Source organism: Ostrea edulis, chromosome 9, assembly GCF_947568905.1.
Source record: "Ostrea edulis chromosome 9, xbOstEdul1.1, whole genome shotgun sequence".
NCBI classification, from domain to species: Eukaryota; Metazoa; Mollusca; class Bivalvia; order Ostreida; family Ostreidae; genus Ostrea; species Ostrea edulis.
In genome coordinates, this window is record NC_079172.1 from 63987655 (window position 1) to 64059743 (window position 72089).

Here is a 72089-nt window from a genome sequence, read left to right on the forward strand (position 1 = left end):
AATAGCATAACCCATAGTATCAAATCCACAGGGGCATAACCCGGGGTATTGTTTTAAACGTTTTATTTGAAATAAGCTAAACGAGTTGACATCTTCATTAAAACTTTTAAAGTGATTTTTATAGAGAAACTATTTTTTTATCATCACGTCACGTGGGGATCCGGGTTAGAATAGGTCCTCATTACCCCTTGCTTGTCGTAAGAGGCGACTAAATGGGGCGATCCTTCAGATGAGACCGCAAAAACCGAGGTCCCGTGTCACAGCAGGCCCCAAGACCCTAAACCCAGAATAGACTTTAAAAGTCAAATGTTTGACTACTTCAAGTTTATCTTCATATTTATGTAGCAAAACTGTCAAAAAAAAAAAAAAAAAAAAAATTAAAAAAAAAATTAATGCAAACATTTACTGAAAATTTTATTTGTTAATGAAAATTATTTTAAAAGTTAGCTGGATTTGAAATTTAGACTTAAGGTTGATCGATCCTCATGTGATGTCATAAGTTTTTGCAAAAATGTTAATATTTTAAACTTTGCACATGATAGATATTATATCTTTCTGAGGAATTTTATTCACTGGATATAATAAAAAATCTGGTAAACTATTAATACTGAAAAAGTTTATATTTTTCATAGATAATCAATTATTTATGATTTTTAAAAATGTTGTCAAGGGCAATAACTCCTATGCTGGAATTCCCTCTACTGGATGTCTATTATACATTGGTTTCCCTAATATCCACAATTAATCTATGCATATTTATGAATTAGCAGTTTTTTAAACTGTTCATATTTAAATTTTTCTGATGATGATGTATATTTCTGTATGTCTGACATCTTTAAAAAGGTGGCAACATATACAATTTCTTTGGTTATTAATTAAATTAAACTATATTGAGTAGAAATTAATAAAAAAAATTCCACTTTAACCATTAATATTGATAAGTCACATGAGGATGGAGCTACCTTAAGTCTATCTGGAGGACAGGTGTACCTATATAGCACGATAAAGATCCCTCCCTGCTCAAAGGCCGTAAGCGCCGAGCAAAGGCTAAAATTTTACAGCCATTCACCAGTCCTGAGTGAAATATTCTCGAGAGGGACGTAAAACAATATTCAATCAATCAATCCCCCCCCCCCCCCATCCGTGTAGTTTGTCAGAATATAACATCTAGATCATGACCTTCACCTTCCTCTTCGCCATGTGTTAAGTCGGCACGTGTTTGACATTCATTAGCATCAGTCAATTGTTTAACGTTTTTGTGGCAATAAAAAGGTTACAAAATAAACTGAAAATTATGTATCAGTGGATTTTAAAACCTGTCAATGATTGAAGAATCTTGAAATTGTGCATAGTTAAAGCAAAACGTGAGTGCTCAGCTCGTGTTTACATCTGCTAACCACACGGAAAGGTCGTGTACAGTATTGACACGTGACTTAAGCTGGCAGTAACGTGAAAGAAGTCTGCATGTCAAAAACAAACCTCAATTCAGTGTTCAAGAGGTTGGATAATATCTAGGATTCACCAGTTTTATCGGTAAGATTTCTACTGAATTTGTACTTAATGTGTGCTTGTTTGAAGGCTTATACAATTTGTATTTGGGAGAACGTTTTTCACTGTCATGTGTTGTGCAACAACTCCTTATAACTAGGCCTATAAGTATAAGGTGATTATTTTGCATTATGTAAATGTGAATGGAAATTAGTTGTATTAGCGGAAAAATCTAGTGTATATTAATAACCGGAATGAGGGAAATTTAATTTCAAGACATCAGATCATGAGAATTCAGTTACGAATATGTTAGGCCTAATCTGCTAATATAGACCAGGTTTCAAGACCGTCATTGGTGTCAAAGCTCGAAAAATCAGTTCAATTTAGATTCATGACAATTTTTTTTCTTGTTAGGGAAAGGAATCTTTTTACTTAAATGTAATACAAAATTTAGACCATTTGTAGTGTGGTGGTATTTTTTTTCCAAATAAAAATCATCATGATTTGATGAAAAAACACAGCAGTCTCATCGAAGTAAATGATTAAATGGAGTTGATCTCTATAGAGAAGTGGACAGTAGTGAAGGGGACAGGGCTAGCCACCTACCCACCATGCAGTGGATGTTACATTATATAAATATATTACATCACTTCAAGTGCATCATGTCAGAATATTTGCCGGTGGTGACTGGAAATCCCTGGGGTGTTATATTGCCCAATGCCCTAGGCAGAGGGCGACATAACACCCCAGGGCTTTCCTGTCACAGGGGGGGGGGGGGGGGGGGGGTGTTAATATTTTGGTTTAGTCGCCCGATAAGTAATGTTATATTGCATAATATTTTTAAAGAAAACAACCAAAGAGACATTTATTATGTTAACCATTATTTGACTGAATGAAATTTAAAGGGGCAATTATTGTCATTTTATCACCAAAAATTTAATTCAATGAAAATTGCTTTATATTATATATTTCAGTAATAACATTATTTAATATTTTAAAAATTATTTCAAATGCCTTTAAATCTTAAAGCAGGCACATGAATGTGTAATTTTGGTAATTAAATAATTATTGTTTTGCAAGACAGTCTTTCTCAATATATTTTATTTACACTAAAAGTGGTTATATACTATATGCACAGGAGAAGGTGTATGCCATAAAAACATGTGAGTGGTTACAATGCCATGAATAGTCACATGTATATTAAATATTTTCAGGAAACTTGTGTAGATTCAATTTTGTTCAAATTGTGACCATCAGGGGAAGGGTAGGTTTATGATAGGGGAACAAAGTATTAATGGGAATATACAGGGAATATAAAAAAAATGTTTTCTCAAGAGAAACAGCTAGGGCTATTAGGCCCTTTGTTGTATCTAAGTGGAAGAACTCAACATATTGAAATATGTGTCAGTGATTTTTTTCCAAATCAATAGGCTTTTGGATTGCTTTTAAATTTGGTGTGAAAAGCAACAATGTCAGGTGATATGTATTTAATCATGTTCTTGTTTTTTTTGTTTTTTTTTGTTTTTTTTTAATTTTTTATTTTTGTGCACATACCGGTATATCAGATATACAATATTATTATATCCAGAGAAGAATGAAAAAAAACAACAAAAAAAACAAAAAAAACCCCAACAAAACAAAAAACAAAGCATATGAGCTGAAGGTATGTGGGATTTGAGAGAGAAAGAAGAAGAGGAAGAGAGAGAAGTTAAGAAAACAGAAGGTTCCATCATTCCATTGGGCATCAAACTTTTCCTTTTTACCATTTTTATACGAAATAAATTTTTGAGTTTCATAAAAAAAATTCATTTGTGAAATTGCAGCACGCACACTCAAGGACTTCTCAGTGCATCTTGCTGTGTACACATACATGTAGTATTTAAGCCATAAGACAATAGTGTTTTGTATCAGACTATTATTTTCAATAAAACCAAGAATAAAAGATTTTTTTGTAATAGCTATCTGTAAATCAGTCTTATCTTCTAAAAAATGCTCAAATTCTGCTAGGAATAATTGTAAAAAATCACATTCCCACAGAATATGTTCTATTGTTTCCTCTTCAGAATGACAATGATTGCAGTACTTTGAGTACTTTTTACCATTTTTACTATTTTTTTTTAATTATATATAAAAAGAATCATGCAGTTTAAAACTGAATTTGTTGTAAACACTGGTTTTGAGCAGCATTCATGTATATAATCATCATTTTTAATTATAACTAGTACCAATAAATGGTACCATTCCAAATGCTAAAATATAATTAATTTCTCCCAATTTTAAGGCTAAAAATATGTCCTGTCCTCCCCCCCCCCCCCCAAAAAAAAAGAAAGAAAACTACTATAACATTGTAATTCAAAGCTCGTAATTCATTTGTATGAGACCATCATACGAGTTGCTGATGTCGATCTTCACTTTCTCTTAAAAACTAGAACTAGAATTAAAGTAGCTTAGCCAATAATTAAATGGTGCATGATTTCAGGCTGTGATCTTTGTTTTATATTATTCTTGTTAAATATATGGCTTCGTGAGTGTTCATTAGAAAATGAATTTATGCCATTGAATTGTTATTCCTAATTTGTTCTATTTTTTTATGTATACACTTTATCGTCTTCCTCACTGACTGTATAGGTCCACTCTGTCCCACTTAGATATTTTCAAAGTTATACTAAATGCACCCCCAACACAGAAGAGTTCTTAACTCGAAACTGGCATATTGAATGCATGGGTATGGGTACCATTCCCACTATATTGTCATGTTCGTAGAAAAAGAAAAGCTGCCCATGGCCAGATTTGGATAAAATGGTCAGTTTACGATGTTTGTGTAGCAAATCATGCAGCCAGTCATTAAGGATGGCCTACTGCTTTAAAGGGACTGATTCATGATTTTCCCCAAAATTTTGTTTTTCACTTTTAATAATCAAAATCTATTGTCTAATGTGTTTAAAAGATTTCACATAAAAATTAAGGTTATATACATTATCACAGAAAGCCATTTTAGAGAGTTTATTATTTGTTTTGTAAACAAAGATTGCGGTATGTTATTCTTTACGAAATTTCAAAAGAAATGGATATCGATCTAAGTTTATTATATCTTTCACATTTCAAGCATTCTTTGGGTAAAATGTATCATCTAAAAGTTAAAACTTGTGCATTTGCAAAATTAATATGCTTTATATTACAAAATTAACATTTCACTGGTTCATGAAAAGACTCGAGTCTTTGTCTACATAACACAGATCTTGGGCTAAAATATTGCTTTTATTCTTGCGTTCAGAAGGTCAAAATTTTGGCTGTCATTATTAAATCAGTTATATTTTTAATGTTTAACATAAAAAATGAAAAATATTTTCTTTCAAAAATCGTGAATCAGTCCCTTCAATTGACATATTTGAGTTGTTTATTAAAATTCATGCACCCAGTTTTTTGTGTTGCGTGGTAACGCAGGTCTCTGCGTGGAGTCTTATTTTAAGCTGTGTAAAACACACTGTGACAGTCGTACATTTTGTAACGAAACGTGACTTTGCTATAACAGTTATAAAATCCTGCAGCCTGGTTATTTCATAAACTGATTTGTTTGGAGGCTGAGCCAGACACGAGATTCTTTACAGAATTCTATGCTTTCTTTGTGAAGCTTGACATTTGTCGCTGGTGCTAACTCATACATCCATGGCAACTCGAAAAACATTTTATTTTCGTTTATTACAAAACAAAAATTAAAAAGAAAACCTTGCAGCTGGTATTCCGTAATATTGATCTAAACCTAATTCTCTAGTTTGACTGTTGTGTAAGAGCTTCGCGCATGTCTGACATTACAAAACTGCCATGGACGACCTTGGATTTGTAGACACTCGATCAACTTGCGGATGTGAAATGACGTGTAGGTGATGTATAATCATTAGGTTTCTGTTCTTTTTCTCTCTACTTTTTCAGTATTTCATTTCACCAGTAATTTTTCAGTGATTTTCTCGCATGCATGTGGAGAAAGCAGAATAAATCAGATTATTGATGATCTCTTTTAAAAAAAAAACCCATTATGCAACTTATTCTTAGAGAAAAACCCATTTATTACACAACAGTAACCACACCTGTGTACAAGGTGAGATGTCACACAACAGTTAAATTATTACTGTAACCACTGCAACATGTCAGTACCTACCCCCAAAATTAGAGAAAGATGATTCTTAACAAAACTACAGCTAGTAGAAGAAATCATCCTGTGTTTATATGATTTAAGCATTAATTGACAAAGTTGTTTCAACTCCTAAGTTACATGTACCAGTTATTGTCTTACATTATTACATTTAATTACACATGTAGTATTTATTCAAGTTACATACACATGTACCAGTTATTGTATTACATATGATTACACATGTAGTATTTATTCAAGTTACATACACATGTACCAGTTATTGTATTACATATAATTACACATGTGGTGTTTATTCTAGTTTTAAGTGGTCAGTAAATTTCTGCTGTGGCAGCTACTGAAATAAAAAAAAAAATCAATAAAAACCTTTTGTGACAATAAGTGACATCATAGGATCATGCAGAAAGAGATAATACAAGCTGGTCAGCAAAACAGATTGACAGTCAAAAATATATACAAATAAAATTTTTAAGTTGTATATTAGTCATGGTAATAATGGTCATTATTATCATGACTAATATACAATTTAAAATGCATGCACTCTTTACTCTTATTGTTGATCTTGATAAAAAAGAAGGCATTATGTGATGTTTTAAGTAAATAATGTGATATTACTGGGTAGTAATTAAATTTCATTTTTGATGTCTGCTAGTACTTTTACCCTTGGAAACTTTCATTAGAACTCTGTATTTTAGAAACCTGGGATTGAAATTGCTCTATTTTTTACTTCTATAACACCAATACAAGGATCAATGATCTGGTTTTGAGACAGTGTACTTAGGCCAAAAAAAATATATGTTGGTTTCCACTTTCACCTAAAAAAAAATTTAAGGGTTGGTACATGTGGTAAGTAGGTAGTGTTTTTTGTTGTTGATTTTATAGGTTGAATTATTTTTTAATGATTTAGTATTCTACTATCATGCATAAAACATAGTGATTGTTTAGTAATGAAATAAAAGTTATATGATAAATCAAAACATTTCTTCCACTGTACTGTAAACAAAAACTGTTTCTGTGTTTTAAATTTGGAATCTGTTAGTGCATAATAAATAACTTAATACATATATATGTAAGTCAATAAATATACTCTTGTTGGAGTGATGACATTCGCAGAATCTGTGAGAATGAAAAGAGATGTGTTAGGGTATGCAGAAATTTTAGGGTCGGTCGGGAAAGTGGAAACCAACATGTATTTTTTTTTTGCCTTAATTTATTATCCCTTCGCAATTTAGTAAATGTGAAAGGGGAGGTTATGAGACTGTTTGTGTGCGAGTATGTGTATGTCTAACACTGATCAGAGCTTGTAGACACTCAACAGGCCACATTTTTTGCTTGATTGATGTCATACTTCACATGCAGTTTTGTTATCAAATGAGGAAGAGCCCTATAAATAATTGTTTTTGGGATGAAAAGGTCCAAGTTCAAGGCCACTACATGACTTAATAAAAAATGTATGCAGACACTCTTAACAGGCCATATCAATTGATGCTTCACCTACAGCCCTCTAATGGAGAGAGATTTCACCTACAGCTCTCTAATGTAGAGAGACCTCACCTACAGCTCTCTAATGGAGAGAGACTACACATACAGTTCTCTAATGGAGAGAGACTTCACCTACAGCTCTCTAATGGAGAGAGACTACACATACAGTTCTCTAATGGAGAGAGACTTCACCTACAGCTCTCTAATGGAGAGAGATTCTAATGGAGAGAGACTTCACCTACAGCTCTCTAATGGAGAGAGACCTCACCTACAGCTCTCTTATGGAGAGAGACTTCACCTACAGTTCTCTAATGGAGAGAGACTTCACCTACAGTTCTCTAATGGAGAGAGACCTCACCTACAGTTCTCTAATGGAGAGAGACTTCACCTACAGTTCTCTAATGGAGAGAGATTTCACCTACAGCCCTCTAATGGAGAGAGACTTCACCTACAGCTCTCTAATGGAGAGATACTTCACCTACAGCTCTCTAATGGAGAGATACTTCACCTACAGTTCTCTAATGGAGAGATACTTCACCTACAGCTCTCTAATGGAGAAAGACTTCACATACAGTTCTCTAATGGAGAGAGACTTCACCTATAGCCCTCTAATGGAGAAAGACTTCACATACAGCTCTCTAATGGAGAGAGACTTCACCTACAACTCTCTAATGGAGAGAGGATGAACCTAATTGAGTTTTGGATCCAAAGGTCAAAGTTACGAGGGACTGTATCTACTATGTCATGACCCCCACCCCACCCCCTTACACACACAGGATTAGAACATCCACCTCCCCCCCCCCCCCCCCCCACACACACACACACACACACATACACAGACAGATCTCACCTTTACACTCGGTCAGTTCTTCTCAAGAACCACTGGGCCAGAAAAGCTGAAATTTACACGAAGGCTTCTAGACATAGTGGAGATTCATTCCAGTTTGTCAAAATCATGACCCCCGAGGATAGGATGGGGCCACATTAGGGGATCAAAGTTTTACATACAAATCTATAGGGGAAATCTTTAAAAATCTTCTCAAGAACCATTGGGCCAGGAAAGTTTATATAAAATTTACATAAAAGCTTCCAGACAGTACAAACTCAAGTCTGTAAAAATCGTGGCCCCCCAGGGGTAGGTTGGGGCTACAATAAAGATCAAAGTTTTGCATGCAAAAATATGGGGAAAATCTTTGAATATGGGCCAAGGTGACTCTGGTAAACGATATGGCCCATGGGCCTCTTGTTAATATCTTCTGAAGAACAGCAGGACCCTGGTGACTCAAGTGAACTTTGTGATTCCTGGGCCTCTTGTTGAACAGTGAACAACGTTTTATCATTGATTTCAGAGCTTTAATCAACCAACAGAAGCGTCACCATGGAGTGGCATATAATGAATGCTGGCGGAGTCTCCAGCCTGGGAAGTAACCTAGGTAGTGTGGAGGAGTCCCAGTACGTGCCATCTGATGATTGTAAAGGTGAGTTCTGTCTCTGTATTTTTGTGTGTGTGTGTGGGAGGGTGTCCCAGTACGTGCCATTTGACGAGTGTAAAGGTGAGTTCTGTCTGTGTGTGTGTGTTTGAATGGGGGATGGGGAGGGGGGTGGAGGAAGGGGTACCTACAATCTATAGGTTCTATCTCTGTCATTGTGTGTGAGGGGGGGGGGGGGGGGTCATGCAATACAATCTGAGGTTCTATCTGTGTGTGTGGGAGAAGGAGGTAGATACAATCTAATAAGTGCTTAGATGGGCTCTGTGAGTGGTGAGGGGAGGGGGGGGGGTTAAATACTGTCTGATGAATGTAAAGAAGAGTTCTGGGTGGAGTGGGAGGGTCGATATATGAATTGTTCATTTGAAGGGGATGTGTCATGTGCTTTATTAGTATGTGATGTTGACCTAGTTTGGACTATAACTTTGTGATTAGTATGTGATGTTGACCTAGTTTGAACAATAACTTTGTGATTAGTATGTGATGTTGACCTGCGTTACGCAGTGGCGACATATAGGGATCACTATCCGTCGTCTTGCGTCGTCATCTGGCGTCGTCACAAAAAATTTCTGTCACAGTTTTCTCAAGAACCACATGGGGCAACTCCCTGATATTTGGCACAGAGCATCACTGTGGCCAACTGTATTGTGTAAGACATTTTCGAATCTGTCGCTTATCAACTTCCTGTTTAGTGACAAAAACCATTTCAATAATTTACTTTTTCAACATTATACATGATATATTACATATAGAATGAACTAGCAGGCGACACATGTCTTCCGGGGAAGACTTAATACTGCGTTTGGAACTATACCTTTGTAAACCAATATGGTTTTGTATAGGATTTAGGGCAGATCATCATGTTTTAAGTAGATTAGGAGTTCAACAGCATGGAATTATCTTACAGTGACTGTACTCTCTCTTTTTAAACTTTGTCAGACACTGCAATGTATGAAATAGCAAAGACAAAAGTGATAGAAGCTATAAGATTTTAAAATGAACTAATTTAAAGCCAGCACAATGTAGTTGACAATGCATGTATCAAAAGACGAGAGATTAAGCTCTGCTGCTTGTCTTTGGGGAATATAATTATCTAACCTGCAGCAGCACTTTATTTTGTCGAACTCTTTAAAATGTGATCAGTGAAATGAAAGATCAATGAAACAGAAACTTCAGTATAGCTATCCGGTTCACATAGGCGGTGGTTTGTAGTTGTTTACGCACAGACATGTCAACATTTTAAGAAGGAATAACACACCAGAGAAATCTGATACGGATGAGAAGTGGAGGATATATAGAATGATATTTTAAGATTGAAAACTATCAATTTCACCTTATTTTATTAAAAAGATAATAATCCAGTTCTAATAGAAAGTTATGTAAAAAAAACTTGAAACTTGGAACTTGACTCGAACCTACGATCTGTAGACATGCTCTAAAGATCAACAATTACGTTGACACGATAACCTAATGAGGTACTCAACTAGGCAATTGCATGGATTTAAAAGGAATGATAAATATTAGTGATATTTATATTTTAATGCATGTTTGAAAAGAAAGTCAGCTATTGATATGACATTGTGGTATTCTAGCTTCCTTAACATAGTTAATACAATATTTGATGGAATAAACTGGGCCAGCCAGAGTAGGTCCAAGAAAGGTCTCATTGTAAAGGGGGGGGGGGATAAGTGAGGCAACAAGTACTGAAAAGGGCCAGGATGTTCCACAATAGAAAGTGAAATGATGGTGCCAAAGACGGGTTATTGTGGACAATGTAGTTTATCTGTATCATAAGAATATCAGAAGAATGAATTAAGAAAGCTATGATGAGAATGGGTTTTATTATGTCTCCCCTTCCTAAACAGTGTGTCACGTGGCATTTTTGATGATCTTTGACCTTATCATTGGTATTTGAGATATCGATGTTCAAGATACCAAAGTTGAACTGTATTTCAGTCAGTGAAGTATGTTTGACAGTTTGACAGTTATACCCCACGTAATCAAGTTGTGGAGGATATATTGTTTTTGACCCGTCCATCAGTCCTTTCCTTGTCAGTGCAACTACTTCGATCAAGACCACTCTACAGAATTTAGTGAAACTTTGTAGTTAATAAGGACACACTGTAGATGTGCTTATTCCTAGAAAATTCAGATTTGGTAATTTTTCCGGGAGTTATGCCCCTTCTGAACATAAAATTTCGAGCCTGTCTGTCCCTTTTTTGTCAGCGCAACTCCTCTGAGACCACTCAACAGAATTTCGTGAAACTATGTAGTTAATAAGGACACACTGTGTAGATGTGCACATTCCCAGGAAATTCTGATTCATTATTTTTGCCGAGAGTTATGCTTCTTTTGAACTTGAAATTTTGAGCCTGTCTGTCCTGTTCTTGCAGAATTGCATAGCATTAACATTCATTATGTGAGGCATTGTCAAGCAATGTTGGAGCATGAAGTATGTGAGCTTGCTCACTTTTTCTTTTCATTTTATTAGAATTTGAGTAGATTTTAGTCTGAAAAGTATATTTAACATTTTTTTTTTTTAATTATTTGTTATGCACAAATGCAAGTGTTGTATGTGTTTTGTAGATGTTTAATATTATTGGTTTTCAGTACTCTCAGTTCTTTGATTTCATTATCTGTTATGGACTAATGCTAGTGTTAACATGTGTTTTGTAGATGTTTTGTTGGAAATCTTGGCTCAGCTTAAAGATGAGGATCCTCAACACAGAACCACACGCCGTCAGCTCCACTACAGCCATCTAGTGGAGAAAGTAAGTGTCCAATTCAAAGGGCATTAACTCATGACTATTTTATGTGGGGCAATTTTAATCGAATATTAATGAATGCATTTTAATTGAATAATAGACGTCTCAGGTTTGATGCTGCACTAGGATTGAGAATCAGACTTGAGACCTTGCTGAGTTGCAAATCAAGCATGCATGACTGGTTGTCAGGCATTCGAGCATGTATGACTGGTCTGTTGGGCATTCGAGCATGCATGACTGATTTGTCAACATTTTGCTGTATCTGAGGTCTGTGTTCTTTTTCAGGATCTCTGTGCGATGATAAAATATCTGAAGGATGAACCAGAAATATTCAGTTTAGTTGTAAGGTAAGGGAGTGAAATATCTTTCAGATTTACCAACAAGAAAGTAATCGTCCTCTGTTTCTAAACATTTACACATGACTAACATTTTAAAGACAGATAAAGCAGTAAATGATACTGTTATTAGTATTTGTATTCAATCTAATGAAAATGGAGCATAAACTGGCACATCCAATTGTCAAAATGTAGTGCTTTGTATTCTGGTATAAACAATCGCGCCCCACCACTGTGTTTTGTATTCTTAGAATTCTGATATAAACAATCGCGCCCCACCACTGCATTCTTAGAATTCTGGTATAAACAATCGCACCCCACTACTGCATTCTTAGAATTCTGATATAAACAATCGCCCCCCACCACTGCATTCTTAGAATTCTGGTATGAACAATCGCGCCCCACCACTGCATTCTTAGAATTCTGGTATAAACAATCGTGCCCCACCACTGCATTCTTAGAATTCTGATATAAATAATCACACCCCACAACTGCATTCTGTATCCTTAGAATTCGAATATAAACAATTGCACATTCTGTATTCTTAGAATTCTGATATATTTGACAATCACAACCCACAACTGCATACTGTATTCTTAGAATCCTGGCCAATTTGACACAGCCTGTAGAAAGTCTTGTACAGTCCTCCGGGTATTCCATGACAGAGGCAACTCAGACTACATTGTCATGGCAAAATGGAGTAGAAAGTTCCTTACATCACTACAGATCACTGCTTGTCGAGAGATGTATACTTTTGAGCATCTTGGAGGAAATTCACACTCTTGTAGAAGAGGTAATGCACAAAGACTTATTTTTCTGTATCAAAGCATGGATTTTATCTCATTATGAAAGGATGAAGTGAAATGGCTATAGATATAAAATGGCCCCCAATATATTTATAAAAAATCACTTTCTTGTTTTGTATCAAAATTTACATGGTTCAACATTTGTACTTTTATAATTTGCTAGTTACACGGAACATACGTTCGCCCCAAAGGTATAAAACTCCCGAGTTTAAGCTTGTCGTTGTGCTTCATTCGGAGTTTTTCAATGTCTTTGTTTTTTGGTTTTGTAGTGCGAGGGTTATCCCCTGTTGGAGGAGAACTGTGAGACAATCAATCAAAGTCTCCTGTTGTTAAGGAATCTCTTACACTTCCCCAGCAGTGACGAGGATAACAGCAGTAAAGAACATGAAAAATTCCTCAGGTAAATCACGCCACACATTTCAATAGGTCTGTCCTTCCAGTGACTTATTGCAATCTTTTCTCGTTTATGTCGAATTTTGATCATTTTCAATTTCTTTGCTGAAAGTGTTTGACCATTTGTTACCAAAACTGGTGCATAGGTAAACAGGATTTAAGAATTCCTATTCACTACCCCCGTGGGCCCTTGAGTTGGGACCAGAACTTAAATATCGATGTGGTACTTAAAAGGAAAATATTCTTTACTTTTTAACAGTATGTAGCTAAAATTAGCATGGAGACCTTTGTTATTACTGAAACTCATAGCCCCAAAGTAGTGTGTGTGTGTGTGTGTGTGTGTGTGTGTTACAGTACAGGGAGGACCAGATTGGATTTTGAATGGATTTACGCTGCATAGGCCCAACAGTGGGATATGTTTTGGTATCGACATTGTGATATCGTTGCTCTAGATTAGAATAGGTCCTTGATACCCCTTGTTTGTCATAAGAGGCGACTAAATGGGGTGGTCCTTTGGATGAGACCACAAAAAACAAGGCCCTGTGTCATAGCAGTACGTGTGACACAAAGATTCCTTCCTGCTCGAAGGCCGTAAGCACCAATCATAGGCTTAAATTTTGCAGCCCTTCACCGGCAATGGTGACATCTTCATTGTTGAGAGGGATGTTAAACAATATTCTATCAATCTGCCTTTGCTATCAACTTTGTGATATCATTGTTATAGACTTATTATATCTTTATTATCGACTGTGTGATATCTTTGTTAATGACTGTGTGATATCTTTGTTATTGGCTGTGTGTTATTGACTGTTTGATATCTTTATTATTGACTGTGTGATATATTTGTTATTGACTGTGTGATATCTTTATTATTGACTGTGTGATATCTTTGTGATATCTTTGTTATTGACTTTGTGATATCCTTGTTATTGACTATGTGATATTTTTGTTATTGACTGTGGATTTTCCTACTGTTTCATGTTGATACTTTTGACTTTGTAGACTCCTGTTTGAATGTGATTTCACAGAGAGATTGATGGAACTTTTACAGCTTCCCCAAACGGTAAGATAAAGAAGGGGTGGACACATTCCAATGTAAACGGAATAAACATTTAGTACTGGGTATAAATCAAATTGTACATGGTTAGATAAAGCAATGAATTCATGCATCAGTGTTGCAGATCAATTGTACTTAGATAAAACAACCTGAGATTGATTCCCCACAAATGTTTGTAGGAGTACTGGACAGTTACAGTGGTGCAGCTGGTCACTCTTCTATTCAAGGGACACGTAAGTGTATAATCCACACAAAACAGTCACCTTAATTCATGTATACATGTGTATACACATAGAACACAACCACCTTAATTCTTGTGTACAAGTGTATACACACAAAACACAGCCACCTTAATTCATGTAAGTGTATACAGACAGAACACAGTCACCTTAATTCATGTAAGTGTATACACACAGAACACAGTCACCTTAATTCTTGTGTACATGTGTATACACACAAAACACATCCACCTTAATTCATGTAAGTGTATACACACAGAACACAACCACCTTAATTCATGTAATTGTATACACGCAGAACACAGTCACCTTAATTCATGTAATTGTATACACACAGAACACAGTCACCTTAATTCATGTAAGTGTATACACACAGAACACAGCCACCTTAATTCATGTAAGTGTGTACACACAGAACACAGCCACCTTAATTCATGTAAGTGTATACACACAGAACATAGTCACCTTAATTCATGTAAGTGTATACACACAGAACACAGTCACCTTAATTCTTGTGTACATGTGTATACACACAGAACACAGTCACCTTAATTCATGTAATTGTATACACACAGAACACAGTCACCTTAATTCATGTAATTGTATACACACAGAACACAGTCACCTTAATTCATGTAATTGTGTACACACAGAACACAGCCACCTTAATTCATGTAAGTGTATACACACAGAACATAGTCACCTTAATTCATGGAAGTGTATACACACAGAACACAGCCACCTTAATTTAGATGGCATGAAGCAACACTAAGGCATATTTGTGACAAACTTTTAAAGATTAGCTTTCATTGTCACGAATGCCACAGAAATATTTTAAATCTCGGACATTGACGGTGTTTCTGTGTACACGTAGATGTATGTGATATTGACAGGTGTTTCTGTGTACACGTAGATGTATGTGATATTGACAGGTGTTTCTGTGTACACGTAAATGTATGTGATATTGACAGGTGTTTCTGTGTACATGTAGATGTATGTGATATTGACAGGTGTTTCTGTGTACACGTAGATGTATGTGATATTGACAGGTGTTTCTGTGTACATGTAAATGTATGTGATATTGACAGGTGTTTCTGTGTACATGTAGATGTATGTGATATTGACAGGTGTTTCTGTGTACACGTAGATGTATGTGATATTGACAGGTGTTTCTGTGTACACGTAGATGTATGTGATATTGACAGGTTGGTGAGATGTTCCTTCACAATGTGACGGACAGCGATTCTGTGTCGTCTGTACCCGAGAAATTGGAGGACTTTCAGGAGTGTCTGATTTGTGGGGACCAGCACAGTGATAAGGAACTGATGTGCATTAATCACCTCGAGGAAGGATTCTCTAAAACTCTGCATCTGCACAGAGACTCTAGCAGAAACTCCTCGGAGAGTGGATCTACTGCAGACCTGACGGATGAGGAAAAGTTGTTGTGAGTAGAAACATTCAGGTCTTCATCAAATGTGTTTTAGACTTTGTTTTCAAATCATTACATAATGCCAAATTTATAATACTAACTTGTAATTTTTATCTTGCAGAAAACATTTGACAGCATTTGCTCAAGAACTCCTGAAAAAAGCCTTCTGCAGCCTGGTACATAATTTGCGGGTAAGAGCTCCAACCTCTTAGTTCCTAATCTATGTCCTCTGTAGTCAGATTTAGACATGTGGTACAGGGCAGATTAGTGGTATAATTCAATTATTTAACATTGTATGTATGATTATGATTTCAGCACATACTCACGTCCCCCTATAAGACAATGCTGTGTTCATTACAGTGTATGATTGTGATTTCAGCACATACTCACGTCCCCCTATAAGACAATGCTGTGTTCATTACAGTGTATGATTGTGATTTCAGCACATACTCACGTCCCCCTATAAGACAATGCTGTGTTCATTACAGTGTATGATTGTGATTTCAGCACATACTCACGTCCCCCTATAAGACAATGCTGTGTTCATTACAGTGTATGATTATGATTTCAGCACATACTCACGTCCCCCTATAAGACAATGCTGTGTTCATTACAGTGTATGATTATGATTTCAGCACATACTCACGTCCCCCTATAAGACAATGCTGTGTTCATTACAGTGTATGATTATGATTTCAGCACATACTCACGTCCCCCTATAAGACAATGCTGTGTTCATTACAGTGTATGATTATGATTTCAGCACATACTCACGTCCCCCTATAAGACAATGCTGTGTTCATTACAGTGTATGATTATGATTTCAGCACATACTCACGTCCCCCTATAAGACAATGCTGTGTTCATTACAGTGTATGATTATGATTTCAGCACATACTCACGTCCCCCTATAAGGCGATGATAGACGAGGTTTATCTATTGTGGCTTGTTGCATTTTTTCTGAAGTATGCCAGGCATCAGCGTATGGAGTTTGAGTACATTAGGTGAGAATCTGATATTGTATAATTATATACATATATTGATGAATGTAGATCATAATAGTTCTCTTCTAGTTTTCTTTCTCCTTTCATGTAGTTGTTAAAGCTGTATGTGTACTTATTTTGATATACTTAAGATTTAGTGTAATTTTATGTTGCAGGGCCATATATTCCACCGACATGTACGGCTACTTAGTGTATGAGGGTGTGACGAATTCTGAGCAGCTGGTGATTGCACAGAGAAACAAACAGGACACAACTAAATACCTCAGGAGGTAGGCTCGGCCCGTGTTTAAAACATGATTACCTCACTATAGGAATGAAATGAGATGTGTATAAGAACCAAGGTCAAAAGATGTGAATAAGACCCAAAGTCAAGAACCATGAATAAGACCCAAGGTCAAGAGATGTGAATAAGACCCAAGGTCAAGAGACATGAATAAGACCCAAGGTCAAGAGATGTGAATAAGATCCAAGGTCAAGAGACATGGGTAAGACCCAAGGTCAAGAGATGTGAATATGACCCAAGATCAAGATATGTGAATAAGACCCAAGGTCAAGAGACATTAATACGTCCCAAGGTCAAGAGATGTGAATAAGACCCAAGGTCAAGAGATGTGAATATGACCCAAGATCAAGATATGTGAATAAGACCCAAGATCAAGAGATGTGGGTAAGACCCAAGGTCAAGAGACATTAATAAGTCCCAAGGTCAAGAGATGTTGGTAGATTTTAAAAACAAACTCAAGTATCAGATCATGCTGGTATGAATGCTGCATGTTAAGAAAATTTGTCTACTTGTCTGCATGCAACATTAAATATAATCTGTGATTTTCTGAAAAAAAAAGAAAATAATCCTACTTTTATCGAATGGTTTGAAAGCATCCTAAGAATATCAAAGTTTTAGCAATTTCCATACTTAATAGTCAACTTGATGGAACAGCTGTCAACCGGTCCTGACTACTTTACCTTGAAGTGATTGGTTAGATCGACATTATGATGTTCATAGTGTATTTATATGATTACCTCATAACTTTTATAAATTATAGCGCATGGAAATATAAAACTTCACTGTATTCAACCTTTGAACTTAAAATTATTGATTTATGGAGATGAAATGATGCAAGTTGGTACATGTATTAGATGAGAAAATATTGTTTACAGATTACATCTGACTGTGGGTGCCTTGAGAGAAATGTTACATGGTCTGAAGTTATACAGCGAGGACACCAATCTAAGTATGACCAACACGTCATACCTACAGAATTTACAAAGTAAGGCCCGTGTCTCATATATCTGTATGTTTTATCTGTAGATAAATACACAGAAATCTTCCATGTGTGACAGACAGATGATTTAGTTCATATATCTGTGTTTTGTTTGTTGATAAATGCACAGAAATCTTCCATGTGTGACAGACAGATGATTTAGTTCATATATCTGTGTTTTGTTTGTTGATAAATGCACAGAAATCTTCCATGTGTGCATCTTCAGCCCCAATTTAGAATTGTCTCCCCATAGTGTGCAACATAAACACCGGGTGAGTGAAGTAAATGTTGACCCCGTTTGCTGTTCGCTTGTATGAATCAGAACCACATTTTTCTGTATAGACGTAGGGAAAACGGTATCTGTGTGGTTTATTAAGATTTGTTTATTACGGTATCTGTGGTTTTATTAAGACTTGTTTATTACGGTATCTGTGTGGTTTGATTAAGACTTGTTTATTACGGTATCTGTGTGGTTTATTAAGACTTGTTTGTTACGGTATCTGTGTGGTTTTATTAAGACTTGTTTGTTACGGTATCTGTGGTTTATTAAGACTTGTTTGTTACGGTATCTGTGGTTTATTAAGACTTGTTTATTACGGTATCTGTGTGGTTTTATTAAGACTTGTTTATTACGGTATCTGTGGTTTATTAAGACTTGTTTGTTACGGTATCTGTGGTTTATTAAGACTTGTTTATTACGGTATCTGTGTGGTTTTATTAAGACTTTTTTATTACGGTATCTGTGTGTTTTTATTAAGACTTGTTTATTACGGTATCTCTGTGTGGTTTGTAGGGGACTTGTTTATTACGGTATCTCTGTGTGGTTTGTAGGGGACTTGTTTATTATGGTATCTCTTTGTGGTTTGTAGGGGACCTAGCCGGCATGATGGACCTGCCTCAGATGCTTCTCCTCCTTATTCGGAACTTCCAGATGCACACTCACAATCTGAAGTTCTTACAGGACGTGATTGTCACTAATCATCTCCTGCTGCTTCTGATGGATTTATGGAAGACTAAAGGGTTCAGCAAAAGAGAGTTCAACATGTTGGACCATGTCAAACAGTAAGTATTTCAAATAATAAAGGGCTCCGCAAAAGAGAGTTTGATATGTTGGATCATGTCAAACAGCAAGTATTTCACATAATAAAGGGCTCATCAAAAGAGAGTTCAACTTGATGGACCATGTCAAACAGTAAGTATTTCACCTAATAAAGGACTCAGCAAAAGAGAGTTCAACATGTTGGACCATGTCAAACTGAGTATTTCGCAAAATAAAGGGCTCAGCAAAAGAGATATGTTATTAAGAAAACATTAAGGTACATCAGTGAGATATGATAAGGAAAACATTGAAGTACATCACAGTGAGATATGATTAAATATTGAGGTACATCACAGTGAGATATGATTAAATATTGAGGGACATCACAGTGAGATATGATTAAATATTGAGGTACATCACAGTGAGATATGATTAAACATTGAGGTACATCACAGTGAGATATGATTAAATATTGAGGTTATGACAGTGAGATATGATTAAATATTGAGGTACATGACTGTGAGATATTTTGTCTTTGTAGATTTGCCACTATAGATGTAATGCAGAGGTATGGCCGTTTATTGGAAAACTACGGATACAATAATCCGGTGGTCAATAACTGTATTTTTACCATGATGCATCACATCGCAGGCGACTGTGAGAAACCGACAGTTCTACTACAGGTGCAAATACTCCGAACCTTCCTGGAAATTCTGGATAGTAGTATACCTTTATCACAGGTTGGACATTAAACAAATTTGTCATAGGAATTTCTGCATCACCAAAATGATAATTAAATCTACCGGATGTAGTGTTTTAATTAAATCTACAGGGTGTAGTATTTTGATTAATTCTACAGGGTGTAGTATTTTGATTAAATCTACAGGATGTAGTGTTTTAATTAAATCTACAGGGTGTGGTATTTTGATTAAATCTACAGGTTGTAGTGTTTTAATTAAATCTACAGGATGTAGTGTTTTAATTAATTCTACAGGGTGTAGTATTTTGATTAAATCTACAGGGTATAGTATTTTGATTAAATCTACAGGATGTAGTGTTTTAATTAAATCTACAGGGTGTGGTATTTTGATTAAATCTACAGGGTGTAGTGTTTTAATTAAATCTACAGGATGTAGTGTTTTAATTAATTCTACAGGGTGTAGTATTTTGATTAAATCTACAGGGTGTAGTATTTTGATTAATTCTACAGGGTGTAGTATTTTGATATGACTCAATGTAGAGTTCTAGTGGGTGATCCATTCACAGACTGCTCCCATTCAATATATTACCTGCTTCATTCATTTCCCCATTTTCTGATGATTGACAGTGTTCATTTCGTTTCCAGGAGAAGAATGATTTGATTGAATTCATCCTGCAGAAGTTTATGGTGGAGGCAGAACACAATCCCTTTACCTGTGCTCTACAACTGTTCGGAGAAATGCCTGTCAAAGGCGAGGAAGGGTACGTAAAATCTCGCATTGCCTTGTATGTTAAGGAGATTCAGATCACTAGCTTGAAATTTTTGTAGGACTGTATTTTTGTTTGATTGGCTCTTGTCAATTTATATCTGAGAGGACATTTTTAGGAGTGATTACTACTGCAGTATAAAAAAGTACATGAGCAACAGCAATTACTGTGAGAAATTAATTCTTTAATTTGATATATGTGATCATGCAAATTTTAGGGAAAAACAAAATCTCGAAGGTATTAGAGGGTGTACTCTCATTGATTCACATCCAAATGCTAATCTCTTCACATAATGTTGAATATCTACGGTATTTATTGCTCGTTGCAATTTTGAAAATGTCTCTGAATTCTGTAAGAGTTCATCTTGCTCTTTTGAGCTCTCCTTTCATCATTCTGTGGACTGTAAGGAGAGTCTGTATCTTTATTTGATTTTCATTTATAGAAAACTTGAGGAAGATCAGGATGAGGAGAATATTGAGGAGGAGGTGGAGGAGGATGCAGAGGAGATGAAGAAGGAGAAGGACATTTTACTGATGTTGTACACGGAGCTGATGGGTCAGCCTGGGGTGATGGGGGCCATCTCAAACAAACTGGAGGAGTTTGGTATCAAGAAATCGGAGAAACAGGTGACTCATATTAACCATGATAAAACACACGAAAGGTGAATGTATTGTCAGATATATACTACATACTTCTCCGGCAGGTGTGATCAGTCAACAGGGGATGCTTACGTACTCTTCCTAGATCCCTGATTCCACCTCTGGTGTGTACAGGGGTCCGTGTTTGCCCATCTCTCTATTTTGTATTCTTTATAAGAGTTATGGGATTGATCACTGTTCATTATCTTCACCTTTATAAAGTTATGGGATTGATCACTGTTCCTTATCTTCGCTGTGTTTTTATCTTCACTGTTTCACACTACAACCAAATGAATATTCTATTAACGTGCAATCATACATGTACATGGTACGGTTCTTTGATTAGGGTGCCATTTTACAGATTCTTAAGAACTCTACACTCTTGCTCTCGCTATTTTCACCGAGCTCGCACAGAAAACCCGAATCATTTGACGAGAGACGCTTTTAACACACAGCAGAATGTCTGTATAGACTGTGGTGGTGTTTTTCAGATCTCAGAGGACCTGAAAGAGTTGGATTGGTTGACAGATGAAGGAAATGAAGAATCAGAGGTCAGTGGGTCACCAAGGGTCAAAGGTCAAGTCCCACCTCCATCCCGTAATTTGTCAGAGAAGGTCAGTAAATGTGCAGATGAAACATTTCATCTGATATATTGACGAGTGTAGTGTATTAGGACAGGGGTAACCCAGCTAGCTAGAGGTGATGAGGTCAATATTTTTTTTTTTTGCTGGCTTACTAGCCTCACCCAATATACCAAAACCTGAATCATTTCACCTATTTAAGGCTGATGTTTAAAAAATTGCATCTGAAGATGATAAAATTGCTTTTAAAAGTATCGCAATGGTGCATAAGGAAGCAGATAAGGAGAAAGAAAGATAACTCTGACATGACACATAAAAACGAGGAGGGGGGGGGGGGGGGGGGGGGGGGGTCTAGATCGCAGACTGGTACACTTATTATTTTAAATATTTTACATGAATAATTGAAATCATTAATAAGTTACATACAAATCCTTCAAAATGAATGAAAGATAACAAACTATATGATTACTTTCAATCAGTTTTTACCTGGCTAGCTGAAAATAGATGATATTACGTATCCCACTTGTCGGATGATAAACAGTAAATAAATATGAATGTGCAATACTTTAAGTTGGATTGGTAAAGTGTTTGAAACAAAAGGTAATTTCGTTTTTCTTTACAATGAATGGTCTGTATTAATGCTTTCTGAGGTATCTATTAGATTTATACCAGTATAGCTTACACTAGCAATGATACCCATGCCTTATTGACCTCATACTAGTGCTAGAAATAGCTGGAAAAGTCTTTTTCCTATCTGCCGTATTAACATGAAAATTTTTCTCAGAAAGTGGTTAAAAATAAGCCTTTTGACTTATATTCCACATCGACCATATTTACGAAATTGCGATAAGTCATTGTCAGTAGATTACCAATATTTTCCAAAACAAAGCAAAAGCGAATATACAAGGTGAAGACAATTAAGTTGATGATACACAGGTACGTGAAACAAGTCAAAAAACTGACATGGAGAAAGGACAATTTCGTGAAAGTAGTAGTAAAAAAGAATTTGGGTGAGATATGGTTGATTTTCTGTATTAGTGGCAGATTTTAAATAAATATCTGATTTAAATAAACAAATGTTTTTTTGCAATCAGTATGTTTCTTCTCTAGAAAAGCTTTTCGAAAAATTAGTTTTATGTTAGATCATTACAAATTTTGTGTACCATTAAATACATGCGGTATTAGCATTTCCAAAGAGTAACAGCTATTTAACGATGATAGAAGATTTAAGTACCAATATATTGAATATATTTGTGAAGATTTTACTTGGAAATTCTTCCAACAAAAATTTAGCCGGAATGAACTCGTAGGAAAACGGCTTTCAGATGTAGGAGTGTGAGGTGTATATGGAGGGTGGGGACGTTAGCTGCGGCTCACAAAGGCTACGCCTGTAGTTATGAAATAACATAAATTCTGAGTGTGTGACTCGGGGTGCAGGCTTGGAGTGTGTAACATGTTCTTGATTCTCATATGAAGTTTGATTTCACTAGAAAATTGATACTTTTTGCTATGTTACTGCTGCAGTTTTCCTTTATGGCAAATTTAGTAAATGAGGTTTGCCGCTGTTAAGACCAATCAATAATGTTAAATGTGATTACATCATCATACACAAGTGACATTTCTGAAGTGAAATAGCATAAGGTATAACAGAAAAATTGTAATAAAGAGAAAAATATCAAAACTGGTTGGTATCAAATCTGTACCTGTTATGGGAAAAGATATTGCATGAATGGTATTTTCTGTGTATTAATTACAAAAGTTCCAGATTCTGTTTTTATGAATAAACTAGTTAGTGAGTATTATTACAACTGTATTGATAGGGAGATGTATCACTCGAGGAGTCGGATATGGATGACAGTCCGCCCATGAGTGTTCCCAAGCAGGATGACCTCAGTGATTCAGAGGTCATCACGCACTGTGTTAAAAAACTCAGAGAATCCAATAATGATGTGCATTTGAGATGGTTACAAAGGCAATTCTGTGAAGCAGCTTATGCCAAGTTTGGTGAGTTTTCCTCCTTGAAAAAATGATTAGCTTGTCCATGTTCATATATTACTTTTTCCTGCTGCCTTTCAAAGAGAGATAATTAAGAAGTGCAGAAAATAAGATTTAGGAGCTGTCAGAAACTTTTTTCAGTTATTGGCTGTGAAATGACAGGTGTTTTAATGAATTCCCATTATATTTGATCCAAATTGTTTGTAGCATTGTCGATGAGCAGCCTTGATAAAATAGAAACAGAGGAACCAGTGGCACGATACCATGCCAGTAAGTCTTTACATTATATAGCTAAATACCATACCATTATTACATACCATTGTTACATCATACCATTGTTACATCATACCATTATTACATCACCATACCATTACATCACCATACCATTATTGCATCATACCATTATTACATCATACCATTAAATGAGTACATGTAGTTAGATATCATACCATTAAGTCAATATATCTAGTAGGACCAGCATTATTTATTATCAGTCACTGATTATTTAAGTAGCACAGAAAAAAATTAATCTGCATGTATGTAGAGGTTTTGTAAGTTAGGGAAACCAGTGAAAGAAAATGAAAGTATCTGCCCCATAGTGCTGTATAATGAAGTTCCTTTTGTTTTTGACAGTTCAGAACAAGTCCTTCCCCATAGTGCTGTATAATGAAGAACAAGAAGAACTCATGCACAATCCGTACTTTGAAACATTACTTCAGTTCCTCGGGCTTCACATGCCAGAGGATGTTGGTCTTGTGTTTCCCAGAATTCCTCACTTCTGGACGATACAAAATCTGGTGGAGAAAGCCAGTCAGATTGGCGATCTTACTGAAGGTATGGTATACAGTGTGAAGTGGTGTACACCATACAGCGGTAAATCAACCAAGAGTTGAGAATACAATTTTAAGAGAAATAATATATTTAGCCAAGTTGCATAGCAAATCTCGGCTTTTAAATTGGCGAAGGATGGGTGTCCAGTCGGGTGGGTGGGCGGCATCCACAATTGGCTTGTCCGGTCTCTAACTTTTATACTGTTTTGTGCATCTTTGTGAGACTTACATAACATGATCACATCCAAAAGAGGAAGGTTCCTATTTATTTTGAGGTCCAAAGGTCAAGGTCACTTTGTCACTAAATGCCATAGATTTGAGCTTGTCCGGTCTCTAACTTTCATACTACTTGTGCATCTTTGATATTTTGATCACATCCAAAAGAGGAAAGTTCCTATTTATTATCGAAGGTCAAGGTTTCTTTTTCACTATATACTGTAGATTTGAGCTTGCCTCTAACTTTTTTACATGTACTTGCTGGTGCATGTTTATCAGACTTCAAATCCTGATGACATTCAAGATTCATGTTGCTTTTGAAATCTAAATGTCAAGGTCATTATCATACTAAATACCTATTACAGCCATTTAAAGCTTCATACTTATAAACTATATTAAATACGTGCATGTTTTTACTTTGTGAATGCAAGCGTGCATAATTTTCCAAACTGCAACTCGGCCATACGCGTCTTTGATGCATTTTAGCGATTTTTTGAGTTCAAATCTTGATGTGTAATGAATGATCACTAAATCTGAAGCGTTACCTGTACATTTCAGAACAACTTAAATTTGATCCTGTGAAGTTGAAAGAAGAAAGAGAAATGACAGAAATTCCATACCAGTTCAAAATAGAGGGCAAGGATGACATCACGTTCGAGTAAGTGTATCCGCTGCGTTGTTTTAATTTTTGTCTGTTGTACACATGTATCACATTTTGTTGCACCCTTACTTTTTTATGGTTTCTTATCATATATCCCCCCCCCCCCCTTTCTAAATGTTAAAATCTCTATTGACGTCAGATAGCTAGAACCTCCCCTTTTTAAGTTTTTCATGTTGTAAATGGGTCAGTATTCTTCCAGACAGCGGTTTTATCGGTGTATCACGGTACACCCGTACAGGGAGTGGAGAAAAGTATCCAAAGAGATGTGTTTGTGACAGAAAGGCCTCTAAGCAGAGGTTTGAATGAGCAAAATTTGTTCAAATTTTCAAGAATACTGTTAAGTTGCTTTACGCTTTTCATTGTTTTGTTTTGAAATTGAGATACTGCTTTTCCTTGAATGCACATGCAGATGAGTTACTGAGAACGTGGAAATGCCTGTTTGGTTTGGCTTTACTATTAATTGGCATATAGAGGGCTTTCTCGACCATTGTTCTCACTATTCACACAGAGTGAAAGTTACGACAGAGAAACAGACCTAGAACAAATCCAACACTTCACACACATTCAAATGAAACTGAAATATGTTTACATTCTATGAAAATCTCTCTCCCTCTCTCTCTCTGGAATAGTGAAAAATCTCTCTCTCTCTCTCTCTCTCTCTCTCTCTCTCTCTCTCTCTCTGGAATAGTGAAAAATCTCTCTCTCTCTCTCTCTCTCTCTCTCTCTCTGGAATAGTGAAAAATATCTCTCTCTCTCTCTCTCTCTCTCTCTCTCTGGAATAATAAAAAAGAACATGGAGGGGATCATCATGTACAACCATTTCAAGTCGCAGGCAAAGATGTCAAAATATACAGGATATGTATCCACAGGATATAAGGATTCAGAAAATTTAAAGTAACCATATATTGGATCTATTAATAAAGGGTTACTTAGAAATCATTCTGATCAAAATTCTCTCGAAACGAACTCGTTGAAAGAGGATGTTAGAATATGATAGCCTGAGGTCGATAGATTTTAAATATAAGGATGTTAACTGGGTCTCTAACTGGTCAGAGTAGAACTGGGCAGTTGTGGTTCTGTTGTTCTGCTAATGGACTTGGTCAGAAATAGTCTGTAAATTATAGGATATTGTAGAAAAATGACCCCTCAACATATCGATTTCCTGTGTGGGAACGATTTCATTTTCTTTAATCCTTCTTTAAAGTATCACCTTCCAGAGTTAATTTTTAGATTTGACAAGTTTGGTCACTCATCACCTTCCTGTGTTAATTTGTAGATTGCAGATAGCAAGATATTGAAATTTATTTATAAATGTATACACATAAGGAATCGAGTAGAAAATAACCAAATCAAGACTGTAATTGTATCATGATTGACGTATCGTTTCATCCCTTCTGATGACCATGGTCTCATCACCTTATGGGCAGATGGACATTGGTCTCAACACAGGTATACTGTAGGGGCGGTGACTAAAACTGAAGTTGGGATTACTAAACCAATACAGACAGTTAATTTAGTGTCCCCTTGCTTTGGGTGATCAGCTGCACTGGATTGGTATTGCGGTAGATGTCTGTGTTCTGCTTTTCTGAGTAGTTTTGATAATAACATGATGTTTTGGTGCTGCTCTATATATCTTAAGAAATAAATTTAAATTTTGAAAATACATGAGGGTATTGACTGTAACGCTTCACGTCGGCCTACTTTATGAAGTGTGTTAGCGCTTCTTGACAAGTACGCCAGCGAGAAGTGTGGCGGTTCATACCCTCATGTATTTTCAAAGTTTATATTTTATATTTACATTCTACTTTCATTTTTATCAGATTTCCCAGCCGATAAAATAGACGCACTGTTTTTATGCACAAATCGTATATGATCAATGTCCACAGAGTGTGTGGCTTGTTACCAGGGTATTAGGTGCCACCACAATATTTAATCGCTACCACAGCATTTAATGACTACCACCACAATATGCAATAGCTACCACCACAATATTTAATTGCTACCACAGCATTTGATAACTACCACCACAATATGCAATAGCTACCACCACAATATCTAAAGACACTTGCTGAAAATAAATTTTTCTACCTCATTTTGAAGACTGCGAATTTTTGAATTTTAACATTTTTACAGTTTTTGACAAAATTGGGACATGCTTGAAAGTTTCCTGACTGTAGCATGTATGTTGATACTTCTTTACCAACATGATGTACCAATATTTCTTGACATCTTCATATGAATGAAATATTCTCGAGTGGGACGTTGAACAGTATACAATCAATCAATGTGTCAGAAAAGTTTAAGTAATTACAGTGTCTTTATTTGGAAAATCTCCGAAAACAAATTCCCAGTAAACACTAATAATTTGATCAACTTGACTTCATTCAGTTTGTAATGTTGCTATTTTTACACATTTTGCAAATTTATTCACATTTTCCATAGAAATGTTTGAAAATAGAGAAGTTTGATATGTTTGTTGCAAGTGTCTTTAATGGTTACCACAGTATTTTATGGCTATTTGTTTTTGTTGTATACAGTATTTTGTTCTGAAATAGATATGCAGTAAATCTCCAATCAGGGTAAAGTCTTTGTTATATTCAAGGATAACGAACCTAACTCCATTCATCGGTAGAGATTTCACTCAAACACCCATGTACAATGTATGCTAGTATTTTCATTACACCAGATTTACATCACTTTATCTGCATTCTTCAATGGTTAAGATGAATGAATATTTCTGATATGAAATATCTTCATTATTTACAGAAAATTACGAAAGATCCCAGATTCCGTGTGGATGAACATGATCGAGCATTACAACAGAAATGCTGGAAAAGAAACAAACGGTGAAATCCTGAACAAAAACATGGATTCGTTCAGCGAGTCACGCCACCAGATTGTACCATTCTGATAAAGCCTATTGTAGGCTGTCGTAAGAAACACTCTGTTTTTTTGTCTTTGGAAGGGATCAATATAGATGTACCAGTCTGATATCAGCATGGTACATTTCTAGTTAATGACTACTAAAGGATGATATCTGCATGGTACATTTCTAGTTAATGAAGATATCTGCATGGTACATTTCTAGTTAATGACTACTGAATGAAGATATTCCCATGGTACATTGTAGTTAATGACCACTAAAGAATGATATCCAAATGATGCATTTCTAGTTAATGGCTACTAAAGGAAGATGTCGGGGTCATGATCTGAAACAGAGACCTGGCATTTTACCTGAAAATCAAACAGACTGAAAATAATAGTAGGTCGATCTGAAATGTTAAAACAGATGTTGGGTTTTGTTTATTATTGTTATATTGCCTCAGTGTTTGAATATCATTTTTCATATGATGGAAAACTATTATATACACATTATCACTTGTATTTATTCATCCATGGTTTTGTCATTTGTATTTTAAATTGTCACAGTATATTATTTTACTTTTAAGGTGCTTCATTTTGTGTCTTGGAAACAAAATTTTTACCACGAGTATACTGTCCGTAAAATATCAGAAGGGACGGTACAGATACATATTGTTTCTATGGTTACCCCGTCTGAAATGTCTCAATGCAATGTGTAAAGGAGTTCTGTCATATATACACATCATCGACGGGTCTCATTTAAATTTCATTAGAGTACTCCAGATTTGCAAGTTAAACAAGGACAAAAAAAATCATGTCAGTTTATTTTTTTTCTTTTCTAGAGTCGTTCATTTAAGCATCTTGACGGGCAGCAATATATTTTGTTCATTCTATGCTGTTATGGAAGACGGCTGGTTATGTTTAACATCCTTGTACTGTATGTGCTGTTATTAAAATGTCTGAGTTCAGGATAAGTGTGAAACATGGTAGATCCGACTCCCTAACTCGCTCTATTATAATGCATACTGAGTAATACATATGGAAGGAAATGTTTTTAGATATGATAGAAATATCAATTTCAAGTTATTACAATGAGATTTTGTTTACATTATTTACAAATATGCCACGTACTGGTTAAATTTGTACCATATGACATCATAATACACCAGTTTCGAGATACATCTGAGTTATTTCCCTTTGGAGAACTCTCGTGCATGATAATAGGGCACGAAACAATTTGTTTACATATTCATCACTGCATAAGTGAATCTGCTCATTAAGTTTCTTATACTCGATTTCATCACTCGAATTTGACTGATGCACAAACTAAGTAAATGATAAGTATTCAGCGGGTAATTAAATACATGGAATTCTTATATCAAGTTATTTCATTGCTTATACGTATTATGTCCAGGATATTACTTGCAAATAATATGATACTGTTTTTATGTTTCCACTTTAGTAAAATATGTCTTTCGATAGTAGTTTGTATTACCTACATTCAAATATATAAAGATAAGCTGCTTTTAATACATTTTATTGTCTTCCTCACTGACTGCAGGTCCACTCTGTCCCTCCTAGGCATTCAAAGTTCCACTAAATGCACCTCCTACACAAAAGAGCTCTTATCTCGAAACTGGCGTATTGACTTATAGTAAGCCTCCACAATTATTCATAACATTAGTCTGTAAAGTGGTACAATGTTTCTGGGTGTTAACTGGCCCCATGAAGTTTTATGAATGTCGATGACTACTCATTAGATGAAATTGTTTTCAGCACACTATACATTTGAATTGTAGAATTTTTGTGTAAAATTTACCAGAAGGGTGAGGAGTAATATGTCCTAATGAGACATATTTTTGTGAATGCATTTAAATGCATCTAATGTATTTAAAAGGACTCTATTTGATAACAGACAACCTTTCTTCTTTCTTTCTTTTAGTGGGGGGATGGGGTTGCATAAAACTTTAAATTGTAGAGCAGTCAAGTTGTTGCATAAGAGATAATGCCCAATACATTTTCACATATTTTTAGGGGCATCACGTTTAATTCTAAGGTGTAAGGATGACTGTCAAATTTGGGGCCAAATTGTGTCCTTATCATGCATAGCTCTTTTGAGAAATTTTCTGGAGCATTAAAACAATGGCATATTTTTGTCATGATCACTGTATATATATATATATACTTCTCCAGCAAGTTATTCATTGCTTGGAAAGTGTTTTCCTTGACAAGGGCATATTTGTTAATTTTTTGTTAAATGGAGATATATTTTAATCTGTGTTGATGACATATTGTGTGTACTGTGTATGTTAGATGTACTCTGTTGTTCAGTCGTTGATGCAGTCCTTTGTTATCTGTTGTAAGGCTATGTAATTGACTGTTGTGCAGAGAGTTATGTCCCCTAGTGGTGGAGCTGAAAGATCAGTTTGCATTCTGTCAGTCTGTCCATCCTTTTGTCACAACTTAGTTTTCCAGACTTTTTTTCATCATGCTAGCTGAAATTTGTAATGTGGTAATACCACAGTAAGTTTACAGATCAAGTTCAAGTTCATCATGATTCATTATTTATGAAACTTTGTGCGAAATATAGTTTTCTGGACTTTTTGCCACTGTGTTTTGCTTTAGGAATCTGGAATTTGAAATGTGGTTACGTAATGAGTTGACAGATCAAGTTTCACTTTTGTTATAGTTGACTTATTCTGATGAAAATTGTAAAATATAGTTTCATCATTGAAAGAATTTCTTGGAAGTTTTGTTTTCTGGACCATTTTAGCTCACCTGAGTTGAAAGCTCATTTGAGCTTTTCTGATTACGTTTTGTCCGCCATCTGTCTATCTGTACGTAAACTTTAAAAATAAATTTTGACTTCATTTCTAGAATCACAAGTCAATTTCAGTCCGACTTGGCAAAATTGTTCTTTGGGAAAGGGGATTCAAGCTTGTTCATATGAAGGGCATTGGTCCCTCCAAAGGGTAGATGATCAATGAAAGGCCAAAATAGGGTGGGTGTCAGTTAAAAATCTTCTCAAAAGGCGCTGGGCTAGAAAATTTGAAATTTAATTGAAAGTCTCTTGACAATTGATGCAGATTGAAGTTTGTTCAATTCATAACCCCAAGGTTAGGATGATGCCACAGTAGAGATCAGATTTTGCATGGGATATGTAACAAAAAGCTCTAAAATCTTTTCAAGAACAACAGGTCTGTGATTAGTCCTATTGATATGCAAGATTCCCAAGGTAGTGTGGATTCAATGTGATCACAATGGGATACCAAAGTTTTATTTAGAAATAGGCAGACAATAAAAACAAATTGTTCTCAAGAGCAGCAGGAGCATTCTAAATCGGAACAAAATGGAAGCAATCCTTGGATGTGTTGATTCAAGTTTTCCCCCCAGATTGTTAATTTGGAAGTCCATGTGCCTTGTGGATCAATTTGAAAATTTCAAGATCTCCGGGGTAAGGGTAGGGGTTCTGTCGCCAGGGCAAAAGTATACATCTGTTTTTGCTTTTCCTAAATGTGCATTTAGTTTTTTGTATACAGTGTCAGCTGATTGAAAGGCTTTCAAAGGATTAAGACAATATTCGTTATGATACCCCACCATGGAACCAAAACCCCTACCCCTGGGATCATGCAATTTATGATACCCGCTCCTTCCAAATATCTGTTTAGTTTGAATTGGGTATCAATAGCATTATCAAAGATGTTATTTCAATGTTTTACAATTGAAATTTCATAAGGGGAGTAATGCGGAGTATTATTCGCAGGAGCCTCGACTTGGGATCGGTAGGAATACGAACTTTTACTAGTGTGTTAAGAATCAACACATCTGTTTGTTGTTGTTTTGCTTTTTCATGAAAATATCTCTTCATTTTTTTTTTTTAAGTTCTGTATCGCATTGAATTCACCGTAAGAATGACTGTTTCATCTAACACTTGAACGTTTCGTACATTGTGAGAACGACTGTTACATTTACTTTACTTCACCTTGCATGAGAACGGCTGTTACATTTACTGGATTTGAACGTGACAACGGCTGTTACATTGGACTTTACTGTGAGAACATTTCTTTTAACATCTAGTATCACTACGAAGTACCGGCCGTCCTGGACTTCACATTAAACAATTGTTTTCATCTGTTGGAAAATGTATTCCAAACGTTTCTGCAGATCTGATGATGGAGAATTATGATAAATGGCATTATGTATATGTAAATTTCCATGTGTTTGCTCCACATGTGGCTATTTACAATGTGTTTTTTATAAATTGAGTAATATTGAAGTTTTATGTCTTGTCAAATGATGTTCATCACGTGTTCTTCATTGTATCATCTCAATAAACATTTAAATAATAAATATTTTCTTTCTCTGCTGATTGGACTAGTATGAACGCACTGTCGGGGATGAAGACCCCTAAACAGTTCAGGTTGGTTGATTGTATATTGTTTAACGTCCTTCTCGAGAATTTTTCGCTCACATGGAGACGTCACCAATACCCGTTAAGGGCTACAAAACTGAGGCCAATGCTCTGCGCTTACGGCTTTTTAGCAGGGACTTGATTGTGACATACCGTTTGTGACACGGGGTCTCGGTTTTCACGGTCTCAATCAATTATTAACTTTCCGAGGCGGGCTGGTTTAGGTCGCCTGAGTCGCTGGGGTGACCTATTCCTATATTTAAGTCATTCGTTAACAATTGAACTGTTTTAAATGCCTGATAACTTCCCTCCCAAATTTGATATGAAACGGCTTTGGGACAAGGGGGGCATAAATGGTCAATTTCAGAACTCGTGCAATTCTGGCGCCTTTTGGGCAAGGCAAAAATTCGACCAATATTTTAAAAAAGATCTTCACTTCAACCACACATTTGTAAGAAAAACAAAATGCTTAAAATTGTAAAATTCCACAATACCAGGGGTAGAGGTTCTGACTCGAGGATAAAACCAAATTTGGCATGTACAGTATAGTTAGTGTTCATGTGTAAGCCATTTAAATAACAATTTAAAAATGATACTAAATTCAAACGAAAGGGACGGATTTGGTAACGGGGTGAATCAAAAATGGTCGTTGTGATTAAATGTCTATCTTTTGAAAGACTTCTTCAGTTTTGATGATACATTTATAAACTAAATGCATATTTAGGAAAAGTACATTTGTATAATTTAATAATGATGCTTTATTTAGAGAAGGTAGCTCAAGTAGTGCATTATACCATTCTTCCCCGGGGCATTCTGAAATAAAAAAAATATATATACTCATAATGGTACATACAATCAAAGATAAGAATAAAATGATAGGTTCCGTGATCATATACAATGTATAACAAAGTGGTATTTAAAACAATTATGGGGGTCAATGTTCATGGTGTGGAAGAGGTACATGTAGTACAGAGGGAAAGGGGCGGATATGGAAAGATATACATATATATATATATATATAAATTTAGATAAGGATGTACTAAATTTGTGGATTAAGCAATCCCAGGGTTTTGATTCTAGGGCGGATCCAAATTAGCCACATAGCGTTAACGAAGTTCATCACAAGTGTGGTAACGTGGGGGGGGGGGGGGGGGGGGTTGTATTTTATAAAAGAACACGTCTTGTTTTTACAGTTGCTGAACATTGGAATTTTACTTTGATATGCCGAACTAGAAAATCATTATAGATTTTGTAGCTCTTTTGTCTAACTAGTGGTACTTAAATAATAAAGGTCTATTTAGCAAGACCTCTTGGGAGGCCACCGATAGCCACAGCATTTATCAGCATTTACTAATAGTACTTTCCTCATTACTTATCAGTAAATATCAGAACTCCCAGTACAAACTACAGTAAATATCAGCAATTTTCAGCACCAACAGAAATTATCCGTACCAACAGTAAAATTATCACTAATTATCACAACTTATCAGCACCAACAGCATAATGTAAAACTTATACAGTACCAATTGTGATGCACCAGATGCGCATTTCGACAAATAATGTCTCTTCAGTGATGCTCAACCGAAATGTTTGAAATCCGAAATAACTATGAAGTTTTAGATCTAAATATAGCCAAAAACAGCGTGCCAAAAAAAGTGGAGCCAAATTCGTCCAAGGATAAGAGCTATGCATGAGGGAGATAATCCTTAATTTTGAAATGAATTTCTAAATTTTGTAACAGCAATTAAATATACATCCGTATTTTCAAGCTAGTAACGAAGTACGAAGTACTTAGCTACTGGGCTGTAGAGACCCTCGGGGACTAACAGTAATTATCAGCCAAAACACCCCCGACACTCTCAGTACACCTTCCGTCCAGTAGTGTAAGCATCCCATGTCGGTCACACCTGCATCAGGTAAACGGAGTAATCCGCTGTCAAAGTCAGTGTGTAAAGAATGACCATACAATTGGAACGAAACACGTCAGACAGCATTTGACGCAATGATAGGTTGTATTGGCAAACAGATTGTTAAAACGACCATAGCATTTGCAAAAAGCTTACTTAAACGAGACTGTTGAAACCCTTGCAACATCAAACTGTTTGTCAGTAGCCTGCCCTGATTAAAAAAAAAAAACCGGATCATACGCAAGACAATATCTTGCGAATCGAATCAGTTGAGATGTACATACACACCATATACAGGTGATAATGGAATATTGCTACATGAATATGGGATGGCATCAACCAATTAACATAATCATGTACACGACGATCAAATGTCAGAACAGAATATAGGAAGTTGACGATGGAGAAGTTGAGATCATCCCGTTAGTCATAAAGTTGAGTTAATTGGGATATATCGAATCGACATACGAATGATTGATTGATTGTATCTAGTTTAACGTCACTCTCAAGAATTTCTCACTCATGTGGGAACGTGACCTACGAATGAAAATGATTGTTAAGAGATAAAACGTCGTCGATATTGTTGAAACCCCTGTAACATCATTTGGTTTGTCAGTAGCTTGCCTCGATTTAAAAATTGATCATACACAGAACAGGCTCTTGCATATCGAATTAGGTGAAAGGCATAAACACCACACGCAGGTGATAATGGGACATTGCTACATAAATATAGGAAGTAGACGATGTAAAAGTTGAAATCATCTCGTTTGTCATAAAGGTGAGTTTTTAGTTTGCCGTTAGCATCTACATGTATGTTCAATCATAAAAGTATCCAGGTACGAAACAGATATTGAAGACTTGATGGTGTCTTTTATTTCGAGTTCACGGGGATATATCGAATCGACATATGAATGAAAATGATTATCGTTGATAGATAAAACGTCGTCGATATATCTAAATGCCGAGTTAAAAGTCACAACTTGAGATTTTTTTCTTCTCATGTAGAATCATTTGAATAAATTCTGACTTATCAAAGAATAAGAACAGGTCAGTTAACAAAGGAGCACAATTTGTACCCATAAGAATTTCAACAGGCTGCAACTCAATCCTCGGTAGTGTGTGATTCAATGTTAAATAGCGTGTGAATCAATGTTCAGTAGGTTGTGACGTCACTAGTATTCAGAGAGTGGATGACGTCACCATGTTCAGATAATGAATGACCTTGTTACCAGAAGTTTAGTAATGGGAGAAGCCACTATCACACGATGTTCTACTAGTGTATGACCTTACTATGATTCAAACCACATCAATTTTAGAGGCAAAACTGAATTTCATCAGTGTGAGAAAGAATTTGTAGGACCAAGACATAGACGAAAGACATCAAACTAATGTCAATCAGCAATGCTTACTTGAGATGAACTGGAAACCAAGTGTTTTTTTTCAAAATTGATTATCTACATTCTCCAGAATGCTACCATTTGACTATTGGCAACACAAATCAATTGAAAAACAGACATCTGACCAGTGACAGATTTCTCGAATTTCGTAAGCAAAACTGTCGATGTGTGCAATGGAATAGTTTTTTTTTTCTTCATGCATGTTGAACTAAAATCATTTACAAGATGATGTAAAAGAAGATAGACAAGACTGATGTACCTATGGAATATGAAGATAAGGAACAGGGATCAATCTCATAACTCCTATAAAGGTGAAGATAAGGAACAGTGATCAATCTCATAACTCCTATAAAGGTGAAGATAACGAACAGTGATCAATCTCATAACTCTTAGAAACATTACAAAATAGAGGGTTGAGCAAACACGGACTCCTGGACATACCAGAGGTGGGACCAGGTGTCTAGAAAGAGTACGCATCCCCTGTCGACCGTTCACACCCGCCGTGAGCGCTATACAAAATGAATTGACTTTGTACTATATCTAATAAATTTTTGAAATTATGAAATCAATAATGATTATCTACTAATATGTAGAATTTTCGGTAAGCATAAATATCGATCATCGCAGCCCAAAGAAGTAACGGGTACCCACAAACTGCGATTTGATATGGGAATGAAAGAAAACCGAACGACACAAAATCAAACGAAACAAACACTACAATCGAAATCTAATGAGACAAAGTTGACTAAAACTTTTAAGTTATTTGATTTTTTGTTTCGTTTTAATCTCGTATCTTGGTATACAGATACCTAAAAAGAATTCTTGAAATGAAATGTGAAATAAAGAACAGTGATCAAACTCATAACTCCTGTAAGCAGTTGAGCAAACACGAATCCCTGGATATACCAGAGGTGAGATCAGGTGCCTAGGAAAAGTAATCATCACCATACTGTCGTTGTGAATGCTTCACAAATAAATTCAAACGAAGGGAGTAGCAGTTGATGTATGCATTTCTTTTGTCAGTTTTGTTCTCGTTGGTCAGTGAACTGAAATGGTCGTGAAATCTCATTAATATATAAACAATTATCTACAGTCATTTAATTCTAATTTCTAATAGAAGTGCGTTTGCATTTGAGATATACTGTTCGTTATTTTCACCTTTCATAAATCAAAATCTATTGCTATTTTTATTATTCGACACTTGATTTAATTTGATTATAACGACCTGTAGCGGATACTGCGTGCAATTCTAAGTGTAATTTGTTCACATCTTGATATCCTCCTATATATGAAACTTTTTAATGTGATGTATTATCCCCTGGATGTAAATGGAAGGATTTGAAAACGCACAGCGTACTGTTTACCATTTACTGTTGCGCATATATCTTATATCCATAACCAACACTTGGAATTCATAAACTCAAATTATTTATAAAATAAACATTGTCAATATTGCTGTACCCTATTACACTGAAAAGCAGTGTTTCCTGTATGAAAGGTGAAGTATACAAATAGTGATCAATCTCACAACTCCTATAAGCAATACAAAATAGATAGTAGGACAAACGCGGACCCCTGGATATACCAAAGATGGGATCAGTTGCGTAGGAGGAGTAAGCATCCTCTGTCGACTGGTCACACCCGCCAGGAGCCCTATATCTTGATCAGGTAGACGGAATTATCTGTAGTCAAAGTCAGTGTGCCAAGAACGGCCTAACAATCGGTATGAAACACGTCAGAAGGCATTTTACCCAATGGTGGGTTGTACTGGAAAACTAGATCGTTAAAACGACCATAGAATTTGAGAAATGCTGACTTCAAACGAGTCTACCCTGCACCCTCAATTTGTTTGTCAGTATCCTGCTTCGATTTAAAGATTGACCATAAGCAGAACAAGCTCTTGCGTATCGAATTAGCTAAGAGATATACACACCATATGCAGGCAATAATGGTTGACAATGGAGAAGCAGAAATCATTCCTTTTGTCAGAAAGTGGAGTTGTTAGTTTGCCGTTAATATCTACTTTCAATAAAATATCTAAGTGTGAAGCAAAAGTGGACGACTCTGTGGTGTCTTTATTTTGAGTTCACTGATATATCGAATCAACATATGAATGACAATCATTATTGTTACTAGATTATACGTCATCGATATGATTAAATTTCGAATTGAAGGCCATAGCAAGAGATTTTTTCTATTCATGTAGAAGTTTTGAATACAATTCTGCTTCAGGGGAATATGAAAACAAGTCAGTTATCAAAGCAGCACAATACTGTTTTGGAAGATCTGATTACCAAATACTATGAAAATGATATCAATGAGGAACTCAGCATATTTTTCATTTCAACTTTGGGGGGCTTCCTTGGCCGAGTGGTTAGAGCATTGCGCTCAAAATCACACGGCCTCTCACCTCTGTCGGCGCGGGTTTGAATCCCGCTCGCGCCGGTAAGTGAGAAAGTTTCCCAGTTTTCTTTCGGAAGGTCGGTGGTCTCTTCCCAGGTACATTGTATCTGGGTTCTCTCTTCCACCAATAAAAACTGGGCGCCACCATATAACTTAAAAATTGTTGAGTGTGGCAGAAAACATCAAAACAAACAAACAAACAAACATTTCAACTTCGGAGTAGTTGTACGTATAATCAGAGTGGCGTTTAACAAAGCAATTCTTTGGTGTTTTTTTTTATAATTCAGAATGATAGAAAACGAAGAAAGCGGGAATTTGAACTAAACGGGGAAACCATTGGATCTCTCAAGAGAGATATTGCGAATTTATTACTACGTACAATGTCTGACACGGTATCGGGATCAAGAATCAAACCTTGTATTTTGTTTTTGCAGAGTAAACACCCTAACTGCTAGTCGTTAACGTTAACATGACCTTTAAAATGATTATATACGTCGACTTTAACACGACAGGTACCTTTAGAATGGTTATCTATCGCGACGTTAACACGTCAAGTATCTCTACAATGATTAGCTATCCTGGTGTTAATACGACTGTTATTATTAGAATGATTATTTATCTCGAACTGTATTCGAAATGGACTATTTTTAGAGTTAAAAATTATATAAGTATATCTTGTGAAATAGCTGATTAAGAAAAATGGACCAACATTATTTCATACACTCTCTGAAATCTAGGAAAAGTACATTTCATCACTCTAATTTCAATTAATTTTATCTGGATGTAAATGCATTTTAGTATTTCACTTTGTTGAACTGAGCAAGCTCTACAAGGTGTGGTTAAATTGCATTGAACGATCTACTGTTATCATTGAATGAAATCAAGTGAGGATTAATGTCAATAATTATAGATTTTATCAATCTCAGATGCAATTATAGTCAGGTGAATTGAATTTTAGAAAGTGTCGGTGCAGCATGCTATATATTGAGAAACATCCAACCCCTGTCACTTTACGGAAAAAGTGAACGGAACTGACAATGTTACAAGCAATGGTCGGCGTCTCCTTTGCAGTACTTGCTTTGATATCAACAAATTTAGCGGACATCGGTGCACGTAAGTACTTTTATCTATATACTATAAAGTTTTGACATCGAAACTGAAATATCACCACATTTAAAGCATACAGTTCAGAAGGAAGTGAGTCCCGCCCTGTCCTATATTGACCGCCTAAAACATGTATATATATACACATATATATACTAGTGATCTATCTCAAAACTAAAAGGAATATAAAATTAAGAGCTAGTTAACCATGGACATCTGGATATGTATTAGAGGCAGAATTAGCTGACTAGGAGGAGTAACCATCCCCCGTCGATCGATCATACCCACCGTAAGCCGTGCATTTTGTTTAGGTAAACGGAGTAATTTGTAGCTAAAATAAAATTTGCAAAATGCGGACTTTAAACGGGACTGTTGAGACACTTTTAACATCAACTGGTTTGTCAGTAGCCTTTCATTCAATTGATATTGAACATTCAAATCATATTTCCTAAATATAATATATATTGTGGTTCGCTAAAGGAAGAAATATTTTCATTTAATTATGTAGATATCTGTTGTTAGTATAGTCAATGTGGTGTCATGTAAATAGTATTGCAGTACAACATTTAATTTACAATATATTTACTGTTAAATTTCAGTCGCTCAATCCTTCAATGCTTGTGATCCGAACCCGTGCTACAATGGTGGAGAATGTGAGGTCATAGGCTCCTCGTTTGAATGTAAATGTCCTCCCTACACTCTTGGAAGTAGATGTCAATACATCGGATGCGTCATTACCGGATGTGCAAATGGCGGTACATGTAGTCAAGTCTCTACTCCAGCTGGGATATGCCTCTGTCCTCCAGGGTGGGGTGGATACAGCTGTGAAGGTTTGCGGTCATGATTTAATCCATTATCGTTTCTATAACATTTAGCAAGCTTAAAATGAAGTGAGGTTTTCTTCTGGTTCTTCTTTGATAATGTCTTGAGAAAATGGCTTAGAATATCCGCTTTTTTTTTTTTACTGATAGCTGATAATATTTGTTTAATTTTCCGTTCACTTCAATCGTCCATCATGCTTTTATATGTATTTTACAAATATTGTTGAACGGAAGGTGTTCTTGTTAGTCTTATAAGTCAAATAATAAATAATTTCAAAATGTAAATTCTATAAATTGCTGAATTTTGTTTCTGAAGAAACACTTTTCTAAGGAATGCTTTCTTGCTAAACTTATAAGTCAGGTATTAAGTAATTTCAAAATGTAAATTATATTAAGTGTTGAACCTATCATAGATTAAGATGACATGCCAGTTTGTTTAAGTAACGTACTCTATGACATATTCTTCTTTGAATGTGTAAGATTTTGTGCTAACACTGCCACCCTTGGGTGTTGGTTCATGTATTTACGATGTCATATCAGTAAACCGGAAGAGAGAATTGGAAATAGCTGTGAAACTTAGCTTTTATAGATATTGTATCTTGACTTGAATTGTGGCAGTGAACAAAACCCGAGGTATTTCTAATGTGTGGTATGCTATTTCAGATCTTCTTTAGGATTCCAACTGAATTGCCTGCCACCGTTTGATGACAACACTAGCAACTCAGAAGAATGCATATGTTTTAATAAAGTAGAATCGGCATTAAAATATTGATTTATTTCTTAGTTATTGTTATATTATTCTCGTAGCTGATCGTTTTGGAAAATTTGTCGAGTGATGTCATTCACAAGAAACATTGGCTCCTTTGTTAGGTGACCTGTTCTATATTCATATGAAGCAGAATTTATTAAAAAACTTCTACCCGAGAAGAAAAAATATCTTGCTGTGGCCTTCAATCTGACATTTAGATACATCGACGACGTTTTCTTTATTAACAATAATAACTTTCATTCATATGTCGATTTGATATATCCCTGTGAGCTTGAAATAAAATACACCACAGAGTCGTCCACTTCTGCTTCATACTTAGATATTTTATTGAAACCAGACATTAACGGCAAACTGTCAACTCAACTGTATTGCAAACGGGATGATTTCAGCTTCGCCATCGTCAACTTCCCATATTTAAGTAGCGATATTCCATTATCACCTGCATATGGTGTTTATGTTTCTCAACTCATTCGATATACAAGAGCTTGTTCTGCATATAGTTAGCTTTTTAATCGAGGCAAGTTACTGACAAACAAGCTGATTGTAGAGGGGTTTCAACAGTCTCGATTTAAGTCAGTATTTAGCAAATTCTATGGTCGTTATAACGATCTAGTTCGTCAATACAACCTATCTTTGGGTCAAATACTGTCTGGCGTGTTTAGGGATAATTCCGTTTACCTGATCAGGATATAGGGCTTACAGCTGGTGTGACCGGTCGACAGGGGATGCTTACTCCTCCTAGACACCTGATCCCAACTTTGGTATATCCAGGGGTCCGTGTTTGCCCAACTATCTATTTGCATAGCTTATAGAAGTTATGAGATTGATCACTGTTCGTTATATTCACCTTTCATGGGTCCATCCGCAACAATAATAATGTTATATAATACTTAAGATTTGCGAACGGTAGAACACCCTTGTAATCGATACGCTTCTAAATAATTCATAGGTTTTGCCAAATGATATTGTTTCTTTTTAAGACGACAAAAACGAAGAGTTTATTAAATATATTGAAACTTAGTGGTAACACACTGTTGTTCCTGGCCTCGGAGGTTTGTTACAATCGTGTTTTACTGTAGATGTTTCTTTGAACCTCTTTTTACCCGGCTGTGAAGGCCGTCTTATATTGTAAGAGTTAACTGTATCTCAGGTCCTCTTTTAATCATTGCACATGTAGGAAATAACTTTCACTAATCACTTACTCTTATTCTGATGATCATTTAAATCTGATCACTTCATCTCTTGTTCTGATGATTATTCAAACCACTATATCTGATCACTTCATCTGTAGTCAAAGAAATATGTCATACATATTGTTATGCTTTGCTTTAATTTTCCCTATTCTAAACTAAATATAAAAGATAGATTTGATATTAACAGTATTCCGAACTTCCACACATATAATAGTACTGTAGAGCATGAAAATCGTGCTTTCATCAAATCTGTTGGCATTTTCATGGGCACAATATTTATTCTAAGTAGTGAGCGAGGCTAGGTTATCGGACAGACAAGCATTTAATGAAAATACGCTATTAAGTAGTAAGCTAGACGAGGTTATCGGACAGCCGAGCATTTACATGAAAATACACAAACAATGCAAGAATAGTTTAGCAAATGTGACATTGTTTTGAATACAATACATCTTAAAAACAATTGAATGTGTACCTTTAATATACCACTAACCTCACAGCCATAGGTTATAGTAGAAAAGAGAAGAGATAACAATTTTTTCAAACTTCTTTTCATTAGAATATTTTCTGTGTGTTTTACCTTTTGACCGAACATTCAAGTGTCGTTCGTCAATTGATTTCACACAACCGAGAAAGGAGCGGAATTTTGGTATTCAATAAAAACTGATGACTCCATGGTATATGATTTCAAAAGGGATGAAAAAATAACTGCTGAAACCCTGGAACATAAATGACCTCAATATAAAATCTGACTATACGGAAAACAAGCTCTTGCATATAAAGTCAGTTGAGAGATGTAAACACGATATGCAGGTGATATTGTAATATTGCTACATAAATAATGGAAATTGTCAGTTTGCCGTTAATATCCATTTTCAATAAAATATCTAAGTATGAAGCAGAAGTTGGTTACAGCTAAACAAGTTGATGGTACGGGATTTCAACAGTCTCGTTTAAAGGCAGCATTTCGCAAATGCTATAATTGTTATAACAATTTAGTTTGCCAATACAATCTATCATTGGGTCAAATGCTGTCTGACTTGTTTCATACCGATTGTTAGGCACTCTGATTTTGACTACGGATGATTGCGTTCACCTGATCAAGGTATAGGGCTCACGAGGTGTATGACCGGTCGATAGGGGATGCTTACTCCTCATAGGGACCTGATCCCACATCTGGTGTGTCCAGAGGTCCGTGTTTGCCCTTCTATCTATTTTGTATAGTTGATAGGAGTTATGAGATTGATCACTGTATTAATCAAAATTCACTAGCGTGTAGCTGAATGTTCACTAGTGCGAGACTCAATGTTCAGTTGTGTGTGACGTCACTGTATTCAAATTATTAAAGTTGATGACGTCACTATTGTACCACAATTAATATCCCCTTGTTACGAGAAGTTTAGTAATATACGAGACCACAATTAGTCGATGTTCAAATAGTATATAGCCTCATTATTACTCAATCCTTATTAGTTTCAAAGGCAAAACTAAAGTTGATCAGTAGGAAAACGAATTTGTAGGACCAAGGCATAGACGAAAGATATCAAACAAATATCAGTCAGCAATGCTTACTTCAAAATTGATTATCCCTAATGCTACCATCTTATTGGCAACACAAATGAATTTTAAAAAAACAGACACCTGACCAGTGGCAGATTTCTAATTTCAAATCTCGTAAACAGAACTGTCGATATGTGCAATGTAATAGTTTTGTCTTCTTCATGAAAGAAGAAGATAACGAACGGTGATCAATCTTACAGCTCCTATAAAGGTGAAGATAACGAACAGTGATCAATCTCACAGCTCCTATAAAGGTGAAGATTACGAACAGTGATCAATCTCACAGCTCCTATAAAGGTGAAGATAACGAACAGTGATCCATTTCATAACACCTATAAGCAATACAAAATATTGTGAGCTCTATATCCTGACCAGTTATCCGTAGTCAAATTATTGTGCCAAGAACGGTCTAACAATCGGTATGAAACACATCAGACAGCATTTAACCCCATGATAGGTTGTATTGACGAACTAGATCGTTACAACGACCATATATATGCTGAATTTAATTGAGACTGTTGAAACCCCTGCACCATCATCTTGTTTGTCAATATGTTGAACTGGAATTCATTTTCAAGATGATGTAAAACATGATAGACGAAAATGATATACTTATGAAATGAATTGACCTTGTACTGTGTCCGGGTAGCGCAGAGGTAGCGCTCTCGTTTCTCGCCGCTGCGACCCGAGTTCGATCCCATCGATCGGCAGGGGTTGTATGTGATAGGGTATGGCGGCCGCCTCTCGGACACATGGGTTTTCTCCCCAGGTACACCGCCCTTAGCGCAAACATCCGTGCATCAAAGGACTGCATTGGAAATAAGCTTTCGAACTTTCATGGGTTATCCTTGGTATATGTATGTATGTTTTGTTTTATGTATGTACCGAATAAATATTTATTTATTTATTTACTATACGTAATAAATGTTTATACATAATAAAACATGTAAAAGTGGACTTACTTATATTATGAAATCAACATTTATTATCTACTGACATATAGAATGTTCGTAAAGTATAAATATTCGTCATCGCAGCCCAAAGAAGTAACTGTGATATGAAATAAACATGAAAAAGAACCCAAACGAAACCAAATCAACGAAACGAACCCCTACAATCGAAACCTTACGAGGCAAAGTTAACTTAAAGTTTTTTGTGATTTTTTTTCCTTTCGTTATAACCTCGTATCTTGGTATGCAGATACCTAAAATGAATTCTTCAAATGAAATATAAATTATAGCTCCTATAAGCAATACAAAATAGAGAGTTTGGTAAACACAAATTCCTTGGTATAGCAGAGATGAGATCAGGTGCCTAGGAAAAGTAGTTATCACCATACAGTCGTTTTGAATTCTTCACAAGTAAATTCAAACACAGAGGATGCACAATAGCACTTGATGAATGAATTGTTTTTATCAATTTCTTTCTCTTCGTTCAGTGAATTGAAATGGTCGTGAAATATTGTAATATATAAGCAATTATCTGGGGTTATTTATTTCTAATAAAAGTGCGTTTGCATTTGAGATAGAACATTTTTGTTTTGTTTTGATGTTTTCTGACACACTGAACAATTTTTCAGTTACATGGTGGCGCCCAGTTTTTATTGGTGGAAGAAAAAACCCAGATACAATGTACCTGGGAAGAGACCACCGACCTTCCGAAAGAAAACTGGGAAACTTTCTCACTTACCGGCGCGAGCGGGATTCAAACCCGCGCCGACAGAGGTGAGAGGCCGTGTGATTTTGAGCGCAATGCTCTAATCACTCGGCCACGGAGGCCCCGAGAGAGATAGAACAAAGTTTATTTCTATTTCTATTATTTGACACTCGCTCGAATTTGATGAGAACGACCTGTAGCGGATACTGCATGCAATTCTAAGTGTAATTTAGTCACATCTTGATATGTATTATCCCCGTCATGAAAATTGAAGGATTTGAAAATGCACAACGTAATGTTTACTATTTACTGTGGTGCTTTATCTTATATCCATTAACAACACTTTGAATTCAAAAGCAAAAATTACTTATGATATACAAATGGTAAATATTGTTAAATCCTATTACACAGAAAGGTTTGTTTTCTGTATGAAAGGTGAAGATAACGAATAGTGATCTTTTTCACGATTCCTATAAGCAATACAAAATAGATAGAAGGACAAAGGCGGACCCCTGGATATACCAAAGGTGGGATCAGCTACCTAGGAGGAGTAAGCCTCGTCTGTCGACTGGTCACACCCGCCATAAGCCCTATACCTTAATAAGGTAAACGGAGTTATCTGTAGTCAAAATCAGTGTACCAAAAACCGTCAAACTATTGGTATGAAACACGTCAGACTGCAATTCATCCAATGATATGTTGTACTGGAAAACTTGATGGTTATGCCGACCATAGAATTTGCAAAATGTGGACTTTAAAATAGACTGATGGAACCCTGCACCATCAATTGCTTTGTCAGTATCCTGCTTCGACTTAAAAACTGACAATATGCAGAACAAGCTCTTGTGTATCGAATCAGCTGTGAGATATAAACACCATATAAGGCAATAATGGAATAATTCGTGGTGCTTCATCTACAACTAGTGACGTCTCAATCTAAGTGAAAAATTTCTCGACGGGATGTAAAACAAATATACAAAAATAGCAACAGCAAATAAGCAATGAACCGTGATAGGTTAATGGACAGCTGAACATTTGATGAAAATAGGCTAATAAGTATTAAGGGAGGCTAGGTTATTAGACAGCCGAGCATATACTTGAAAATACACAAACAATGAAAGAATGATCTAGCAAATGTGACAAAGTGTAGAATTGCATACCTCTTAATAACGATTGAATGTGTACCCTCAATACCCTACTCACCCCACAGCCACACGTGACAGTAAAAGAGAGAAGAGATACAGTTTCTTTCAAACTTATTTTCATGAGAATATTTTCCGTGTGTTTTCCCTTTTAACACAAAATTCGAGCCTCGTTAGTCAATTGGTTTCACACAACTGAGAAAGGAACGGAATTTGGTTTTCAATGAAAACTGATGACTCCATGGTAAAGCATTTTGAAAGGGATGAACAGATAACTGCTGAAAGCCCTGTAACATAAATTACCTAGATTGAAAAACTGACCATACAGAAAACAAGCACTTGTGTATCAAATCAGTTGAGTGATGTAAAAACTATATGCAGGTGATAAGTTAATATTGCTACATAAATATGGGATGTTGACAATGGAGAAGCAGAAATAATTCCGTTTGTCATTAAATTGAGTTGTTAGTTTGCCGTTAATATCTACTCTCAATAAAATATCTAAGTATGAAGCAGAAGTGGACGACTTTGTGGTGTCGTTTATTTCGAGTTCACTGGGAAATATGGAATCGACATATGAATGCAAATTATTATTGTTAATAGATTATGCGTGGTCAATATATCTAACTGTCGAAATGAAGGCAACATAAAAACAATTTCTTCTCGTGTATAAGTTGTTGAAGAAAGTCTGCTAAATGGGAATACAAAAAACTTCACCTAACAAAACAGCACAATTGGTGCCCATGGGGATTCAAACATACTGTTATAAGACCTGATCACCAAATACTACGAAGATATTGACAATGAGGGAATCCAACATATTTTTTATTTCAACTTCAGAGTATTTGTGCATGGAATCAGAGTGGCGTTTGACAAAGTAATTTTTTGGATAATTTGAATTTTGGAATTCAGAATGATAGAAAATGGAGAAAGCGGGAATTTGAACTAACCGGGAAGTCATCGGATCTCTCAATAGAGATAATGCGAATTTATTACTACGTACAAATGAACAGTGTCTGACACGACATCGGGATCAAGAATCAAACCTTGTATTTTGTTTTTGCAAAGTAAACACCGTAACTGTTAGTCGTTAACATGACTGGTACCTTTAAAATGATTATAAACGTCGATTTTAACACGACAGGTACCTTTAGAATGGTAATCTATCGCGACGTTATCACGTCAAGTACCTCAACAATGATTATATTTCCTGGCGTTAATACGACCGTTATCATTAGAATGATTATTTATCTCGAACTGTTTTTGAAATGGAGAATTTTCAGAGTTATAAATTATATAAGTATATCTTGTAAAATAGCTGATTAAGAAAAATGGACCAACATTATTTCATACACTCTCTGAAATCTAGGAAAAGTACATTTCATCACTCTAATTTCAATTAATTTTATCTGAATGTAAATGCATTTTAGTATTTCACTTTGTTGAACTGAGCAAGCTCTACAAGGTGTGGTTAAATTGCATTGAACGATCTACTGTTATCATTGAATGAAATCAAGTGAGGATTAATTATAGATTTTATCAATCTCAGATGCAATTATAGTCAGGTGAATTGAATTTTAGAAAGTGTCGGTGCAGCATGCTATATATTGAGAAACACCCAACCCCTGTCACTTTACGGAAAAAGTGAACGGAACTGACAATGTTACAAGCAATGGTCGGCGTCTCCTTTGCAGTACTTGCTTTGCTATCAACAAATTTAGCGGATATCGGTGCACGTAAGTACTTTTATCTATATGCTATAATGTTTTGACATCACAATTCAAATATCAAATTTACCACATTTAAAGCATACTGTTCAGAAGGATGTGAGTCCCACCCTGTCCTACATTGACCGCCTCAAACATGTACATATATACACATTTATATACCAATGATCTATCTCAAAACTAGAAGGAATATAAAATTAAGAGCCGGTTAACCACGGACATCTGGATATGTATTAGAGACAGAATTAGCTGACTAGGAGGAGTAACCATCCCCTTGTCAATCGATCATACCCACCGTAAGCCGTGCATTTTGTTTAGGTAAACGGAGTAATTTGTAGCTAAAATAAAATTTGCGAAATGTGGACTTTAAACGGGACTGTTGAGACACTTTTAACATCAACTGGTTTGTCAGTAGCCTTTCATTTAATTGATATTGAACATTCAAATCATATTTCCTAAATATAATAGATATTGTGGTTTGCTAAAGGAAGAAATATTTCCATTTAATTATGTAGATATCTGTTGTTAGTATAGTCAATGTGGTGTCATGTAAATAGTATTGCAGTACAACATTTAATTTACAATATATTTACTGTTAATTTTCAGTCGCTCAATCCTTCAATGCTTGTGATCCGAACCCCTGTTACAATGGTGGAGAATGTGAGGTCATAGGTTCCTCGTTTGAATGTAAATGTCCTCCCTACACTCTTGGAAGTAGATGTCAATACATCGGATGCGTCATTACCGGATGTGCAAATGGCGGTACATGCAGTCAAGTCTCTACTCCAGCTGGGATATGCCTCTGTCCTCCAGGGTGGGGTGGATACAGCTGTGAAGGTTTGCGGTCATTGTTTAATCCATTATCGCTTCTATAACATTTAGCAAGCTTAAAATGAAGTGAGGTTTTCTTCTGGTTCGTCTTTGATAAAGTCTTGAGAAAATGGCTTAGAATATCCGCCTTTTTTTGCTGATAGATGATAGTATTTGTTTAAGTTTCCGTTCACTTCAATCTTCCATCATGTTATTACATGCACTTTACAACTACTGTTCAACGGAAGGTGTTCTTGGTAACCTAAAGTTAAATAATAAATAATTTTAAAATGTAAATTCTATAAAGTCTTGAATTTTGTTTCCGAAAAAAAAACCAACAACTCTTTTCTAAGGAATGCTTTCTTGTTAAACTTATGTAAGATATTTTAAAAGTAATTGCAAAATATAAATTATATTAAGTGTTGAATTTTGCATCTGAAGGACAGTTGTTTGAAAATTGGACGATCAAAAATAAACGTTTGAAAATTACTTTCTTTATAGGAATCTATTATAGATTTAGATGACATGCCCATTTGTTTAAGCAACATACTCTATGACATATTCTTCTTTAAATGTTTAAGATTTTATTCTAACACTGCCACCTTTGAGCGTTGGTTCATGTATTTACGATGTCATATAAGTAAACCGGAAGACACAATTGCAAATAGCTGTGAAGCTTTGCTTCTATAGATATTTTATGTTGACTTGAATTGCAGCAGTGAACAAAATCCGAGGTATTTCTAATGTGTGGTATGCTATTTCAGATCTTCTTTAGGATTCCAACTGAATTCCCTACCACCGTTTGATGACAACAATGGCGACTCAGAAGAATGCATATGTTTTAATAAAGCAGAATCGGCATTAAAATATTGATTTATTTCTTAGTTATTATTATCTCATTCTCGTAGCTGATCGTTTTGGAAAATTTGTCGAGTGATGTCTTTCGCAAGAAACATTGCCCCCTTTGTTAGCTGACCTGTTCCTATATTCATATGAAGCAGAATTTATTCAAACACTTCTACATGAGAAGAAAATATCTCTTACTGTGGCCTTCAATTCGACATTTAGATATATCGACAACACGTTTGTCTATTAACAATAATAACTTTCATTCATATGTCGGTTCAATATATCTCCGGGAGATCGAAATAAAAGCACCACAGAGTCGTCCACTTCTGCTTCATACGATATTTTATTGAAAGAAGACATTAAAGGCAAACTGACAGCTAACCTGTATGACAAACGGGATGATTTCAGTTTCTCCATCGTCAATTTCCCATATTTATGTAGCAATATTCCATTATGACCTTCATATGGTTTTTATATCTCTCAACTCATTCGATATGCAAGAGCTTGTTCTGCGTATAGTCAGTTTTTAAATCGAGGCAAGCTACTGACAAAGAAGTTGATGGTACAGGGATTTCAACAGTCTCGATTAAACTCAGCATTTAGCAAATTCTATGGTCGTTATAACGATCTAATTCGTCAATGCAACTTATCTTTGGGTCAAATACTGTCCAACGTGTTTCATACCGATTGTCAGGCGGTTCTTGGCACACTGATTTTGACTAGGGACAACTCCGTTTACCTGGTCAGGATATAGGGCTCACGGCGTGTGTGATCTGTCGACAGGGGATGCTTACTCCTTTTAGGCACCTGATCCCGCCTCTGGTATATCCAGTTGTCCGTGTTTGTCCAACTATCTATTTGTATTGCTTATAGGAGTTATGCAATTGGTCACTGTTCGTTATCTTCACCTTTCATTGGTGCATCCGCAACAATAATGATGTTATATAATGCTGAAGATTTGCAAACAGTAAAACCAGCTTGTAATAAATACGTTTCTAAATAATTCATGCGTATTGCCAAATAATATTTTTTCTTTTTAAGACGACAAAAACGAAGATTTTATTGAATATATCGAAACTTGGTGGTAACAAACTGTTTCTACTGGCCTCGAAGTTCGGTATAATCGTGTTTTACTGTAGATGTTTCTTTGAACCTCTGTTTACCCGACTATGAAGGCCGGTACTTATTGCTAGATTTTACTGTATCTCGGGTGTTCTTTTAATCATTGCACATGTAGGAAATAACTCTCACTAATCACTTACTCTTATTCTGATGATCATTTAAATCTGATCGCTCAATCTCGTGTTCTGATGATTGTCCAAAACCGCTATACCTGATCACTTCATCTGTAGTCAAACAAATCTGCCGTACATTTTATTATGACTTTGATCCTCATTTTCTTTAGTTGAAAGTGAATAGATGACATCAATTTGATATTGAAAAGATTTCGGACTTCCTCATGGACAATATCGGTCTAGTGCATGAAAACGGTGTTTTCGTGAAATTTTTACGTTGGCAAAAGTATTTATTCTTTCTCAATAGACATGTTTTTGTATTATCATGGAACATAATTTCTTCAAAACCTACATGAAAAGAAGAACAACCCCGTACTGCGGTGATTAGCTCGATATTTAGATGAAGACATAAAGATAACGAACAATGATAAATCTCATAACTTCTCTAAGGAATACAAATTAAGAGTTGGGTAAACACGGACCCCTGGACACACCAAAGGTGGTATCAGATACATAGGCGTAGTGAGCATTCCCTGTCGACCGGTCACATTCACCCTGATCCCTATATTTTGAACAGATGAACGAAGATAACGAACAGTGATCAAACTCAACTCAAATAAATCATTTCAACTACATTATCATGCGGCAGAATGTATTCAAAACCTTGTACATGAAAGGGAAGAAATTCTTGATATGAACACACACATCGATGATTATCTTTTAACAATAATCATTTTCATTAAATGTTGAATGTTTTATCCCAGTGAACTCGAAATGAAAAGCAGAAGAGACTTTTCACCATCTTTGTCATTATCATATGTTTACCGAGATTAACAACAAAGTAACAAATCCTCATTTCGACACAGCAGATGATTTCACAATCTCTATCATCAACTTCCATATTTGTATAGACATATTCCATTATCACGTGAAAATGACGTTTATGTTTCTCACCCAATTGAATACCTTAGACCATGTTCTTTGTAAGAGAAGTTTAGAAACCAAGGCAGGGTACTGGGAAATAAGTTGTAGTTAGATGAATTTTAACAGTCTCATTTAATGTCAAGTAAACATCCCGCGAATTCTACCACATAGATATCTTACTTGGAAGTACATGTGAAGAGGTCGAGTGCCATATGACATGTTTTGTACCAATATCAAGGTCGCTTTTACAATTTGATTTTGCATACCAATATATCTGTTTACCTGATAAAAAAGAGGGGTCACCGTGGATAAGATCGGTCCAATAGCACTTGGCAATCCGCAGCTAAATGGATATTTACTATCTAGTAATCAATCTTTGGTCAGTATCAATTAGCAGAGAGCAGACGGTATGCTCAAATCATACATATGTAATTTGGAATTGATATGATATTCTTAACACTATATAATTATTTGAGTACATTTGTCAAGAGTTGATGAGGTGGAAAAAGAATAAAAAATTCTAAAAAAAAAAAAAAAAAAAAACAAAAAAACAACCACCAACATCTCTTTTTAGTTACTGTGCAATGTTATAATATACTATTACAAAAATGTGACGCCAAAGAAGAGAGAAGATAACGTCACTATTAAGCCATGTTCAGATAATGAACAATTTCCCTGTAACAAGAAAATTAGTAATGTGTGAAACCATAATTACTCGATATTCAGTTAGTGTATGTCCTTACTATTACTCAATCGTTATTAATTGTAGAGGCAAACTTAAACTTGATCAATATGAAAAAGAATTTGTAGGACCAAAACACAGACGAAAAACACAAAACTGATGTCAGTCAGCAATGCTTACATGTACATGTACTTGAAATGAACTGGAAATCATAGGTTTTTTTTCGAAGCTGATTATTTACATATGAGTGAATGCTACCATCTGATTATTGACAACACAAATCAATTGAAAAACATACACCTGACAACTGGCAGAGTTTCCATTTCAAAACTCGTAAACAGAACTGTCGATATGTGCGATGGAATAGTTTTCTTTTCTTGATGTTGAACTGAACTTCATTCCAAGATGACGTAAAATATAATAGACAAGACTGATATACTTATAATATGAATTGACATTGGACTGTATGTAATAGATTTTCATACATAATAAAACGTGTAAAAGTTGACTTATGAAATTATGAAAGCAACTCGGATTATCTCCTAATATGTAGAATTTTCGTATAAATATCCATCATTGCAGGCCAAAGAAATAACGTGTACCTATCAACTGTGATAGGAAATCGAAATGAAAGAAAACCAAACGAAACCAAATCAACGAAACGAACCCTACAATCAAAACCTAACGAGGTAAAGTTAGCTTGAAGTTTTAAGGTATTTGATTTTTTCGTTTCGTAACGTATCTTAGTTTACAGATACCTCAAAAAGAATTCTTCATCAAATTTTCATCCATGGGGATAATGCATCACAGTAAAAAGTTTCATATAGACGATCGTAACGATGTGGTTAATTTAGACTTAGAATTGCACGCAATATCCGCTAGGGGTCGGTATCATCAAATTAAATCAAGTGTCGAATAATGGAAATACCAATAGATTTTGATATATATCAAATGCAAACGCATTTTTATTAAAAATTAGAATTAAATGAATGCAGGTAATTGCTTATATGCTATGATATTTCACGACCATTTCATTTCATTGACCGAAAAGTACGAAACTGACCAAAGAAATTCCTGGAACATCTGCTGTTTTGTAACCACTGCGTTTGAATTTACTTGTAAAGCATTCAAAACGACAGTATGGTGATGATTGCTTTTCCTAGACACCTGATCTCACCTCTGGTATATCCAATAATTCGTATTTGCCCAACTCTGTATTTTGTATTGCTTGTAGAAGTTACGAGATTTATCATTGTTCGTTACTTCACATTTCATTTGGAGAATTCTTTTTGAGGTATCTGTAAACTAAGATACGACACGAAACGAAAAAATCAAATACCTTAAAACTTCAAGCTAACTTTGCCTCGTTAGATTTTGAATGTAGGTTTGGTTTCGTTCGGTTTTCTTTCATTTCGATTTCAAATCACAGTTTATGGGTACACGTTATTTCTTTGGCCTGCAATGATGGATCATATTTATACGAAAATTCTACATATTAGGAGATAATCCGTGTTGATTTCATAATTTCATAATATACGTAAGTCAACATTTACACGTTTTATCATGTGTAAAAATCTATACGTACGGTCCAATGTCAATTCATTTCATAAGTATATCAGTCTTGTCTACTATATTGTACATCATCTTGAGAATGAATTTCAGTTCAAAATGAATAAAGAAAACTATTCTATTGCACATATCGACAGTTTTGTTTACGAAATTTGCCAGGGGAACTCTGCCAATTGTCAGATGTATGTTTTTCAATTCATTTGTGTTGTCAATAATCAGATGGTAGCATTCATTTATACGTAAATAATCAGTTTAAAAAAAAAACTTGATTTCTAGTTCATTTCAAGTACATGTACGTGTAAGCATTGCTCACTGACATTAATTTGGTGTTTTTCGTCTGTGTTTTGGTCCTAGATATTCTTTTTCATATTGATCAAGTTTAGGTTTGCCTCTACAATTAATAACGATTGAGTAATAGTAAGGCCATACACTAACTGGATATCGATTAATTATGGTTTCACACATTATTAATTTTCTTGTTACAGGGAAGATTTTCATTATCTGAACATGACATAATAGTGACGTCATCTTCTCTCTAATAATTTGAACATTGACTCACTCTCTAGTTAACATTCAGTCACACGCTTGTGAACATTCAGTCACACGTTAGTGAACATTCAGTAACACACTAGTGAACATTCAGTCACACGCTAGTGAACATTCAGTCACACGGTACTGAACATTGAGTAATATTCTACTCTATATTATGTATTTGCGTCTTAAATTTGACGTGGCCTTGACACGAGTGCGGCACAAACTCAATACCTCCCGATTACGAAACAAATGCTCAACCACTGACTTACCGGACCAGTCTGTTTATTGGTGTCTAGTTACGTTTATGGTGACGTTGGCGTCACATTCTTGTACTGCTATATCATAACATTGCACAGTAATTAAAAGAGATTTTGGTGGTTGGTTTTGTTTAGAAAGTGATATTTTTAATTCTTTTTGCACCCTTTTAACTCTTGACAAATGTACTCAAATAATTATATAGTGTCAAGAATATGATATCAATTCCAAATTACATATGTATGATTTGAGCATACCAACTGCTCTCTGCTAATTGATACTGACCAAAGATTGATTACTAGATAGTAAATATCCATTTAGCTGCGGATTGCCAAGTACTATTGGACCGATCTTATCCACGGTGACCCCTCATTTTTATCAGGTAAACAGATATATTGATATGCAAAATCAAATTGTAAAATCGACCTTGATATTGGTACAAAACATGTCATATGGCACTCGACCTCTTCACATGTACTTCCAAGTAAGATATCTATGTGGTAGAATTCGCGGGATGTTTACTTGACATTAAATGAGACTGTTAAAATTCATCTAACTACAACTTATTTCCCAGTACCCTGCCTTGGTTTCTAAACTTCTCTTACAAAGAACATGGTCTAAGGTATTCAATTGGGTGAGAAACATAAACGTCATTTCCACGTGATAATGGAATATGTCTATACAAATATGGAAGTTGATGATAGAGATTGTGAAATCATCTGCTGTGTCGTAATGATTTGTTACTTTGTTGTTAATCTCGGTAAACATATGATAATGACAAAGATGGTGAAAAGTCTCTTCTGCTTTTTTATTTCGAGTTCACTGGGATAAAACATTCAACATTTAATGAAAATGATTATTGTTAAAAGATAAGCATCGATGTGTGTGTTCATATCAAGAATTTCTTCCCTTTCATGTACAAGGTTTTGAATACATTCTGCCGCATTATAATGTAGTTGAAATGATTTATTTGAGCTGAGTTTGATCACTGTTCGTTATCTTCGTTCATCTGTTCAAAATATAGGGATCAGGGTGAAAGTGACCGGTCGACAGGGAATGCTCACTTCGCCTATGTATCTGATACCACCTTTGGTGTGTCCAGGGGCCCGTGTTTACCCCACTCTTAATTTTTTATTCCTTAGACAAGATACGAGATTGATCTTTGTTCGTTATCGTCACGTTTTCATCTTAATATCGAGCTAAACACCGCAGTACGGGGTTGTTCTTCTTTTCATGTAGGTTTTATGTTCCATGATAATACAAAAGGATGTCTATTGATAAAGAATAAATACTTTTGCCCATAGATTTACCAATATATTTTACAAAGACACTGTTTTCAAGCACTACACAAATATTATCTGTGAGGAGTCCGGAATCTTTTCAATATCAAATTGATGTCACTATTCACTTTCAAATAAGGAAAATGAAAATCCAGGTCATAATAAAATGTATGACAGATTTCTTTGAATACAGATGAAGTGATCAGGTATAGTGGTTTGAACAATCATCAGAGCAAGAAATGAAGTGATCAGATTTCTCGCACAATCACTCATCTCTAATTCTGATGATCATTTAAATTCTATAACCAGTACAAATAGATAGTTGGGCAAACTTGGATATACCAGAGGCGGGGTCAGGTACCTAGAAGGAGTAAACATCCCCTGTTGACTGGTCACACACGCCGTGAGTCCTATATCCTGATCGGATAAACGGAGTTATCCCTAGTCAAAATCACTGTACCACGAACGGCCTAACAATCGGTATGAACACGTCAGACAGTATTTGACCCAGAAATAGGTTGTATTGACGAACTAGATTGTTATAACGACCATTGAATTTGCGAAATGCTGACTTCAATCGAGACTGTTGAAACCCCTCTACCATCAGCTTGTTTGTCAGTAGCTTGCCTCGATTAAAAAACTAATTTTACGCAGAACAAACTCTTGTAGATCGAATGAGTTGAGAGATATAAACACCATATGCTAGTGACAGTGGAATATTTCTACATAAATATGGGAAGTCGACGATGGAGAAGATGAAATCATCCAGTTTGTCATACAGTTGAGTTGACAGTTTGCCGTTATGATCTACATTCAATAAAGTATCTAACTATAAACGACGTCGATACATCTAAATGTCAAACTGAAGGCCACAACAAAATATTTTTTTCTTCTCACGTAGAAGTTTTTGAGTAAATTCTGCTTCATAGGAATATAGAACATGTCACCTAACAAAAGAGCCAATGTTTCTTGTGAATGACACCACACAACAAATTTTCCAAAACGATCAGCGACAAGAATAATATAACAATAACTAACAAATAAATCAATATTTTAATGCCGATTCTGCTTTATTAAAACACATGCATTCTTTTGAGTCACCATTGTTGTCATCAAACGGTGGTAGGGAATTCAGTTGGATTCCTAGAGAAGATCTGAAATAGCATACCAGACATTAGAAATACCTCGGGTTTTGTTCACTGCTGCAATTCAAGTCAAGATACAATATCTATAAAAGCTAAGTTTCACAGCTATTTGCAATTGTTTCTTCCAATTTACTGATATGACATCCTACATGAACCAACACCCAAAGGTGGCAGTGTTACAATAAAATCTTTTTCTTTTTTTTTTTTGTTTTTTTTTGTTTTTGTTTTTTTTGGTTTTTTGTTATTAAGTGCATCATATTATATACTTTTATAGGTAAGTTGTACAATGGATGTATAATCACTCATACCAACCATTCATACTCCACTCATACATACAATAAAATCTTACACATTCAAAGAATGTGTCATAGAGTACGTTACTTAAACAAATGGGCATGCCACATTAATCCATGATAGATTCCTATAAAGAAAGTAATTTTCAAACATTTATTTTCTATCGTCAAATTTTGAAATAACTGTCCTTCAGATGAAAAATTCAACACTTAATATAATTTACATTTTGAAATTACTTAATATCTGACTTATAAGTTTAGCAAGAAAGCATTCCTTAGAAAAGTGTTTCTTCAGAAACAAAAATCAACGCTTTATTGAATTTACATTTTAAAATTATTTATTATTTAACTTATAAGGTTACCAAGAACACCTTCCGTTGAACAGTATTTGTAAATTACATGTAATAACATGATGGACGATTGAATTGAACGGTAAATTAAACATATACTATCAGCTATCAGCAAAAAAGCGGATATTCTAAGCCATTTTCTCAAGACTTTGTCAAAGAAAAACAAGAAGAAAACCTCTCTTCATTTTAAGCTTGCTAAATGTTATAGAAGCGATCATAATGGATTAAATAATGACCGCAAACCTTCACATCTGTATCCACCCCACCCTGGAGGACAGAGGCATATCCCAGCTGGGGTAGAGACTTGACTACAGGTACCGCCATTTGCACATCCGGTAAACACGCATCCGATGTATTGACATCTACTTCCGATAGTGTAGGGAGGACATTTACATTCAAACGAGGAACCTATGACCTCACATTCTCCACCATTGTAACACGGGTTCGGATCACAAGCATTGAAGGATTGAGCGACTGAAAATTAACAGTAAATGTACTGTAAATTAAATATTGTACTGCAATACTATTTACATGACATCACATAAACTATACTGACAACAGATATCTACATAATTAAATGAAAATATTTCTTCCTTTAGCAAACCACAATATCTATTATATTTAGGAAATATTATTTGAATGATCAATATCAATTGAATATATCTATTATATTTAGGAAATATTATTTGAATGATCAATATCAATTGAATGAAAGGCTACTGACAAACCAGTTGATATTAAAAGTGTCTCAACAGTCCCGTTTAAAATCCGCATTTCGCAAATTTTATTTTAACTACAAATTACTCCGTTTACGTAAACAAAATACACGGCTTACGGTGGGTATGATTGATCGACAGGGGATGGTTACTCCTCCTAGTCAGCTAATTCTGCCTCTAATACATATCCAGATGTCCGTGGTTAACAGGCTCTTAATTTCATATTCCTTCTAGTTTTGAGATAGATCACTGGTATATATATATATATATATATATATATATATATATATATATATATATATATACATGTATATATATATATATATATATGTATGTGTGTGTGTGTGTGTGTGTGTGTGTGTGTGTGTGTGTGTGTGTGTGTGTATGTATGTATATATATATATAGGTTTGAGGCGGTCAATGTAGGACAGGGTGGGACTCACATCCTTCTGAACAGTATGCTTTAAATGTGGTAAATTTAGTATTTGAATAGTGATGTCTAAAACTTTATAGTATATAGATAAAAGTACTTACGTGCACCGATGTCCGCTAAATTTGTTGATAGCAAAGCAAGTACTGCAAAGGAGACGCCGACCATTGCTTGTAACATTGTCAGTTCCGTTCACTTTTTCCGTAAAGTGACAGGAATTGGATGTTTCTCAATATATAGCATGCTGCACCGACACTTTCTAAAATTCAATTTACCTGACTATAATTGCATCTGAGATTGATAAAATCTATAATTAATCCTCACTTGATTTCATTCAATGATAACAGTAGATCATTCAATTCAATACAATTTAACCACACCTTGTAGAGCTTGCTCAGTTCAACAAAGTGAAATTCTAAAATGCATTTACATCCAATTAAAATTAATTGAAATTAGAGTGATGAAATGAACTTTTCCTAGATTTCAGAGAGTGTTTGAAATAATTTGGGTGTGTTTTTTTAATCAGTTATTTCATAAGATATACTTATAGAACTTAAAAATCTCAAAATTGTGCATTTCGAATACAGTTCGAGATCAATAATCATTCTAATGATAACAGTCGTATTAACACCAGGATAGACAATCATTGTAGAGATACTTGACGTGTTAACGTCGCGATAGATAACGATTCTAAAGGTACTTGTGGTGCTAAAGTCGACGTATCTAGTCATTTTAAAGGTATCGGTCATGTTAACGTTAACGACTTGCAGTTACGGCGTTTACTTTGCAAAAACAAGATACAAAGTTTGATTCTTGATCCCGATACCACGTCAGACATTGTAAGTAGTAATACATTCGCATTACCTCTGTTGAGAGATCCAATGGCTTCCCCGTTAGTTCAAATCCCCGCTTTCTTCGTTTTCTATCATTCTGAATTATAAAAAAACCAAAGAATTACTTTGTTAAACGCCACTGTGATTCTACATACAACTACTCCGAAGTTGAAATGAAAAATATGCTGAGTTTCTCATTGATATTATTTTCGTAGTATTTGGTGATCAGATCTTTCAATAGTATTGTGCTGTTTTGATAATAGACTTGTTTTCATATTCCCCTGAATCAGAATTTTATTCAAAACTTCTACATGAGAAGAAAAAAATCTCTTGCTGTTGCCTTCAATTCCAAATTTAATCATATCGACGACGTATAATCTAGTAACAATAATGATTTTCATTCATATGTTGATTCGGTATATCAGTGAACTCAAAATAAGGACACCACAGAGTCGTCCACTTCTGCTTCACACTTAGATATTTTATTGAAAGTAAATATTAATGGCAAGCTAACAACTCCACTTTCTGACAAACGGAATGATTTCTGCTTCTCCATTGTCAACCATTATTGCCTGCATATGGTGTGTATATCTCTCAGCTGATTCGATACGTAAGAGCTTGTTCTGCTAATGGCCAATCTTTAAATCGAAGCAGGATACTGACAAACCAATTGAGGGTGCAGGGTTGACTGGTTTGAAGTCAGCATTTCTCAAATTCTATGATCGTTATAACGATCTAGTTTCCAGTACAACCCACCATTGGGTAAAATGCCTTCTGACGTGTTTCATACCGATTGTTCGGCCGTTCTTGGCACACTGATTTTGACTACATATAACTCCGTCTACCTGATCAAGATATAGGGCTCCTGGCGGGTGTGAGCAGTTGACAGAGGATGTTTACTCCTCCTACGTAACTGATCCCATTTTTGGTATATCCAGGGGTTCGTGTTTGCTCTACAACCTATTTTGTATTGCTTATAGGAGTTGTGAGATTAATCACTGTTATCTTCACCTTTCATACAGGAAACACTGCTTTTTATGTAATAGGGTACGGCATTATTGACAATGTTAATTATTACAATAAGTAATTTGAGTTTATGAATTCCAAGTGTTGGTTATGGATATAAGATAAATGCGCCACAGTAAATAGTAAACAGTACGTTGTGCGTTTTCAAATCCTTCAATTTACATCCAGTGGATAATAGATCACATTAAAAAGTTTCATATAGACGGATGTGAAGGTGTAGGTAAATTACACTTAGAATTGCACGCAGTATCCGCTACAGGTCGTTATAATCAAATTAAATCAAGTGTCGAATAATAAAAATAGCAATAGATTTTGATCTATGGAAGGTGAAAATAACGAACAGCATATCTCAAATGCAAACGCGCTTCTATTAGAAATTAGAATTAAATGACTGCAGATAATTGTTTATATATTAATGAGATTTCACGACCATTTCACTTCACTGACCAACAAGAACAAAACTGACAAAAAAATCCATTCATCAACTGCTACTCCCTTCGTTTGAATTTATCTGTGAAGCATTCACAACGACAGTATAGTGATGATTACTTTTGCTACGCACCTGATCTCACCTCTGGTTATCCAGGAATTCGTGTTTATTCAAATACTTACAGGAGTTATGAGATTGATCACTGTTCACTGTTCGTTCTGTCACATTTCATTTGAATTCTTTTTAGGTATCTGTATACCAAGATACGAGATTAAAACGAAGCAAAAAAGTCAAATAACTTAAAAGTTTTACTCAGCTTAGTCTCATTAAATTTCAATTGTAGTGTTTGTTTCATTTGATTTGGCGTCGTTCGGTTTTCTTTCATTTCGACATGAGATCGCAGTGTATTATCTGATCTGGACACACCAGAGATAGCAACAGATGCCTTGGATGAGTAAGCATCCCCTGTCGACCGGCTACATTTACCGTGAGCCCTATATCTTGATCAGGTAGACAGCAGCCATCTGTAGTCAAAATCAGTGTACCAAGAACGACCTAACAATCGGTATGATACAAATAAGAAGATCCCAAGGTCACAAGTTCAAGATACTTTTTTACCCAAAAGAAAGTCCCACAAATTCCATTGTACTTTTCATAAAGATGGCATTGGGGTGATCAGAAAGAAATAATCATACTTTTTCCATAGCCATTTGGTAGTGGGCTCACAATGTCTATTGTCTCTACAACGGCAAGAAATGCAGCGACTTGTTCCGACTTTAATTCATAATTGATTCTCAATCTTTATTTTTTTTTTTGCACGTGTTCCATTTTCGGATCTAGAGGGGGTCGTGGGTGTCACACTCCCTTTGATTTTGGAAAAAAATAAAAGAGATCGATCGATCAGAGTACAGTAATCATTATCTAATAAAAAGATTCATTCAAATACATCCGAGAAGAATCAATGTTGAACTCCTTGATGGGAGAGATTAAATGATCAATGTCCGATAAAAAAACAACTAAATTCTAATAAGGCGAGGGGGAGGTAGAATTCCTGAAAATTCACCATCCGATATCAATTATTATATACAACATTCGTCAAAATTAGTTTCAAGGGGAGGGGTGGGGGTGTTGATGAAAACTTTAATTTAATTTATAGCAATAAACGTTGTAAATTCGTTTTTCATTTTAATTCTTTTTAGAGAATGTTTTAAATATTGGTGGCTAACATAAAACCCCGTGGAGACGATGATAAAGTACAAAATAAATATCATGATATCAACAACTTATTTGATCTATCCCCCCTTCTGTCAATTTCTAGTGTTGTGTATTAAATCCATTTTTGTCTTGAAGTGAAAGTAGACAAGTCACATTTACTTCAATGTTTTATTAAACTTTTCTTTTCTTTTTTCTATATACTCCAATTAAGTACCTTGCAATTTCATTTCATTTATGAAATTCTGTTTTCTATTAAATGAAACCTCTGATGATAAATGTGCACTTATATTGTGCTATATAATTAGGTCGCATTGTAATCGCGGATGTACAAAATGGTATGTGTAATGCGGTGTATGGTAATGTCTCTGTGTGCGGAGACACAGCGAACTATTGGTAGTATGCCATTCAAATGTCACGGACAAGGATTAGGTTATTGTAAACAAAGAGACAAAAAGACAAACCCAAAAAATACTTGCCCCCTAATTACTGTTTACGAGGTATAAAAAGCTAATGTCATACATTTATTGTAACTGATTGAGTTGGTCTATTGGTTTGTGCACCGAATTTACAATCGGGATTCGAATATGTTATTGAACATAGGCGTTAACGCTAAACCAACAACTCAGCTTTATGACAACAAGGTGTGGTTAAATTTCATTGAACGACCTATGGCTATCATTGAATGAAATCAAGTGAGGATTAATGTTAAAAATTATAGATTTTATCAATCTCAAATGCAATTATACCAAGTTAATTGAATTCTAGAAAGTGTCGGTGCAGCATGCTATATATTGAGAAACATTTAACTCCCGTCACTTTACTGGAACAGTAATTGAAACTGACAATGTTACAGAGAATGGTCGGCGTCTCCTTTGCAATATTTGCTTTGCTTTCAACACAGTTAGTGGACAACAGTGCATGTAAGTGCATATTTGATAATGTAACGCTTCTTGGTGTACATTTCAAAACTATTGATGGCAATGAAAAGGTTTACAAACGATTCAAAAGTACCAAACACTTATATCTGTATACCAATTAGTTTTGACATTAATTTTACCATTCATATATCAAATTTACCACGTTTAAAGCAAATCTACGCTATCTAGAGTTTTAACATGAAAATAGGAAGTCTTTATACCAAAACCGATATGGAAACAAAGGACCCTATTATGTTCAAGGCACTGTTTATGCCAAAACCGATATGATTATTTTGTAACATGAAGGAAAGGTGAAGATAACGAACAGTGATCAATCTCATAACTCCTATAAGCAGTACAAAATAGATAGTTGGGCAAACATGGATCCCTGGACACACCAGAGGTGAGATCAGGTGCCTAGGAGGAGTAAGCATCCCCTGTTGACCGGTCACATCCACCGTGAGCCCTATTTCCTGATAAGGTAAACGGAGTTATCAGTCGTCAAAATCAGTGTACCAAGAACGGTCTAACAATCGGCATGAAACGCGTACGACAGCATTTTACCCAATGATAGGTTGTATTGGGAAACTGGATCGTTATGAAGACCATAGAATTTGCGAAATCTTGACTTTAATCGAGACTGTTGAAACCTCTGTATCTCGGTTGGGTAGACAGAGTATTCTGTTGTCAAAATAGAAGTTACCAAATGCTGACTTTAAACGAGACTGTTGAAATCCTTGTAGCATCAACTGTTTTGTGAGTAGCGTTTCATTTTATTGATATTGAACATTTAAATCATGCTTCCAAAATGTACACGCACTGCAGTGAAACTTCTCCACAGCGGCCACAAAACCAGTTCTCCCTGAATATCGGCCGAGTTTCAAAGTCCAGGCAGAGATCTTAGTATTTCCTTACAAAAAAAGTCTTACAAAACCGGCCAACCCTGAAAACCAGACATCGGCCACTTTTTAAAGTACATTTGTTAACAAATATGTGTAATTTACCCTGATAATACCAGTCACGTTTTGAAGACGAGAAATGTTTGGCCAGATGGTGATCAAGATCGGCCAGATGTGCAAATTAACTGACCGACCGACCAGGTGGGAAATGATCGACCGGAGGTGTGAAAAACACAAGTGGTCTTTATAATTTCTATTGTTTACCTGTGCTGTCAAGGGTGTTAATCGACACTTGGCTAATCCAAGTGAGCCTTCAAAATTCTGTACAAAATGTGAAAAACAGATATGAACTTATTGAATGAATACAGTATCAAACGCCATGTTTTTGCACCATGCTATTGTTTGGATGTAAGCGGTAGTTGATAAAGAACAAACCCATCACTGTTAATGATAATTATTAAACGATAAATTAATTTTCTTGGTTTCCATAGACTTAAAATTCCCAAGAAATATTCAAATTGAAATGTTATATTTACTATTGTTCAAAAACGTGAAAACAAATTTGTTCATGATATAAGCGATGAATGTAAACAGTTTTTATATGTAAGAGAATTTCTAATACTATGCCCCTTTGTTTTCTTTATGTATCCTGTTATATATCTTCAGTTTAAAATTATATGATTTCAGCAAGGATATTTCTTGCCATTCATAATTACCTGAAGTACAAGCGGAATAATTTCATAACGTGATCAAAGTGATCAGTACCTACTTTGTGAAAATTGAGATAAAATGTTTATAAATGCCAATTTTTCGGTAAACCGGCAACCCCTCTCAACCGACCGTTTTTTTTTTATGTCCAAGAGCCGACCGGTTAATAAAAGTTTCAGTGTAGGTATTGTGTTTTGCTAAGGCAAGCAATAGTTTCACTTAATTATCGAGATACCTGTTGTTAGCATAGTTAGTGTGGTGTCATGTTAATAGTATTGAAATACAAACTTTAATATACAGTATATTTACTGCTAACTTTCAGTCGCTCAATCCTTCAATGCTTGTAATCCGAACCCGTGTTACAATGGTGGAGAATGTGAGGTCATAGGTTCATCGTTTGAATGTAAATGTCCTCCGTATACTATCGGAAGTAGATGTCAGTACATCGGATGCGCCATTACCGGATGTGCAAATGGCGGTACCTGTAGTCAAGTCTCTACTCCAGCTGGAATATGTCTCTGTCCTCCAGGGTGGGGTGGATACAGATGTGAAGGTTTGTGGTCATGATTTAATCCATTATTGCTTCTATAACCTTTAGCCAGGTTAAAATAAAGTGCGATTTTCATCTTGTTCTTCTTTGACAAAGTCTTGAGAAAATTGTTTAAAATATCCGCCTTTTTGCTGATAGTACTTGTTTAATTGACTGTTGACTTCCATCGTCCTTCGTGTTATTACTTTACCGACACTGTTCAACGGAAGGCTTTCTTGTTAACATTATAAGTCAAATATTAAACAATCTTAAAATATAAATCATATATATATATAAACTGTTAAAAATTACTTTATTGATGGGAGTTGTTCATAAATTTAGATATGCCCATTTGTTTAAGTAACGTACTCTATGACATACTCTTCTTTGATGTGTAAGATTTTTTTGTACATTATGAAAGAAGAAGATAACGAATAGTGATCAATCTCATAACTCCTATTTGCAATACAAAATAGATAGTTGGGCAAACAAAACCACCCCTGGACACACCAGAGGGTGGGATCAGGTGCTGAGGAGGAGTAAGCATCCCCTGTCAACCGTTTACACCTGCCGTTAGCCCTATATCCTGATCAGGTAAATGTAGTCAAAATCAGTGTGCCAATAGCTTCCTAATAATCGGTATGAAACAAGTCCGACAGCATTTGACCCAATGATAGTTTGTATTGACGAACTACATCGTTATAACCACCATAGAATTTGCGAAATGCTGCCTTCAATCGAGAGTGTTGAAATCCATCAACTTGTTTGTCAGTAGCTTCCCTCGATTTAAAAACTGACTATACACAGAACAAGTTCTTGGGTACCGAATCAGTTACGAGATATAAACACCATATGCAGGTGATAATGGAATATTGCTACATAAATATGGGAAGTTGTATATACGTAACATTGGAACTTTTGTTGGTGATTCGTGCATTAACGATGTCATATCAGTAGATCGGAGGAGAAAATTGCAAATAGCTGTCAAACTTTGCTTTTATAGATATTGTATGTTGACTTGAATCGCAGCAGTGAATAGAATCCGAGGTATTTCTAATGTGTGGTATGCTATTTCAGATCGCCAATAAGATTCACAACTAAATTCTCTACCATCGATTGATGACAACAACGGCAACTCAGAAGAATACAGATATGTTAACAAAGCAGAATCAACATTAAAATATCGATTGATTTCAGAGTTCTTGTTATATTATTCTTGTAGCTGACCATTTAGGAAAATTTGTTGTTCCCAAGAAACATGCATGCATCAGCAACAATTATTATATGATCTAAATCTTAAGGTTTGCGAACAGTACACCACACTTATAACAAATACCTTTCTAACGAACTTATTGACATGTAATGTCAATTTCTCTTTCAGAGGAAAGTATCGAAAAGTTTATTGGATATTTCGAAGTTTAATTATAATGAACTCTTTTTGCCTGCCAGGGAACTTCGTTATAATCGTGTTTTACTGTAGATTTTTCTTTGAACCTCTGTTTACCCGGCTGTGAAGGCCGGTACTTATTGCTAGATTTTACTGGATCTCGGATGCTCTTTTAATCATTACACATGTAGGAAATAACTCTCACTAATCACTTATCTCTTATTCTGATGATCATTTAAATCTGATCACTTCATCTCTTGTTCTGATAATTGTTCAAACCACTATACCTGAACACTTCATCTCTAGTCAAATTTTATTACGACTTTGATCCTCATTTTCCTTATTTGAAAGTGAATAGAGGACATCAATTTGATATTGAAAAGAATTTGGACTTCTTCACCGATAATATCAGTATAGTACATGAAAGCAGTGTCTTCAAGAAATCTGTTGATATATCTATGAGTGAAAGTAGTTATTCTTTATCAATTGAAATGCTTTTGCATTATCATGTATGATGTCTTCAAACTTTTAAGTTTACTTGAAGTTCTTTAAAATGTTTTAGAATCCACATTTAACAAACACCATTTTTGGCATCTGTTGTCGCACAGTAGGTTTGAAGTTTCTCCTTCACATCTGTTAATATTTTCGTGAGAAGCAAAGATAAGAGGCTTGGTAGAACACTGTATCCAGCAATGCATAAAACTATCTTTGTAAGTTATTTTTATGAAGTTTAGGACTCCAGTTTAGTACGATAATTCATATTCATTCGACCCATTGACTGGGATATTATGTGTTTAAAACTGAAGCATGGTTTTGAAGAATTTCATCTTTTGAAAGGACAGATGGAGTATAAGTACGATTAGTAAAAGTGGAATTAATGACAAGTTCATTTAAAATACAGTTGTAATAATGAACCTTACAAACAATGGCAATGTTGTTACAAGCTTTGTCAGCTGAACCAAAACATATTTATCATGTAACCTATCTAATTCTTTTATCACTTCTGGTTTACTAAACACAGATGGATAGGTGGTACGTACATTTGTTTTAATATGTCTGATGCAAGATTTTAATATTCCTCTTATGCTTTTAACCCATTCTGACAATGTATCAAATTCTTTTTCATATTTAGCCCATCGTCTGGCATAACCTTCGACAGAATTCATAATAGAGATGTAGTTCTGTCGCCAATTGAAAGACCGAGATTCTCTGTATTTAGAACATTTTAGAATAGGTGATTTGAGGTCCTCATTTTCAACTACATGTATATCAGCATCACCAGTAATAACATGTCTCGCTGGACTATAGTTGAAAGAAGATGAAGAACAAGAACACGTTGGTGGATGACGTATAAGATGGTGTATATCTAGGGACCGCAAAGTTTGTTTATAATGAAAAAGGTTTGGAAGCAAGAGTAGAAGTATAGTTGTAGGAAATACAGGGTGTAGACTTCAACTGGAAATAAGTTGGAATACACGATTGAATCCATTTATGACGGGAAATGTTGCGTATGTTGACGGCATATATTCCTTTGTTTGTACATTTGAGCTTAAGGAACTGGCGGTATGATTACAAAATTAAGATTGGATAAACACGGACCCCAGGATTTGCCAGAGGTGGTATCAGGTATATAGGATGTGCAAGCATCCCCTGTCGACCGGACATATTTAACCTGATCCCTATATTTTGATCAGATAAAGGGAGTAAATGAACATAAATCAAACTCAACTCAACTAATTGATTCCCACTACATTAAATCACCGCAGAGCATGTCCAGCTGGAATAACACTTATAATTACTCATAATATCTTGTTCTGAGGATTCGTGAAACCAGTAAATCTTACCTCCGCACCTTAGTCCAAAATATCTGTCATGCATTTTTTATATGATATTGCTTTCCTTTTTTCCCTATTCGAAACTTGCTACCGATTTGATACTAAAAATAATCAGGGCTTTGTCATTGAAAAACTATGAATACTTTTTGGAGATCAGGTCTTCGAACTGACATGTTCTTGTATTATCATGGGACAGAATGTATTCAGAACATTCTAAATGAAAGGGAAGACAATCTTACTGTCAATTCGGACACATCGATAATTATCTATTAACAATAATCCTTTTCATTGATATGTTGAATCGATATATCCCAGTGAACTTAAAATGAAAAACAGAATTGACTCATCACCATCTCTTACATATTCAGATGTTTGCTAACGTTAACAACAGAGTAACAAACCAACTTAATGACAAAAGAGATAATTACACATTCATCATCAAATTGTAAATAATTAATAATAAATTGTTCATTATCACGTGGATATGGAGTTTGTTTCTCACCTAATTGAATACCTTAGAGAATGTTCTTTGTAAGATGGGGGCCTCCTTGGCAGAGTGGTTAGATCATTGCGCTCAAAATCATACGGCCTCTCACCTCTGATCGACGTGGGTTCGAATCCCGCTCGCGGCGGTAAGTGAGAAAGTTTCCCAGTTTACTTTCGGAAGGTCGTTGGTCTCTTCCCAGGTACATTGTATCTTGGTTCTCTCTTCCATCAATAAAAAACTGGACGCAACCAGATAACTGAAAAAGTGTTGAGTGTGGCGGATAACAGCAAAACAATCAATCAATCTTTGTAAGATAGATGTTTAAATCAAGTCTGTGTACTGGCAAATAAGCTGTAGTTACATGAATTTTAACAGTCTCATTTAAAGTTAAGTAACCATCCCCGCGATTGCTACCTCGTTGTAAATATCTTGCGTGGAAGTACAACATGTGAAGAGGTCGAATGCTATGTGACATGTTTTGTACCAATTTTAAGTTTGTTTTTTCACTTTGATTTTGCAAACATATGTTACTGTTTACCTGGAAAAGAGGGTGACAGTGGATGTGATCGGTGAACTGGGGATTCTTACTCCTAGACGCTTCGTATCACGTCTGGTATTTTCAGAAATCCGTATACCCTGTTCTTAATATTCTGTTATTTCTATTTTCATTATAATTAATGTCGCTATTTTGTATGAGATATCGGTGAAGAAATGCTATAATATCTTTTTCTACCATGGCTGTTGCAGTATTTTATTTGTAAAAGAATCAACATTCATTGTATACAAAATCAATTTCAATCAACATTTAGTAGTTGGTATTTATTAACTTGCAATTGACATAAGGTATGGTATTTACCAAATAGCAATTGGCATTCTGCAGCTAAATGGATATTTACTATCTAGTAATCAATCTTTGGTCAGTATCAATTAGCAGAGAGCAGACGGTATACTCAAATCATAAATATGTAATTTGGAATGGATATCATATTCTTACGCGGGTATCTTAAGGCGGGTCATACTCCATTTATACATATAAACTGCATAATTTTAAAATCTGTCCTACACAGGGGAGGGAGCTACTGACTTTTAAAAAAACTATTTTTGTTGTTTATATGGGAACATATCATAACATAACAACATGGTAAACATGCGTTTCCGTATGACGTCATTGCATGGTGGTTATGAATAGATCATGATTGTACCTTAAAGGCCGGGGACCACCTAGATTTTCTGACACTTGGTAGACAATTAAACCTATAAGGGCAAAAAGGCGCGGCTACCTCCATCACTGTCAATGATGCTGATAAGAGCAAACATTGCACACAGCTGAGTCAGCATTGTTGATACACTGAGGAAAACCCCAATCTAGATACATGTACATGGTGTTTGCATATTAATAAAGCAGATGCATAACACCGTGCAACCTATTTTATATGATTATATATGTTAATTGTACAGTAAAAGAGGTAATATTTCAATTAGCAGTCTTTGCAACTGTTACAGGTATTCTGAATATTCTGAATATTTACCTATTTTGAATTCTTTTTCTTTTGCCTCTAAAAGATGACTTTATATATCTCTTCCAAATGTTTTCTCTAAACTTAAAAGTGCATTTTTTTGTAGTTTTTCTTTCCTTTAACACTTCATGGCATTCTATGATTTGGTTTCTCTCTCAACATTTTCATTTCAGTGACAGACTGTTAAGTTAGCTCTAGCATTGTACTGGTCATTTGAAAATGATATTCTTTTATCTTGGTAAATATTTACAACGTTATTAAAACTTTCTACAAAATATGTATCCTTACATAGTCTGTAATCATGAGGAGGTTTTTCCTTGTAATATGATGTTCCTGATGATACTTTATGAGACCGTTCGCCAATTGCAACAACAATTATGTCTTTTGCATTTTTTCTCCATCAATGTCTGGCATCAGACATAATCAGACATAAATATGACGCAACTTCTTTTAATGTTGCTGTATCAGTGAAATCCTCATATTCATTCTGTATATGCCTTTTGATTTCTTTGAAGAACTTTTGTCTGCTCTGTTTAGAAATCTTACCAAGTCTTCAGAAAAAAAAACCGAACATAATGTGATGGTAGAATTCATGTTTGACTCTGTTGTTAATCAAGTATTCCTTATTAGGTAAATAGGGAGAGGATGACCAAAGAAAACTGTGGTTATTTTGTTCATCACAGTGAAAACGAGCGGTAACAACATGACCTTTCTGATGAATTCTTTTTATTTTCAGTTGTTTTTTACAGCTACTTCCACGGTGTTCAACCACTTCTACAAGTCGTTTTAAAGACTCCTCAGCACAAAACAATTCTTTGATTAACATCTTTTTTCTGTACCTTTATGTATGTACTTGGTACTTTCGGTGTTTCCTTTTCTGTGAGTACATTGTGATATTTACTTTCATTCGACTTGTCAAACAAAAGTTCAAACAAAGTTTCAATAACTTGAAAATTTCCCA

General features: G+C 35.3%; 2 protein-coding genes across 5 annotated transcripts; both read left to right on the forward strand.

The window, feature by feature from the left end:
• The first annotated feature begins 1241 nt into the window (after window positions 1-1241).
• Window positions 1242-32536, forward strand: LOC125659754 (protein timeless-like). Of its 4 annotated transcripts, none has more exons than XM_048891525.2 (23): window positions 1242-1533; window positions 8470-8598; window positions 11284-11378; window positions 11658-11719; window positions 12308-12500; window positions 12783-12913; window positions 13909-13969; window positions 14143-14196; window positions 15408-15646; window positions 15753-15822; window positions 16523-16635; window positions 16791-16904; window positions 17794-17903; window positions 18767-18959; window positions 19478-19676; window positions 20282-20397; window positions 20846-21029; window positions 21533-21655; window positions 23443-23626; window positions 23825-23887; window positions 24251-24451; window positions 25222-25321; window positions 28091-32536. In XM_048891525.2, exons 2-23 carry the CDS (start codon window positions 8499-8501, stop codon window positions 28233-28235), a joined length of 2850 nt encoding a protein of 949 aa, XP_048747482.2. In that variant the 5' UTR covers window positions 1242-1533; window positions 8470-8498; the 3' UTR covers window positions 28236-32536. The 4 variants fall into 4 exon arrangements, with proteins under 4 accessions (XP_048747482.2, XP_048747484.2, XP_048747483.2 ...); XM_048891527.2 differs by having other exon boundaries at window positions 1243-1533; window positions 21533-21592; XM_048891526.2 differs by lacking the exon at window positions 1242-1533 and adding an exon at window positions 4922-5365.
• A 6794-nt stretch (window positions 32537-39330) lies between these two features.
• On the forward strand, window positions 39331-41006 carry LOC125659784 (delta-like protein 3). Its single transcript, XM_048891571.2, has 3 exons — window positions 39331-39417; window positions 40008-40238; window positions 40893-41006. The coding sequence occupies exons 1-3, from the start codon at window positions 39342-39344 to the stop codon at window positions 40901-40903; spliced, it is 318 nt and encodes a 105-aa protein (XP_048747528.1). The 5' UTR covers window positions 39331-39341; the 3' UTR covers window positions 40904-41006.
• The last annotated feature ends 31083 nt before the right edge of the window (window positions 41007-72089 follow it).

Bases quoted from the DNA above. Each gene is read 5' to 3' on its own strand.
- LOC125659754 (XM_048891525.2), top strand. From the start codon at position 8,499: ATGGAGTGGCATATAATGAATGCTGGCGGAGTCTCCAGCCTGGGAAGT. The intron at 11,720-12,307 runs GTAAGGGAGTGA...CTGTATTCTTAG, and splicing joins ATATTCAGTTTAGTTGTAAG to AATCCTGGCCAATTTGACAC. The intron at 16,636-16,790 runs GTGAGAATCTGA...TTTATGTTGCAG, and splicing joins ATGGAGTTTGAGTACATTAG to GGCCATATATTCCACCGACA.
- LOC125659784 (XM_048891571.2), top strand. From the start codon at position 39,342: ATGTTACAAGCAATGGTCGGCGTCTCCTTTGCAGTACTTGCTTTGATA. The intron at 39,418-40,007 runs GTAAGTACTTTT...GTTAAATTTCAG, and splicing joins TTTAGCGGACATCGGTGCAC to TCGCTCAATCCTTCAATGCT.